The sequence below is a fragment of the Solanum pennellii genome, chromosome 1, assembly GCF_001406875.1.
Source record: "Solanum pennellii chromosome 1, SPENNV200".
In the NCBI taxonomy this organism is placed as follows: domain Eukaryota; kingdom Viridiplantae; phylum Streptophyta; class Magnoliopsida; order Solanales; family Solanaceae; genus Solanum; species Solanum pennellii.
In genome coordinates this window covers 50,656,108-50,728,196 of record NC_028637.1, presented here as the reverse complement: position 1 = coordinate 50,728,196, position 72,089 = coordinate 50,656,108, and the positions used below count along the sequence as shown (strand labels likewise).

The 72,089-nt window shown below is 35.0% G+C and overlaps 2 protein-coding genes and 1 pseudogene across 2 annotated transcripts; all 3 read right to left on the bottom strand.

Annotated features, from left to right (window-relative positions):
- Positions 1 to 34,017: 34,017 nt before the first annotated feature.
- On the bottom strand, positions 34,018 to 34,572 carry LOC107001283. The gene has a single exon (XM_015199396.1). The coding sequence runs from the start codon at positions 34,570 to 34,572 to the stop codon at positions 34,018 to 34,020; it is 555 nt and encodes a 184-aa protein (XP_015054882.1).
- Positions 34,573 to 35,661: 1,089 nt separating this feature from the next.
- Positions 35,662 to 38,747, bottom strand: LOC107021042. Its single transcript, XM_015221615.1, has 2 exons — positions 36,745 to 38,747; positions 35,662 to 36,445 (listed from the first exon to the last, which is right to left on the bottom strand). The coding sequence occupies exons 1-2, from the start codon at positions 38,745 to 38,747 to the stop codon at positions 35,662 to 35,664; spliced, it is 2,787 nt and encodes a 928-aa protein (XP_015077101.1).
- Positions 38,748 to 41,986: 3,239 nt separating this feature from the next.
- Positions 41,987 to 57,542, bottom strand: LOC107021032 (annotated as a pseudogene).
- Positions 57,543 to 72,089: the final 14,547 nt, after the last annotated feature.

Below are 72,089 nucleotides of genomic sequence, written 5' to 3'. Positions count from 1 at the left end.
ACTGATTATTCGTCAGTTTTGGATATGGGGTGTTACAAAGTTCCTCCTCATATAGTATGAAATAATGAGTTTTGTGCATATTGGGTTGTGGATATGATTCCTACTACCTTGTGCTGCCTTAGTATGTTGTGAGACTAGAGTGGATGTTTCCTCCTTTGCTTTTCGCATTATTATTATGTGTCATCCATGTTGGACTGATAGTCTTGAGCCGTTATTCCCTTATAAGAGTTTAAAGTGTCATTCGAGGACGAATGTTCCTAAGGGGAAGTAGTCACACTCCGAAAAATGCAAGTTTAAACTAGAACGTATGATTAAAAATGATAAAATGAATTCCCGGATAAATAGTGCATCAATTGGAGTTAAAATAAGGTATCAAGGTCAAGGCCAAGGAGAAAAGAGCCATGGCAAAGGGGCCAAGCCAAGGCCAACAGGCCAAGGCTGACCTAAGCTATTGTCTACTGCCCCACCCTTCACAAGGAGGACCACGAGTTGTGGTCCACTTCATGACTCGTTAAGGTGGGCGTGAGACTTACTTATATTTTAAGGAGTTGGGGTCATTTGGGGTAGCTACTGCCTAAGGCACCACAGACACCACTACAGGCCGCGGTACACTTTACGAGGGAGAGGGTTGCTCGTGAAGGTCACTTGGCACAAATGCTGGAAGGCCTTGGCCCTAAAAGACCAAGGCATGACAAACGCCATCACCACGGATCGCGGGAGGCTCTGTGGTCTTGCGTTTGACATGAGGTGGCATTTCCACCAAATGTTAGACTCCGCGTCAAACACCATGGAAAGCAGAACGACCCGTGGTGCACCTTGAAACAAGTTTAGTTGGCTGTGGTCCCTGATGGGGACCATTAAAATGAGGTCTTTTTTTTGGAGTGTGTGTGTGTCTATATATATATATATTTTTTTCTAAACTCACAAGTGTTGGACATTATTCACAAACACCCAATTAAGAATCACAAACCTCCCACTTCTCTCTAAATCCTCTCTCTAAGAACAACATTTCAAAGAAGACCAAGGTTCAACTAGGGAACGAAGAACTCCACTTTTGTCCATCAATTCCCAAGTATTTAACTAATGTATGGAAGATCATCACTCTTGAGATCTTTTCCCAACGTGGTGCTTTCAAAATTAGATTTCAAAGTTCCCCAACTTCTGCATTTTTAGTCAATTTCGCGGGTCTCCTTATAAACTTGTTTCCATTGATCTAAATTGATTATTTATGATGATATATAGATGTTTATTGATGAATTCAAGTAATTCTTATGGTTTTTGGATGATTTCCCACAACACCCATGAATCTTTCTTCTTTATCAAATCTAAACCCTAGTATGCTTTAATTAATTAATGAAGATGGAGAATCTAGTATGTTTCTATGTAATTCATTACTATATTAATATGGTGTCCTATGTGATGAATTAATCATGAATTTTGGGTCGTTTCTTGAGTGAAACCTTGAAGTCTATGAGTAAGGGCTTTCTATGTGATGATTATGCATATATTGAATTGTTGATCCACTTATTGTGAGGTGCTTACTTGACTTATTTATAGTGGAGTTGAATTGTGGTTCCTATTCCCTATAACCCTCTTTATGATCAAGCATGCTATGATATGAACATAAATGTTTTAAGATAATTATGGAGGTGTTTTTATGTTGAATAGAAGGCAATTCTCAGGAACACTATATGACTATGATATGAAAGATATATTCTCACATGTTGTTGGTTCTATGATGAAAGACTATTCTCATCTTTGAAACTATTGAGCTATATGATAAATAAGGGATTGAATCCCTAAGGCATCGTTTATGAACAAATGCTTAAGTAAAGACTAAATGTTACTGAAAAACTGAATTTGTGCTAACACTGACTGAACATGAACATGAGATGGAGGTTTTCACATCTAGCAAGTTCGGCCTATGAAATGTGTTCCTTTTATGTTTAGAAAGTCCGGGTTCCCAATATATGTGTTGTCTCATGAGATGGGAACCTTCTACATTTAGCAAGTCCAGGTTTCTAGTAGCAATATCCTTGTTCCTTAACTATGTGCCAATGTAGGTTTTGGCTAGTGGATCAACCTAAATGCTATCATGATAGTTTCACCTTAGGCAAGTAAAAAACTTTCTTCTTGGTGTGGAGGTTGAACACCGAACTCCGTGAAGCACACATGGTCTATATCGGTTAAGGACAAATCTCCCGAAGGCTTCAGAATATGAAATAAGATAAGAACATAAATTGTAACTAGGGCTTCTTGAGGGATACTACTTGGTATAGGTGAGGGTATGAGCCTTTACCTATGCGTTGCACAAGTGGGTCTTGGGAGGAGTTCTTGTGTGAGTCCTTTATGACAACGTATGAATGATGTTAAGGTTGATTTCACTTATTATGATCGTAATGATGTATGTGACTACACTTGTGACCTCTTGATTTTTTTACTTAGTATATGTGGGGTTATGAGACTTCATATGCACATTGCACTAGTGAACCTAAGAGGGGATTGTGGGTGGTGTCTTCATGATGTAATGTTAAATAAACTCAAGCATGTAAGACATGAATTATGGAATTGTAAAATGTTACTTATGATCATGAATGTCTCTTTATTTTATGGTATGGATTGGTTGTGCATTCCTCGAATGTGCATTGTGGATTTTAACTTTAAAATACATGTTTTCAACTAAATGTCTCTTTCTACACATTTTAAATTGTTTTAATTGAATAACTTTTAGTATAAATACAAATTGATTATACTAATCCATATTTCTCCTATTTTTCTATTAAATGTATGTTCTGTCTAGTAGGCCCTTTTTGTGGAGAAGTGAAAGCTTAAAATGCATTCTCCATGACCATTTGATATGTCCTCAAGTTTCGAGGACTACATGATACCATTATGTTCTTTCTATTTTGTAATAGAGTACTATTGTACTTCTTATTACGATACATTCTATTGTTAAGGGCTAAGGTCACTAATTTTGAGATTCTTATATTGTACCTAGATGGTTAATGAGATGATCTCTAGATACTTTATTTTCCTTTTATGAAAGAGTTTGATATTGATTGTTAAAAGTTTTAAATTTCTGTATTATTCGATGTCCAATGAAATGACGTGTATGCTAAGGGCTTGTATGAGACCCCTTCGGGGTCATGTACACCTTGTTATAACTAGGGGTGCTCTCGGTTTGTGACAGTAGTTTCTCTTGAGTTTGGTGTTTTGGGGAGTCACGTGTGCAATATGTGTTCCTCATGATTTTTCTTGTGAAATGCATGTCTTTGTGAGAATTCGTGTTTAGTATAAACTGAGTTTTATGACTTATATGTTCCACATGTTATGTTGCATTTAGTATGATGATTGCATAGTTGACTTCACGAGATTATTTGATGAACATGCTTAGTTATGTTTTTGATGAAATGACATATTGTCCCCATATTGTTGTGTTGAGCTTGGTTTGAGTTGGGGAAGGTAGTACCTCCTATGCTAATGTGAAATGAAAAGTTTTGTGCATAATGGGTTGTGAAAATAGCTCCCAATTCCTTGTGTTGCATTGTTTGTCTTGAAATGGAGTTGAGGTTTACTCCTTTAAATTGTACATTTTTTTGACATTTCTTGCATGATAACTTCTAGTCTTAAGTCTTAATTCTGTGAGGTGTCTAGATAATGTACCACTTCATAAATGTGTAAACCTTACTAGAGGTAAACTGAAAGGGATAAGAGTGTAGAAAGTGTCTTGAAGAATAAGAGTAGAACTAGATCTAGGGTTTGAAGAATTAAGGGCTTCTTCTGCAAATTATTTGAAGATTCATTATGAAGGTATGTTGGCTTTTCATCTATGGGTACCTTTCACCTATATAGTCCCTTCAAAACATGATTTCAAATTTTCAATTTCCCCAAAATCTAGGGTTTCAATCAAAGTCATGGGTTCTCTTTCAAAATGTCTTCAAAAGTTGATTTATGATTGAATTGATGATTCATTGTTGATTTATGATGAGATCCCCCGCCCCCTCCAAAGACCCATGTCTTCCCTATGTTACTTAATGGTGACATTACGATGTGGGTTAGTTGATTATAGAAACATGTGAATAGATTATGTCTATATTTATTGAGTTTATTGAATCTTGTGATTCTCTATATATAATTTAGTAATTCTAGATTTTTGGGTTGAATGTGATTCATGGTCCTTGAAGGGAAAATTATGAGGGTTTTCACAAATTTATGGGAATTTGGTATGAGCTTATGATTCACTTAGAAAGTGAATCCTATGACTATGGTGTAATTGTTGTTTTATTGAAAGATCATTCTTCCCATACCCTTACACATGACTACGCATGAAAAATCTATGACTATGATAATGTTGTTGTGTTGATGGAAAGGCTATTCTATTAAACACAATATGAAGTGATGTAAAGGTTTACTCACATATTAGTGATTCTAAGGTTGAAGGCCATTCTCAAATAATGAATGTATGAGCTATCCTGATACCATGTTTGTTTGAGTGCTAGGGAATTCTTTCATGAACATGAACTTAAATAAAGATTTAACATGAATTTAAAGGTAATTATGTCTAGCACCGAGTGAATATGAATATGAGATGGAAGCTTTTACGTCATTTACTTAGGCTTCCCAATTGCTGTTTTTAGGCCAGTCATTCATGGTTTCCAATATCATTATCTCATGAGATGGAAACCTTTTACATCACTGTCACACCCGAGTCCTAGACTCAAGATGAGACCGGCGTCGTTAACCTCTCAGAGGTCGCAGACAAGCCTCTTCTTACCTTTCATCACAATCATACAGTTAAATTTAGCGGAAAATTTAAAACTTTTTAACTTTGCTTAAGTGTACTTAGATTTCATATAATTTCTTCATAAGAGTGATATACTAACAACTCAAAATAAACAACCATCTATTAAAAGATTGAACAATTGAAATAAAGAATTCATAATATCACTAATAGTTGCCAAACCGGCCTTAATATGAAAGCTTGAACAGATTTTTGAAAGGAAACACTAGGGACAACATCCACTAGCTGTGTCTAATCTACTAAAGCTAGAGAATAAAGCGTAGGCATCCTCGAACTCAACAGGACCTACCAAAGTCTGGAGGTACTAGTCCAAACACCATCAACTAATCTTCAATCTTCTTCAAGGACCTGCACCTATAAAAATAGTAATTTTATATGGGTTAGTACACACTTGTACTAAGTCTGTGTGTATTCACATAAACACATAAGGACTATGCATGATCAAGGAAAGCTCTTCGTATAGCAACATGCCATTTTTGGAAAGTGAAGTGATTTCACTATCCTAATTCGTTATTTATGAATCATGCTATAAATATGACATATTTACATGCATTTAAAGCACACAACTCATTTTCTATATGAACATAAGACCTTGGAATCATGAACATAATTTTAGAACAACTCATGCAAAATTTAATATTTTTGCTCCCCTTATGCCGAGAGCTCCCTCTCCCAGACTTAGTTTATATTTCAGTCTTCTCTTATTTTGTTGTGTAGTTCAATGATCTCCTTTGATCCTATGTTTTACTTACGATTTACTATTACAATGATTCATTGTAGTTCCATTGCAACAATGAATCAAGTAAGTAATCCAAAAGACTAAGGAAATGATTTGACTACCCTACTCACAAGTTATTCTTTCCATTCTTGTTAAATTGGGCATATAGTATTTATAAGCCAATCTTTATTGGCAATGGCCATTATTTGATCATTTGCATAATATAAAGATGATTCGGCATATATTCATACTCCAATTGATGAGTCATTATATTTTGCTCCCTTTATTGGCATAAGAAAATAGCTATTAAAACTTCATTCTTACCAAACACTGATGATTTGATATACTTATGCTTTTGCTTACTTAGTTCACTTTGAACATACATTTCTTATTATTTGATATCATGTTCACTTTTAACATGCTAGGTTTACTTAGGATATTCTTTTAAGACTTCCATTAGGATCTTTCTGTGCAATGACTAAGAATGACTTACATCATTACTTAGTCTAACCTCACCCTTTGGTCATCCTATCCGAACACCCCTCATCTTCCTAGTTCTATCTTTCTTTCTTTCTTTCTTACTTTCTTATAGAAATCTTTAGCATTTAACCGACATAGATCATGTGAGCCAACATGAAATCCAGTGTCTTCCCCACACATAAAAGAGGTGGTTCACCGGCCAAAGTGAAACCGAATACTTCCTAGCTTTCTTAGGTGGATCTACTAGCTAGTAACCTATGTTGGCGACATAGTTCAAAGACTAGAAGAATTTTGAGACCCTTATTAACCTTTGTGGTAGTATCATCTCTTGAGGCTTACATGTTCTTGAACAAGCTTATTACTAGTCTATCGATGCTTAGCTCAATTTATCATACTTTACAACTTTAAGAGTTGACTCATACATTATGGAAGCTTCTTTCTAGTATGAGGTATGCTTAGCTCAATGGATGACTTCTCATCCTTTCTATACTTGATGAATGTGAACTTAAAACTTACATTATCATTATGGTGTGAATGAGACTTGTCTCACGATTTCTAACACCCTCTTATGTGAGTATCTTTAACATAATTTTGTAGGTTCAAGTGAGACTTCTCTAACTTCCTTTAATACCCCATTCTAGGTCAACCTCATGACTCATAAGCTTTTTGTTCTTTTATTACTCACCTTATCTTGTTCAATGTTATTTGGTAGTCTTGTACCATTCTTTATGAAAGTTATAAGGGCTTATTCAATGTGCTACTATGTTCACAAGTTCATTTAGATTAGGTTTGTTGGGACTTGTTCCAATCATTGTCATACCCTAGGTTATGAGTTCATTGAGTTACAACTTGTAAACTCAATCTTTAACATGTATTTGTCCTTACAAGAAACAACATAATTTACATTGGCCATATAAGATTGGTATGACTTAGTCATCGGCCAACTCTATATCATATTTTTGAAATAATATTACTAGCCAATTTATTCACATAAACCAAACTTTTACTAAACATTTGTCATGATAATATCACTAGACAAGTTAATTAGCTTCATGTGTATACTATAGTAATCTCATCATTTTGAGTAAGCACACTTTTAACATTTGATTAGCTCATACAAACATTTCGGTGCTTAGTTTGGCCTTGTTATAAAGTTAATTTGGTATTGAAGATTCATTAACTAGCTTTGATTCTCATTCTTATTTCTTCTTGGAAACATTTAATTCTAAACACTTACAAACATATCTAGTGTAAACACACACAGTAATCGAGATCTTCATCCCTTTCAACTGTAAACTGAATTTCATAAATGACTTATAACAATTTCATTTTCTCGAACACAATTAGGCATTACACCATTCCCTATCTCATGTAAGTGATACTCTAATCATACGGATCTAACCTATAGGTCTCATTCGACATTATCAAATCATAGAAACTTACACATAATGATCAGTTAGCACCACATACCAACAACATGCTCAAGATTTGCATTATACATACTACTATAATCGGAAATAGAGAGAACTAGGGAGATGAAGATTCGAAAATTTCATTTGGAACAACCCTAGTTTCAGGTTTCTTTAATTCAAAATATATGAAAATCCTCCTGGGGAAGGGAATCCAAGTGAGAAAACCCGTACCTAATTGTAGAATTGAATCTACGAAGATGACCCTGTACTTTGCACGAAAATCATGAAGAAATGCCTTGAAATCGCCTAAGGAGAAACCGAGAGTATTTTTCTGTTTTTCAGTCATGAGTTTCTAACCTAGTTAAACATGAGCCTGAATCTTAGGAACTAAACATTGACTAATTCAATTTAGGCTAAATAACTTAATTAAATACATCAATTAGCTAATTACCAAAATGCCCCTCTTAAATTGACTAAAAATAGGAGAGCATTTGACTTAACCAAATTCATAAAATTTGTGAAAGTTTTGGGTTTGACCATGAATTTACGTTAATTAATTAAGTTGCTAATTTAATTAATAAAGTGACCTAGGGTAATTACTAAAGTACCCCTAAGTCTCTAGGACTATCATTAACCTCTTTGGACCATCCTAGGTTAGGTACGAGGATGTTTCTTTAGTTAGCTACTCGGCTAGTGTCACCGGTTTAGGTCTTAGGATTTTTGGCACACTAGTTAGTTTATTTTAGTTAGTCTTAAGTTAGTTAGCTAGTTAGGTAAGTCATTTAGATCCTAGGATTGGTTAGGAAGCTCGGCCCCACGTGGCTTGACCCGATGCGCGCCTGCTCCCTAACCGCCCTAACCGAATTTGGTTGGGCTTGGTCATTTGGGCTCTTGGACGGTAGCACATGTGTTGCTGCGCACTTCTTGTCCCAAGGATCCTCACTATGTCCTTGTGAACTGCTTAATCTACATGATCATTTTACCTAGGCTTGACTGTTGGATGTCTATTGTACGTAGGCTTGACACTTGGATATCGCGTACCTAATGTTTGTAAGCTATGAAATCAAAACTTTTAGCTTAGGGTCTTTATTGCAGGTACAATTCTTAAACAAGGTTGGATTAGAGCATTTGAACATCAAGTATATCCTAAGTTACTTGTTAATACATAGAAATTGGCTAACACCCTTAAGCCAATATTCTCTAACATGCCCAATATTATTCAATATTGGGTATTGGGATGTCTATGTACCCCAATACATATTTTTAAAACCTAATATACTCTTCACTAGACAAGTACTTTTTCTGGAATGTTACATTATCCCCCCCCCTTAGGAACATTCGTCCCCGAATGACAGTACGCATCAATTTGAATCAAAAAGGGTATTTTTGAAAAACACATAAACATACTTGAAACATTATTCTTTGTGAATATCTGATTCAAAATTACTCTAGATGATTCACATCATTTAAAGCATACCTGAAGCTTCGTATCTGAGATTGAGAAACTTCCTTCTCAATCTCACTTAACTTAATGTGCATCACAACTCATGCGACACAAAACTCACTTCAACGTTATACAAAAACAACAACATGAATGCAAGCATGAACTCATATTAACTCATATAGTGAAAATATAAAACACACAGTTATGGACTTAAAACACCAAAATCGACTAATGCACTAAAATTTAGATTTTCATAAACAAAATCAGACTTAGGAAGAGTATATCTAACCTCAAGAACTGAACAAATGAGGGTAACGGGATCTCAATTCGGCTTCGGCCTCCCATGTTTCTCCCTCAACAAGGTGATTCCTCCATAACACCTTTACGGTGGAAACCTCCTTGTTCCTCAGCCGCTTCACTTGGCGATCTAAAATTTTAACTGGAACTCTTCATAAGAAAGGTTCTCATCGACTCTTAACCTCTCAAAAGGGAGGATCGATGCTAGATCACCTAGAAATTCTTTAAGAATCGAAACATGAAACACTGGATGAACAAAAGCCAAGTCATCTGGTAACTTCAGTTCATAGGAAACATTCCCTACTCGTTGTAAGACCTCATAAGGACTTATATATCTCGGACTCAACTTCCCTTTCTTAACAAACCTCATCACCCCTTTCATGGGTGATATCTTCAGGTAGACTTGATCACCTACCTCGAATTCAAGAGCCCTCTTCCTGTTATCAGCATAGGTTTTTTGACGACTGTAAGCAGTAGCTAATCTATCCCTGATCATTCTCACATAGCCTCATGTATGATCTCAGGGCCAAAGATTGAAGACTCTCCTACCTCAAACCACCCAACTGGGGACTTACATCTCCTTCCATACAGTGCTTCAAAAGGTGCCATCCCAATACTGGAATGGTAGCTATTATTATAAGAGAACTCAATTAGTAGCAAGTGATCATCCCAACTCCCCTTGAAGTCAATAACACATGCTCTCACCATATTTTCAAGGGTTCGAACGCTCTGCTTGTCCATTCGTCTAAGGTGGAAAGGCAGTACTGAGCTTCACCTGTGTACCCAAGCTCTTTTGGAAAAATCTCTAAAAGTGATAAGTGAATTGGGATCCCCTATCCAAAATGATATCTAAAGGGATCCCATGCCACCTCACTATCTCATCAATATACAACTTGTCATAATCTTCGGCCCTGTAAGTAGACTTCACAGGAATGAAGTGAGAAGACTTAGTCATCCTATCAACAATGACCCAAATGGAATCATGCAGGCATACCAACCACAAAGTCCATATTAATATCCTCCCACTTCCATGTTTGGATCTCAATCGACTAGGTAAGACCTGTAGGCTTAAGGTGTTCGTCCTTAACCTGTTGGCAATTGGGGCACTCCTCCACAAACTTAGAAATATCTCGCTTCATACCTTCCCACAAATAAGTCTCCTTGAGATCATGATACATCTTGGTGGAACCTGAATGAATGGAATACCTGGAGCCATGAGCCTCTGCAATAATATTAGGTCTCAGATTATTAATATTGGGCACACACAATCTGCCCTTGTATCTAAGCACCCCCCCTAGGGAGAATGATTCATTCAGCTTACTCAACACTGAGTCTTTCAACTCATGAGTGCTGGGTCAAAATGCTGCTTAGCTTTAATATCTACAACAAATGAGGATTCAGAAATGGAATGAACTGAAACACCTCCACTTGGTGTATCTACAAGCCGTACACCTAACCTAGCCAATTGGTGTACCTCTTTAACCAACTCCTTCTTCTCATCATCAATATGAGACATACTGCCCATGCTCAACCGGCTCAAAGCATTCACCACTAAATTGGCCTTACTAGCCTGATAGTGGAAACTCATGTCATAATCCTTAAGCATCTCTTGCCATCTTCTCTAATGAAGATTCAATTCTCTTTGTGTAAAAATATACTGAAGACTTTTATGGTCAGTAAATACATCAACATGTACACCATATAAGTAATGTCTCCAAATTTTTAACGCAAATACCACAACTGCTAACTCAAGATCATGGCTAGGGTAATTCTTCTCGTGGATTTTCAACTGTCTTGATGCATATGCAGTCACCTTGCCATCCTGCATAAGAACACATCCCAAACCTACTCGGTAAGCATCATAGTATACCACATACCCTTCACCACTCCTCGACAATATGAAAATTGGGGCTGAAGTGAGTCAGTCTTTGAGCTCTTGGAAGCTCTTTTCACAAGTTTCAGACCAGTCAAAGTTTGCCTTCTTCTTTGTTAAATTTGTCAATGGAGAAGAAATAGTGGAAAAGCCCTCAACAAACCTGCGATAGTAAATTAGCCAAACCCAAGAACCTCTGGATGTCTGTAGGAGTGAGGGGTCTCCTCCAGTTCATTAATTACTCAATATTTTTTTGATCAAAATCTACACCCAGGTAGGACAAAACATGACCAAGCAAGGTCACTAATATCAGCAAAAACTCGCATTTGCTGAATTTTGCATACAACTGATGTTCCCTGAGTACTTGCAATGTCATTCTCAAGTGCAGTTCATGCTCTTCTCTGGTCTTAGAGTATATGAGGATGTAATCTATAAATACTATGACGAAAGAATCAAAGTTGGAAGACCCTATTCATAAGGTCCATAAACATGGCTGGTGCGTTAGTGAGACCAAATGACATGACCAGAAACTCATAATGACCATACCTAGTACGGAAGGCAGTCTTAGGAATGTCCACTTGTCTCACTCTAAGCTAGTGATACCCTGACCTGAGATCAATTTTAGAAAATAAACTTGAACCTTGGAGCTGATCAAATAGATTATCAATTCTGGGAAGAGGGTATTTTTTCTTTATAGTGACTTTATTGAGTTGCCGATAATCGATACACATTCTAAGGGTTCCATCCTTTTTCTTAACGAACAACAGTGGAGCACCACATGGGGATATGCTCGGCTGGATGAAGCCCTTATCAAGTAGATCATTTAGCTGCAACTTTAACTCTTTGAGTTCAGCTGGAGCCATTCTATAGGGAGGAATGGAAATTGGTTTGGTATTGGTATCTACGTCAAGACCAAAGTAAATTTCGCGTTCATGAGGGATTCCTAGTGAATCCTCCGGAAAGACATCTTGAAACTCATTCACTATGGAAACAGAGTCTATGGAAGGAAATTCATGTTCTAAGTCATTGACTCTGACTAAGTGGTACAAATACCCCTTAAATAACATGTTATTGGCTTTAAGATGGGAAACTATTTAGCCTGTTGGATTTGAACTACGCCCTTGCCATTCCAGCTCTAACTCATTAGGAAACTAAAACCTTATTACCATGTTTTGATAGTCTATGGTAGCATAGCATTTATGTAGCCAATCATACCCAAAATTATATCAAAGTCAAGCATGTTTAATTCTATTAGGTCATCATAGGTAACTATCAAGAATAGTTATTGGGCAATCTCTATATACTCTTTAAGCTCTAATGTTGTATGCTATGGGAGTACTAACTAAAAAAGGTTCACACAAGATCTCAGGAAGCGAGTCAAATTTACTAGCTACTAGAGGAGTAACAAAAGACAAGGTGGATCCTGGATTTAACAATGCATACATTGGAAAAGAAAAAACATGTAAGGTACCAGTGACCACATCAGCTGACTTCTCCTACTCCTCTCTACCTTTCAAAGCATAGAACTTGTTCCTCTTGGTAGGCTCGGTTGCAGTAGAAGGATTAGTACGGGGCTGAGTATCTGCCTTGGCCTGATTCTTCACATGTGGCCAGTCCCTGATCATATGCCCACTCTTGCCGCACCCATAGAAGACATCAAAACCTACCATGCACTCACCTCTATGCAAATGACCAAACTTACCACACGACTTTCTGTCACGCTGGGTATTTCTATCATTGCCCTTCTTGGGGCCAGATTTGTCTCCTTTTGCATTAGTGTTCCTGGAAGGAGTAGGATTACCTGAGTGCTGGTGCCCCTTCTTGAACTTGGGCCTGTCTTGGACTCCAAACGAACTCCTACCAGTGCTAGAACCAGCCTGATCCGAGGGCCTAGGCTTCTTGCCTTATCAGCCTCACTTCTTTTTACGAATCTCCTCCACCTTCTGTGCATGTACCATCAACCTAGCAAGGTCGATGTTATCATGCAACATGGCTGCCCGACATTTCTCCTCCAAATCCTCCGATACACCAGTCACAAACCTACTCATCTAATCCCCGCTACTCGACACTCGGGAAGAAGCATATTTGGGATGTTCAACAAACTTCAAGGAGTATTCCTTGACTGACATACCTCCCTGACGTAGATTGATGAACTCCTCAACCTTAGACTCTCTCTGCTCTCTGGGAAAGAACCTCTCCACGAATGCAGTCTTGAGAATGTCCCAAGTGATGGGGACTTTTCTTGGTGCTCCTCCATCTACCCACATCTTGTACCATACCTGAGCCACATCCTTGAGCTGGTATGCAACCAACTCATCCTTCTCCTCTTCATTAACACCCATAGCACAGAGAATCTTGTGTACCTCGTCCACAAACTCCTGTGGATCCTCATTGGTCCTGGACCCGAAGTAGACTGGATGATTCATCCTGGTGAAATCTCTCAGTCTACTATCCATGGTGCTAGAATGTGGTTTCTCCCTTGGAGCACCCTCTCTAGTGGACTGGGCTATAATATCCTGTGCCTGAGCAGTGATGGCTTGGGCCATCTGAACCAGTGCTGCTCTCACTTCTCCTTCCGTCAACGCAGCTGGGTTGACAAGCACTTGCACTCCAGCAGCTTGGGCTTGAGGAGGAGCTTGGTTTCCCCCAGCAGCTGTTTCTCCAACTCTCCTGCCTGCGTTTCTTCTTGTGTTCATATTTCTACACGCACACACAAGAAGGAAGTTAGATGCTAGAGTGGCACAAAATGTCAAAGCTCTACACAACACAATAAAGAGTAGAAGAAAGGAAGATTCTTAACATCACTAAGTCTCGAAGTCACGGTTGTGGTGCACTTCACAACTATAAGTTAGAAACTACGCAACGTGGTTGTTTTGAGCTTTAGTTCCTAGGTAATTTAACCTCATGCTCTGATACCAAGTTTGTCACACCCGGGTCCTAGACCCTAGATGACACCGGCGTCGATAACCTCTTAGAGGTCGCAGACAAGCCTCTTCTTAGCTTTCATCACAATCATACAGTTAAACTTAGCGAAAAATTTAAAACTTTTTTACTTTGATGAAGTGTACTTAGACTTCATATAATTTGTGCATAAGAGTAATATTCTAAAAGCTCAAAATAAACAACCATCTATTAACAAATTGAATAATTGAAATGAAAAAGTCATAGTATCACTAATAGATGCCAAAATAGACCTTAATACAAAAGCTTACACAAATGGTTGAAATGAAACACTAGGGAAAACATCCGCTAGCTACTTCTAATCTACAAAAGCTAGAGAATAAGCGTAGCCATCCTCGAACTCAAGAGGACCTACCAAAGTCTGGAGGTACTAGTCCAAACAGCTTCAAATAATCTTTAATCTTCTTCAAGGACCTGCACCTATAAAAATAGTAATTGTATATGGATTAGTACACACTTGTACAAAGTATGGGTGTATGCACATAAACACATAAGGACTATGCATGATCAAGGAAATCTCTTCCTATAGCAACATGCCATTTTTGAAAGTGAAGTCATTTCACTGTCCTAATTCGTTATTTATAAATCATGCTATGAATATGACATATTTTCTTGCATTTAAAGCACACAACTTATTTCCTATATGAACATAAGACATTGGAATCATGAACATAATTTTACAACAACTCAAGCAAAATTTAATATTTTTGCTTCCCTTAGGCCGAGAGCTCCCTCTCCCTGACTTAGTTTATTTTTCAGTCTTTTCTTCTTGTTGTTGTGTAGTTCAATGATCTCGTTTGATCCTATGTTTTACTTACGAGTGCAATGATTCATTGTAATCCCATTTATACAATGAATCAAGTAAGTAATCCAAAAGACTAAGGAAATTATTTGACTACCCTACTCACAAGTTATTCTTTCCATTCTTGTCAAATTGGCATGTAGTCTTTATAAGACAATCTTTATTGTCTATGCCCATTATTTGTCCATTTGCATAATATAAATATGCTGGGGCATATATTCATACTCCAATTGATTGAGTCATTGTATTTTGCTCCCTCTATTGTCATAAGCCAATAACTGTTAAAACTTCATTCTTATCAAACACTGATGATTTAATATACTTATGCTTTTGGTTACTTAGTTCACATTGAACTTTCATGTCTTTTTCTTTGATCTCATGTTAACTTTGAACATGCTAGGTTGACTTAGGATATTCTTTTAAGACTACCATTGGGATCTTTCTGTGCAATGACTAAGAATGACTTACACCATTACTTAGTGTAACCTCACCCTTTGGTCATCCTATCAGAACACCCCTCATCTTCCTAGTTCATTCTATCTTTCTTTCTTACTTTCTTAGTGAAATATTTAGCATTTAACCAACATAGATCATGTGAGATATCATGAAATCCAGTGTCTTCCCTCCTAAGAGGTGATTCACCTCCCAAAGTGAAACCGAATACTTCCTAGCTTTCTTAGGTGGATCAACTAGCTAGTAGCCTATGTTAAGACTAGGAGAATTTGGAGAACTTTATCCAGCTTGGTGTTAGTCTCATCTCATGAGGCTTACATGTGCTTGCACAAGCTCATTAGTAGTCTATCGATTCTTAGCTCAATTTATCATGCTTTTCAACTTTAAGGGTTGACTCATACATTATGGAAGCTTGCTTCTAGTATGAGGTATGCTTAGCTCAATGGATGACTTGTCATCCCTTTCTATACTTGATGAATGTGAACATAAAACATACATTATCATTATAGTGTGAATGAGACTTGTCTCATGATTTCTAAAACCCTCTTATGTGAGTATCTTTAACATAATTGTTTAGGTGCAAGTGAGACTTGTCTCACTTTTTTTTACACCCCATTCTAGGTCAACTTCATGATTCGTAAGTTTTTAGTTCTTTCATTACTCACCTTATCTTGTTCAATGTTATTTGTTAGTCTTGTACCATTCTTTATGAAAGTTATAAGGGCTTACTTAATGTGCTAGTATGTTCACAAGTTCATTTAGATAGGGTATGTTGGGACTTGTCCCAATCATTGGCATAACCTAGGTTATGAGTTCATTGAGTTACAACTTGTCAAGTCAATCTTTAACATGTATTTGGCCTTACAAGAAACATCATAATTTACATTGGCCATATAAGATTGGTATGACTTAGTCATTGGTCAACTCTATATCATATTTTGGAAATAATATTACTAGCCAATTTATTGGCATAAACAAATCTTTCACTAAACAATTGTCATGAAATTATAGCTATCCAAGTCAATTAACTTCATGTATATACTAGAGTAATCTCATCATTTTAAGAAAGCCAACTTTTAACATTTGATAAGCTCGTAGGAACAATTCGGTGCTTCGTTTGGCCAAGCTATAAAGTTGATTTGGCATTGAAGATTCATTAACTAGATTTGATTCTCATTCTTATTTCTTCTTTGAAACATTGCATTCCAAACACTTACAATCATATCTAGTGTAAACACACACAGTAATCGAAACCTTCATCCCTTTCAACAGTAAACTGAATTTCATAAATGACTTATAATAATTTCATCTTCTCGAACACAATTAGGCCTTACAACTTTCCTTGTCTAATGTAAATGATACTCTAATCATACGGATCTAACTTATAGGTCTCATTCGACATTATTAAATCACAAAATCCTACACATAATGATCAGTTAGTACCACATACCAACAACATGCTCCAGATTTGCATTATACATATTACTAGAATCGGAAATAGGAAGAACTAGGGAGATGAAGATTCGAAAATTTTATTGGGACAACCCTAGTTTCAGTTTTCTTGAATTTAAAACATTTGAAAAGCTTCCAGGGGAAAGGAATCCAAGAGAGAAAACCCATACCTTACTGTAGAATTGAATCTACGAAGATCACCCTGTACTTTGCAAGAATATCTTGAAGAATTACCTTGAAATCTCCTAAGGAGAAATTGAGAGTATTCTTCTGTTTTTCAGTCATGAGTTTCTAACCTAGTTAAATGTGATTCTAAGTCATGGGAACTGAATATTGACTAATTCAACTTAGGCTAAATAACTTAATTAAATAAATTAATTAGCTAATTACCAAAACGCCCCTCCTAAATTGACTAAAAATAGGAGAGCATTTGACTTAGCCAAATTCTGAAAATTTGCTAAGGGTTTGGGTTTGACCATGAATTTTCATTATTTAATTAATTTTCTAATTCAATTAATTAAGTGACCTAGGGTAATTAATAAAGTACCCTAAGTCACTAGGACCATAACCAACCCCTTTGTACCATCCTAGGTTAGGTACTAGGATGTTTCTTTAGTTAGCTACTCGGCTAGTGTCACACGGGTCAGGTCTTAGGATTTCGGGCACACTAGTTAGTTTATTTTAGTTATTACTAGGTTAGTTAGATTGTTAGGTAAGTTATTTAGATCCTAGGATTGGTTAGGAAGCTCGGCCCCACGTGGCTTGACCCCACGCGCGCCTGCACCCTAATCGCCCTAACCAAATTCAATTGGGCTTGGTCGTTTAGTCTCTTGGCCGGTAGCACATTTTCTTGCACATTGTTTGCTATTCACTTCTATTCCCAAGGATCCTTACTGTGTCCTTGCGCACTGCTTAATCTACATGATCATTTTAAATGATCATGTGATATGGTACCTAGGCTTGACACTTGGATGCCTCGTACCTAATATGTGTAAGCTATGAAATCAAAAATTTCTAGCTTAGGGTACTCATTGCAGGTACAATTCCTAAACAAGCTTGGATTGGAGCATTTGAACATAAAAGTATATCCTAAGTTACTTGTGAATACATAGAAATTGGCTAACACCCTTAAGTCAATATTCTCTACCATGCCCAATATTAGTCAATATTGGGCATTGGGATGCCTATGTACCCCAATACATATTCTTTAAACCTAATAGACTCTTTACTAGACAAGTACATTTTCTGGAATGTTACAGTCAGTCAGTCTGGGTGTCTAGTAGCAATCTCCTTATCCAGTAACTATGTGCCCCCAGAGTTCTTTAGCTAGTGGATCCACCTAAACTATCAAACATGAGTTCTACCTTAGGCAAGTAAGACATCTCTTTTTGGTGTTAGGCATGAAACTGGATTCCATGTAGCTCACATAGTCTATGATGGTTAAGGTTATTTCCACACATGACAAGAATATGAATTATGAACATGGACATGAGGTATACTTATCAATTCTCAATGAGCTCACGTAGTGTGAGTGGGGGTTTGGGAATTCACTTATGCAATGCACAAGAATACATTGAAAGGAGTTACAATATGGTTTTCTCACAACTTTTCAATCCTTTGTGAGAAGTATTTTAAAAAGTTTTAAATTTTTTTTTATGACATGGGTACTTGAGTTGAGTTTCATTTTCAAGAAATTAATATATGGGAACACTATGTAATCCCAAGAGTAAATGTCTTTACATTTAAAATAAAAAGGAAACTTTAATTTCCAAATGAGTTCATGAGGTGGTTGTGACCACTCTCTTTTGAGTAATAATCCAATGTTTTAAGATGACTAAATGGTTTTAAACATATGAGCTTGAAATATATTATTGCTTGTAGTATTTAGCACCATAATGAGAACGAGTTCAAACAACTCAAAGTCCTCATAAACCATGTATGCCAACATGGGTTGAAATGGTAATACTGTTTAGATGATTGCTTATTGCTTTTTAAGCATGGCTTAGGTGATAAACTTAATTTAGAATGTATCATACTCTGGCAAGGTATAGGAAAATACTAGCAGCGTGGGCGAGATGTTGTGTCATCAGATAGTTCATAATGATGGTTGTCGGTTAGATAATCGACCAAATAAGAGTAAACGAGTTTTTATTGTATTTTTAAATACATTTAGTTATTATTTACTATTTAAAATATTTTTGTACTAATTCATATTTATTGTCAATTTTGTATTGAACTAAGTGTTGTACTTTTAAGTTTAAGTATGCTAGAGTTGAGTCGAGACGAGGTAAGTATGTTCTTCCCTTTTAAATGTTCAAGATTATATATGTTCTCTAGATTTCCTCTTACATGCTCGTATATTCCATGTACGGTTGTCATTTGGCTGACATGTTTCAAGATGCATAATCTAAATGGGTGCGTCGTTGATACAGCTTGGAGTTCGAGTTAGCTTTGGTGAGCCCCATTTCTTAAGAATAGTTCCAATTTATTTTTAGTTTTGTTAAGATGTCGTGGGTCTTGTCCCTCCTTCCATCTTCATCATTTAGATTCTTCATAGATAGACATTAGTAGTTGGAAAATCTTTTCTCATTCCCTTGTTAAACTTCTAAAAGCTGTGAGTTTAACACGTATGTTCATTAGAGTACTACGTAAATTATTTTAGTTATGACATTTTATGAGTTGAGATGGTTTTGAGATTTGTTGAATAAGTCTTCTACTGAGTATTAAGGTAGGCCAAGGGTTCGCTTTGGGCCAAAAATTATTTTCGAGTGTTGACCACATCCAATGTGTAGGCTTGGGGCATGACAAGCTTTGTATCAGAGCATATAGTTCAAGAGTCCTAAGGTGTCTATGAGTTCGTGTTTGTAGATTATTATTTGTTGGTATGAAGAATGCCACATCTGTAACTAGGAGGATGCGACAGTTAGGAACTATCTCACTTCTTTCATACTATTTTTGTATGATAGCGTTCAACTCTATAAATGTTTCTAACTAATTTGTTCTTGCGTATATCTTTTCAACTCATACCTCCACATACAGATATTTGAGGTTTTTCATAAAGGAGGAATGTTGATTATTAGGATAACGGGGGTACCTAATGCAATAGAAGTGCAACCCCAAGGAGAGATCACTAATGTTGAGTTTCGTGATGCTATCAGAATGTTGAGTCAAGTTGTGACAAACCAAGGTGGGAAACAAAGAGGGAATAAGAAGGATGCGGCTTATACATAAAATATTTGTAATTTTATCATGATTGTACAATTCACAAGCACACCATGGTTGACTTAGTTTATTTAGATATGATGGAATTTGATGTTATTCTAGGTACGGATTGGATTCATGCTTCTTATGCCTTAGTTGATTGTAGAACTCTAGTAGTTAAGTTTCATTTCCTAATGAGCCAATTAAAAAGGGGAGGAGTATTTTAGCAGTGCCTAAGGTTCATTTTATTTCATACCTTAAGGCCAGAAAGTAAGTTTCAAAGGGGTGCATCTATCACTTTGTCTTAGTCAATGATTCCAGTGAGAGACGCCACCTATTCGGTCAGTTCAGGTTGTGAGCAAGTTTCAAGATGATTTTCCTCAGAGGGAACTACACTTTACTATAGACATTCTTCCTGATACTCAAACTATTAATATTCCTCCATATAAAATGTCTCCCGCTGAGGTAAAAGAGCTTCTTGATATACATTTCATTCTGCCACGTGTTTCACCTTGAGGAACTTCGATCTTATTTGTGAGGAAGAAAGATGGTTTTATTCGGATGTGTATGTACAACCAGTGAACAAGGTCACTATAAAGATTAAGTATTCTCTTCCAGAATTGATGATCTTTTTGATCAACTATAGGGTGCCACATACTTTCATAAGATAGACCTCAGTTATGACTATCATTAGTTTAGAGTTAGAAAGAGTGATATTCCAAATACTGCCTTTAGGACCTGCTATGGACATTATAAGTTTCTAGTTTTGTCCTAGTATGACTAATTCTCCTACAACGTTAATGGGTCTTCTTTTATCGTATTCATGTATGACATTCTAATTTATTCATGGAATGAGAAAGATCATGCTAGTCATCTCAGAGTATTTTTTCAAATTCTCATACATAGAGAGTTGCCGCCGCCCTTTAAATTTAAAAGAGCGGGCGCAGTGAACTGTAATTGTGAAAGGATTGGAAGATCTGGCCAAAGAAGGTGATAGCCCGTGCGAAATCTTACTAAAGAGAAGCACAGGGGAGACACCCTAGTAACACAGGCACCTCCAGAGCCCACATTCAAAGTCTCCTTCGAGAAATCGACGACCCATATTTCAAATTTTACAAATATGAGTTTTTGCATGAGTCAATGGCATTCTTAGGCCATATTGTTTGTGGTGAAGGGATTCGATTTGACACCACAAGATTGAGGCAGTAAGAACTGTCCTAGACCCACATCTCCAAGTGATATCAGGAGTTTCTTAGGATTGGTTAGTTATTGGACGAGGGGTTCTCATCTATTTCATCCCCGCCGACAAAGTTGACTTAGAAGACAACAAAATTTCAATGGACTGAAGCTCGTGAGGAAAGATTTTAGGAATTGAAAATGCAGTTGACTACAACCCTAGTGTTGACCTTACCGAAGGCTACACATAACTTTGTTGTGCATTGTGATGCATCAAGAGTTGGACTAAGTTGTATATTGATTCACAATGGAAAATTTATAGCTTATACATCCAAAAAACTTAAGATTCAAGAGAAGAATTACCCAACCCATGACCTAGAGTTGGCTGATGTAGTGTTTGTTTTGAAAATATGCAGCTACTACCTGTTTGATGTTCATTTTGATGGGTTAACCAATATTAAGAGTCTTTAGTATGTATTCAGTCATAAAAATATCAATCTTAGACAAAAGAGGTGGTTCTAGGTACTCAAAGATTATGACATGAATATTCTGTATAACCTAATTAAGGCTAATGTTGTTGCTTATGCCTTAAGCAAGTTGTCTATGGGCAAAGCTACTCATGTTGAAGAATGAAAGTAAGAGTTAGCCAAAGATGTGCTTAGACTTGCATGATTGGGAGTCTGGATATTAGATTCCAATGAAGGATAAGTAATACTTGGTTAATAGGGATGAATTATCACTAGTGTCCGAAGTGAAAGAGAAACAAGACCATGACCATATTTTTCTTGAATTGAAAGAAAATGTTCATAAGCTGAAAGTTATGGCTTTTGAACAAGGGGGAGATGGTGTGTTCATATATCAAGGTAGAATGTGTGTACCGAGGGTGCATGATCTCCAAGACAGGATCATGGAGGAAGCTCATAATTCCAGATACTATATCCATCCCGGTTCAAAAAAAATGTATTATGACTTAAGAGAAGTATACAGGTGGGGTCGCGTGAAGAGGTGCTTTTGAAATTTCATTGTTAAGTGCCCGAATTTCCAAAAAGTAAAGAGAGAGAAGCAGAAGCCCGGTGGGTATGGCTCAGAACATAGAGGTTTGGAATGGAAGTGGGAGATGACCAATATAGATTTCATTACTGGTTTGTCGAGGTCTCCCAGGTGGTATGATTCGATTCGGGTGATTGTAGAAAGAATGACTAAATCAGGCTATTTATTACCGATAAATACTACCTACTCAGCAGAACATTGTGCAGATCTTGTATTTAAGAGGTATTCAGACTTTATAGAATTTCAATATCCATCATTTCTGATAGAGGTGCGTAATTCATAACATAATATTGGAAGTCTTTTCGGAAAGGTTTGGGTTCGAAGGTAAATTTGAATACTGCCTTTTTTCTCTAGAATGATGGTCAAGTAGAGCATACGATTCAAAGTATAGAGGATCTGTTGAGGGCATGTGTGATCAATTTCAAGGGTAATTGGGATGATCACTTACCTCTAATTAAGTTTGTTTACAGAAATTGATATCACTCTAACATCCAAATGGCTCCTTATGAGGCTCTTTACGCGAGAAGATGTAGATCTTCTATTTATTGGTTTGAGGATGGTGAAACGGGGTGATTGGTATAGACTTTGTTTATCAAGCTATGGACAAAGTAAAGATCATTCATGAAGGGTCGAAAATAATTCAAAGTCATCAAAAATCCTATAACGATGTCAGCAGAAGAGACTTAGGGGTCGTTCAGTATGAAGGATAATACCAAATAGTTATGGGATCAAATTATAGTACCGCTTAATTTGTTATTTGTTTGGTAAGTATGGGATAACTTATACTGGGATTAATAATTAGTACTGCAGTAAGTTATACCTCCCCAATGGTGGTATATTAATCCCAGGATAACTTATCCCGGGATTACAAAGAACTACTCCTGGTCTTATAAAGAACTAATTTCTGCAAGAACCAATTTTGAAAGAGTTAAATTGAGAATTTTACAAGTTAGTCTGAAATTATGAGTTTTGGGTCAACTTCAAACGAGTATAAATTTAAGCACATGATGACTTAGGTGTCCTATAAGGTATAAAGTGAAATATTTGTTAGTCACCTTTCAAACTCCATTGAGTTTTCTAAATTTCTATTTTGGGGTAGGGAGATATGCCCGTTAGAGTTCAGCCTATCCGATTAAGGAAATTTATTCGAATTAAGGAGGGGTATTTTGGTCTTTTTCTTTCCCCAGTATCTTAACTCGTCTCTAGTAATATTTTAGATGCCTAAAATGACTTAGATTTTTTCACAACTCCCCGATACGCTTAGTGTTTTTGGGAAAAGTTCTAGAACAGATAAAGGGAGAATAGATTCAAGGGCTTAAGATTTTCTTGCAATCGTCGATGGATATCACCAAAAAATTTGAACCTAACGAGGTATGTAAGCTTTCATAGTGATGGGTTCATTCACCCACATGCCAATCACGAGTTCCTTGAGTTAATTTTGCCCATGAAAATCCATGTATTGAAGTTCTTGATAAGTTTCTTAAAGTTTTGCTCTTACATATTAAATGATGGGTTTCGATGAGTACTTGAGATTAATGTTATGGATTTCAGGGTTTTTCATATATTTTCATGTGCTTATGATGGGTTTCGAATCTAAGAGAGTTTGAAAGAAGATGTTCGATTCTAGGCGAATTATGGCAAAAAATCGAAGAGGAAAATTCATCGATTTTCTGGGTGGAGCATGGGGTGACGTAAAACTAATGAGCCAGGGGGCTTGCACACTTTGCCAACAGTGTGCCCTAAAATTATTCTCTCTAGTTTAGGTGTTTATATCCCGTGCCACTCAGTGCGCCAGGGGGGCCTGCCCATGTCCTTTGACGTTATTCATCCCGTTTGAGTTCTTATAAAAACTATCTTCACTCTCTTATTAATTATAACTGATATAAACTACATCTAGTTATCAAGATATAGTTTATATCATGAATCATAAATATTGAATTCACATTTAAAATTCAAGAAAATAATAAGAGTCAAGTAAGAAAGTCTTTCGCGTCTTTTTGAGAAGCATTTTACAAAATTTTAAAACATATATAATGACTTTTGTATTTGAGTATGAGGATGAGGAGAGTTGAGTTTCATTGTTAAAAATAAATGTATGGAAACTAAATAATACAAAGAATAAATGTCTTTGCATTTAAATGAAAGGAAACTTCAATTTATAAATGAGTTCATGAGGAGTTTTTGAGAACTATATCTTTTAAGAGAACCTTCTAGGTAATAATCTCAAAGTTTGAGGATAACAAAATGTTTTTAAACATATGATCATGAGTTATATTATTGGGAGTAGTATTGAGTGCTGATATGGGGACGATTTCACAACTCAAAGTCCTCATTGTAACACCCTGGATTTGAAAGAGAATAAGATTACACTTTTAAGAAGTTGTATGTGCCAACCTACTTCACCTCCCACGACCCATGGATCGGGCCACAGACCATAGGTGTGGGTGGCACTGCTTAAGAATGTTGTGAATTCTCATAATCACGGCCTGACCAATAGACCATCAGTCAGACCCCGGTCCGTGGTTGGGGGCATGTGTTTAACTTGCCAAAACTCCAGCGTTCAGACCACGAATGACAATCGTGAAGGACGTATCGTCGTCCTTAGCATGATCCATCGATTGTGCCTATGGATGGTGGGTCCGCAGTTAAGTGTAAGGGAGGTTGGGTCTTTTCCTAATTATGTTATCTTACATGACGTCATTTTACCATTCACTAAGACCCCTATATAAGTGATTCCAACCCCATATTAGTTCATTCACTTCATTCTATTCAAATTCACCAACAAGAAATCTCAAATGTTTATCTCTCTAGAAGCTTGAAGAAGTAGGTTTCAACCGAGAATTTCAAGTCAAGTCTCAATTCCTCCATTTATTATAAGCAATTATCTTTGAGATATGATGGTTTTCATCCATGTATTCCTTCCATTCATGGAGTTCCCAAATCCCTCTTTTTTCAAAGTTAGAAATCCCCAAGTGAGTAAGGTTTTCTTCAATGGTCATGGATTCTCTTGATTATTGATTTAAATGCTTTGATTATGATCTCTTATCCATGAATTAATTCTTTCCCGATGAACCTATGTAATTCCAATGTCCTCAAGTTATGATCATATGATATGGAATTTTTATTACAAGGAAGAGTTTTATGATATTAAACATGCTTTAATAGAACTACACGAATTTATGATGAAATCCATATCTAACCCATGTTTTTTAAAGCCTGATGATTGAAAGTTTGTTTTGAAACTTGAAAAGTAAATTATGAAATTATGCATATTCTTTTGAAATATATGCAACTATTTTAAGGATGATTTGAAAGTAAAGTATCAATTATGATGGTATTATTGTGTTGTTGAAAGGATTCTCATGAAACACATGAAAGCATGATGTGAAAGGTTTTCTCACATAATAAAGAGTTAAAAGGTTTAAAGGTCCTCTCATATAATTGAATCAAAGATTATGAGCTATCTGAATGGAACCTAGCTTTGATTGGTTATTGTATGATACCTTTCCATGGATAATGACTTAGCTTGGATTGGAAAGATAATGTTCACTTCTTATAGATAATAAGAACAATTAAGAAATGTCTGTTCAATTCGATTTATTCATAGATTTGAGATGATATTAATATGGATGCTCTCCTGTTAGTAGAGGAAGAGTTTCTACAAGTAATCTCCCTATCCCTTACCTATGTGTCCCCATAGGATGATTTTCTAGATAGACATTAGCTAGTGGATCCACCTAGGATAGAAATTTATGGTCCTTACCTTGGCAATTAAGAAAACACTTTTTGGTGTGGCAGACACTGAGGGATCATGTTATAGCCCACATGGTGTCTATGTCGGTAAAGGCTACTGCGCATATTAATAATGAACTAATGTTACTCCAAGAGTATCACATATGAATTCAAAGGCTTTAAATGATGATTTGCTTGCATTGACCATGTTTTGTGACTTATGTTTTCTAACCCCTTTATATCATATATTTGCTTGGTCAATTTCATATCATGAAATGTCCCCTTTTAGCATCATTTACATGTTATATGCATAACTATCATATTTGGTGCATTGTTTTGTACTAAAATATATTCTTGCCTACATTTCCCCAATTGTATGGCCCGAAAATAAGGTTTCCCGATTTCGTGGATAGTGGTTGATTTCGAGGTTCTTAAGATATGGTGAGTCCTTATGCTTTGAGGATTGATTTTAATTATACTAGTTTACTTATTGCAGTTTAGGTTTTTACATGATCTATGGTCTAGGCAAAAATTCATTCTATAGTATAAGAAGGCTATAGAGACAAAGTGTTTTAAACTTCCACTTCTCTTTTATAAAATTATTGGACTTGAAATGTTGTTTTACCTTTATTGTTCCATTTCTTATGCTATGATGCTAAGTGGATTGTATGGGGTCCCTCGTGGTCCTATACGCCATGTTAAATATAAGGGGGTACCCTTTGGTCTTGACAAACTTGGTATGAGAGAACAATGTTTAGAATGGTCCTAGGATGTCTCATAAGTGAAGTCTAGAGTCTTGTTCATAAGAGTGAAACGTGTCACATTCATTANTTGTATGTTTTTTTCTTAATGTTATTATACAATTTCTACAAATTAGAATTCGTATGGAAAAGAGATTTTTCGAGCTCAAGATAATTTAGGAATATATATTTATTTATTTACTAGATAAAAAATAAGAAAAATAAATAAATTTTATAAGATTTAAAATTAGTTTTTATCAAGAAATCCTAAATAAATTAGGAATGTTTTGTTTTATATTTTATATATGTATTATTTTTTTTCTGTAAAATTTGTTTCTCTCTTCTTTTTTTTTAATTTTATTTGATCATTATTTTTATTTTATTATTATTTTATAAGTTTTGTCTTCTTCTCCTTTTTTTAAAATAATTTTTGTTACTTTTTTTTTACGTTCTTTTTCATTCATTTTTTTTAAAATTTCTTGTTTTATATTTTTGTTCTTTCTGCTTCTCTATTCTTTTTTCTTTTTTTTTTTTTTTTTGATTTTTTGATTTTTCACGTTTTTTTTTATTTTTATTTTCTGTTTTTTTTTATATATAAAAAATTCTGTTATTTTTTCCTTCTTTTTTTTTCCTTTCGCTGTTTCTTTCTTTTTGTTTTGTTTTATGTTTTCTTGTTTTTTATTTATTTATTTTTTATTCTTTTGTTCTCTTTATACAATTTCTCAAATTTTACTTTTTTTTAATTATAATTATTAATAGTAATTATCGCTATTTTATCATGAATCTCTAGATGAAATTTACAATTCTACTTTGATAACAAAAAATTACTAATTATTTATATATCCTAATCTAACAAGTTTATAAATTTATTTATTTATTTTTTAGTGAAAAAATAGGCTCCAGAAAAACATTAACTACTCAATTACAAAATCAATTAAATTGCATCTAAAAGTTTAGACAATAATAATAATAATACAAAAATGTATTTCATACTATTTTTTAGCAAGAAACAATTTTGATTCCGTTTTCTTGAACATTCATAAATTCTAAAAAGATTTTAAAAAAAATCACAACATGCATCACATATTGATACTATTCAAAAAAAACTTCATATTATTATTATAAGCATCAAATTTCATACAACATTCCATTTAATTAATTCGAGAATTTAGAGTTACCTCTATGCAAAAATGGATACCACAAAAAAAACAGCTACGATCTACTGATTTTCAATGTTAATAATTGTTAATTAACTTTAAAGAGCCGCAAGCCGAAACCACGAACAAATCCTCAGATTATAAGATAAAACTCACTTTTTCACTCTCTTTGTTTGCTCTCTATCTCTCTGTATTTTTTTTCAACTGAACGTGGGTTATATAATATTTTTGGGTGAGAATCTGGTGCTAATTAAAAGGAACGTAATAGAATGAGATTAGGATTTAATTTGAAAATTAGTTGAGAAAATTGGGGTTGAGATAAGGATATAAAAAATTAAATAATAATAATAATAGAAAATTAACAAAATAAAAATAAAATTAAAAAAATGTGTAAAGTTTGTAAAAGAAACGTCCAAAAGAGAGAGAAAAAAAATAAAAATAAAAATAAAAAATAAATAAATGGGATGAGATTTTTTAGTAAAATAAGTTAGGAAGTTCGGAATAATTAGGATAAGGTAAAACAAATTTGAAATCGTAAGGACTCCTCTTTTCTTTTCTTTTTCTATACTTTTTCATAATATTTTCTATATTATTATTATTATTATACTAGATAATTAACAAATAACTTAAATTCCCAACTTCTATTTATCATTTTTTTATTATTAAACTATAATTGATCTTGTAATTTTTATTAATTTACAATTTATTATTATTATTTTATTTTATTTTAAATTTAAACCTTTTTTAATTGGTGTAAAATATATTATGTTTTGGTAAAAAATTAGGTGTTCACAGTATGCCCCTCTTTGCTTGAAAACATGAAGAGTTTTCATGCAAAGACGTGAACAATGTGACTAATTTTTTACTAATATATTTATGGCAAAAATGTGAAAAATTTATAATAAAGAAGAGGTTTGACTGTGTCCTAACTTTTTAATAACTACCTATCCTAAGTTGATGATAAATAGTCAGGCATAGTTCCAATGAGTTAGGTAGTCGAGTGAGGTTTTGTCGAGATTCCAGTTCGTAGCTCCAGCTATTACATAAAAAAAAAAACAAAATGCAGAAGGAAAGATATGAAATCTTATATACTCCGATAGTGCTAAGTCTTCATTTTGGATTCTCAGATATCGCTTCACCCTCTTTGGTAGGTTCATCGATTTCCACCCTTTGCTCTGGACATCTGAGTTTAAGACTTGAAACTTCATGACTTGACTTCAGCTACTGACACTCTTCCGCATGATATTCTTGAAAACTTATTTTCTTGAAAGGATGAATTCTTTTATTTTTGAACTGCAAATTTTTATACTATGTAGAAACCTGCACACAAAACAAATTTTTCTGCCTAGTTTGCACTAGGAAATTTTGTGAGTTATTGATGAAAGCAATAAAAGTCTATACTAATAATAAAAATAATATTTTTGTAGCCTATTACAAAATGTAAAAAAAAATAAGACAAAAGGGAGTTTTGTACCCAAATTGCAATCAGGGGTTATTGTGCCCTGTGAAGACATGAAAAATAAAATAGGGGTTATTTTGCCCTATATGCAACCCAGGGGTTATTGTGCCCTCGAAGACATGAAAAATAAAATAGGGTTATTGTGCCCTATATGCAACCACGGGTTATTGTGCCTTGTGAAGAAAAATGATAGGGGTTATTGTGCCCTATATGCAATTAAGGGGTTATTGTGCCCTCTGAAGAAATGAAAAATAAAATAGGGGTTATTGTGCCCTATATGCAACCAGGGGTTATTGTGCCCTGTGAAGACTTAAAAAAATGATAGGGGTTATTGTGCCCTATATGCAATCCAGGGGTTATTGTGCACTGTGAAGACATGAAAAATAGGATAGGGGTTATTATGCCCTATATGCAACCAGGGGTTATTGTGCCCTGTGAAGACATGAAAAAAAGGATAGGGGTTATTGTGCCCTATATGCAATCCAGGGGTTATTGTGCCCTGTGATGACATGAAAAATAGGATAGGGGTTATTGTGCCCTATATGCAACCAGAGGTTATTGTGCCCTGTGAAGACATGAAAAAAAGGATAGGGGTTATTGCGCCCTATATGCAATCCAGGGGTTATTGTGCACTGTGAAGACATGAAAAATAGGATAGGGGTTATTATGCCCTATATGCAACCAGAGGTTATTGGGCCCTGTGAAGACATGAAAAAAAGGATAGGGGTTATTGCGCCCTATATGCAATCCAGGGGTTATTGTGCACTGTGAAGACATGAAAAATAGGATAGGGGTTATTATGCCCTATATGCAACCAGAGGTTATTGGGCCCTGTGAAGACATGAAAAAAAGGATAGGGGTTATTGCGCCCTATATGCAATCCAGGGGTTATTGTGCACTGTGAAGACATGAAAAATAGGATAGGGGTTATTATGCCCTATATGCAACCAGAGGTTATTGGGCCCTGTGAAGACATGAAAAAAAGGATAGGGGTTATTGCGCCCTATATGCAATCCAGGGGTTATTGTGCACTGTGAAGACATGAAAAATAGGATAGGGGTTATTATGCCCTATATGCAACCAGAGGTTATTGGGCCCTGTGAAGACATGAAAAAAAGGATAGGGGTTATTGCGCCCTATATGCAATCCAGGGGTTATTGTGCACTGTGAAGACATGAAAAATAGGATAGGGGTTATTATGCCCTATATGCAACCAGAGGTTATTGGGCCCTGTGAAGACATGAAAAAAAGGATAGGGGTTATTGCGCCCTATATGCAATCCAGGGGTTATTGTGCACTGTGAAGACATGAAAAATAGGATAGGGGTTATTATGCCCTATATGCAACCAGAGGTTATTGGGCCCTGTGAAGACATGAAAAAAAGGATAGGGGTTATTGCGCCCTATATGCAATCCAGGGGTTATTGTGCACTGTGAAGACATGAAAAATAGGATAGGGGTTATTATGCCCTATATGCAACCAGAGGTTATTGGGCCCTGTGAAGACATGAAAAAAAGGATAGGGGTTATTGCGCCCTATATGCAATCCAGGGGTTATTGTGCACTGTGAAGACATGAAAAATAGGATAGGGGTTATTATGCCCTATATGCAACCAGAGGTTATTGGGCCCTGTGAAGACATGAAAAAAAGGATAGGGGTTATTGCGCCCTATATGCAATCCAGGGGTTATTGTGCACTGTGAAGACATGAAAAATAGGATAGGGGTTATTATGCCCTATATGCAACCAGAGGTTATTGGGCCCTGTGAAGACATGAAAAAAAGGATAGGGGTTATTGCGCCCTATATGCAATCCAGGGGTTATTGTGCACTGTGAAGACATGAAAAATAGGATAGGGGTTATTATGCCCTATATGCAACCAGAGGTTATTGGGCCCTGTGAAGACATGAAAAAAAGGATAGGGGTTATTGCGCCCTATATGCAATCCAGGGGTTATTGTGCACTGTGAAGACATGAAAAATAGGATAGGGGTTATTATGCCCTATATGCAACCAGAGGTTATTGGGCCCTGTGAAGACATGAAAAAAAGGATAGGGGTTATTGCGCCCTATATGCAATCCAGGGGTTATTGTGCACTGTGAAGACATGAAAAATAGGATAGGGGTTATTATGCCCTATATGCAACCAGAGGTTATTGGGCCCTGTGAAGACATGAAAAAAAGGATAGGGGTTATTGCGCCCTATATGCAATCCAGGGGTTATTGTGCACTGTGAAGACATGAAAAATAGGATAGGGGTTATTATGCCCTATATGCAACCAGAGGTTATTGGGCCCTGTGAAGACATGAAAAAAAGGATAGGGGTTATTGCGCCCTATATGCAATCCAGGGGTTATTGTGCACTGTGAAGACATGAAAAATAGGATAGGGGTTATTATGCCCTATATGCAACCAGAGGTTATTGTGCCCTGTGAAGACATGAAAAATAGTATAAGGGTTATTGTGCCCTATATGCAATCCAGGGGTTATTGTGCCCTGTGAAGACATGAAAAATAGTATAAGGGTTATTGTGCCCTATATGCAATCCAGGGGTTATTGTGCCTNATAAAATGCCCCAGATTCAATTAAAAAATCATTTTTATTGTTATTATTATTTTATCACGCATATTATATGAAAAGTAAGGATTCAAGAACTTACCATCGCGGCGTTTGTCACTCGCAAACTATTTGCATGATTCTGCCTTATACCTGTTTTAAGTCAAAGAAATGTATTGTTAATTTTCCTACATGGTGGTTGGTTCGTGACTTTGAGTATCTTGTAAAGCTTGACTTCTGGATCCGCCCCGCTTGGAAGATTCATCCCATTGATGATTGTGCGAATATCTTGTAGATGTTTTAAAAACAGTCCTTATCTTTCCTTGAAACACTTTTCATGGACATTCTAACTCATTACTATTTTATGCATGTTGTGTGGTTCATTCGTTCCCAAGCAACTCTTTTGCTTTATCTATTTTCACACGGTATCGATTTATGATATTTATTTTCTCGATAGGTTCACAACCCTAGCCAATATGGTGCATGTCCCTAACATTCAACTGGAAATACCGTAGTCAATTTTGCGGATTTAATTTTATTTTCTCACGAGTTGATGCTGAGAAAGAAAAAAAAACTCAAAGAAACACAAGCACAAATGACACTAATGAAAGGGTTATGAAGGAAAAATTGTGTCTTTAGAAGTAGTAGATAAATAAGAAAATGTTTAAATGAGTGAAAAGAATCTTATCTGAAAGTACGTGACAACATTGAAACATGACATGCAATTGGACCGAACGTTTGATCTTTTTCGAGTTGTCTGAATCTCAAGAAACAATGTTGCACCTTTCAGTCTAACCTTGACTTTTATCATGATTGCGCTCATGTCAAGACAAAATGTCATCATTCGATCAGTAGCGCCTTTCATGATTTTTCACCAATATGACATTCTAATCTTTGTCACTCAACTAACCATCGTCTTATAGTGCCCGTAAGGGTTTTCACTCACAACACTCTCTTCTTCATTTTCTCCCATAGTTCGCCTACATAATGTCTCAACCTTTAGAGAACTGAAGAATATGATTATCTTTTTATTGATTGATTAGACCGAACCCTAATGAAGGGCTGCCTACGTATCCTTTTAGGAATCAGGTCAAACGTAGTTCAATGAACTTTTTTTTTTTAATTTTGTTTAATTTTTTTTAATTTTTTTTTTAAAAAAACACCAGACCAGTGGTGTTTGAGATAAAAGAGGATACATTTTTATCTTCTCATCATAAAAATGACAAGGAGTGCTAATTGTAGTATCTCTTGATCGAATCTGCATTGACAATCGTGTCAATTGCCTTTCCCTCCATATCCGCTAATTGCAAAGCTCCTTTGGATAACACTTGCTTAATAACATAAGGTCCTTGCCAATTTGGAGCAAACTTTCCCTTGGCCTCGTCTTGGTGGGGAAGGATACATTTCACAACAAGTTGACCCACTTCAAAATTTCTTGGGCGTACTTTCTTATTATATGCCCGAGCCATCCTCTGCTGATATAATTGACCAAACAAATTGATGTCAATCGTTTTTCTTCTATCAGTGCTAATTGTTCTAACCTTGATTTAACCTATTCTGTATCCTCGATTTCTGCTTCAACACTGGTTCGGAGAGAAGGGATTTCAACTTCTGCGGGTATGACAGCCTCAGTTTAATAAACAATTAAGTAAGGAGTTGCACCGACTGACATACGAACAGTCGTGCGATATCCCATGAGAGCGAAGGGTAATTTCTCATGCCACTGTCTAGATCCTTGAACCATTTTCCTAAGAATCTTCTTGATGTTCTTATTCGCAGCTTCAACAGCCCAATTTGCTTTGGGACGATAAGGGTTGAATGGCGATGAACAATTTTAAATTGCTCACAAACTTCCTTCATCAAGTGGCTGTTGAGATTCATTGCATTGTCTGTAATAATGATTTTTGGTATGCCAAAACGACATATGATGTTGGGATGAACGAAGTCCACCACCGCTTTCTTGGTAACTGATTTGAACGTGACAGCTTCTACCCATTTGGTAAAGTAATCAATGGCAACTAAAATAAACCGATGACCGTTAGATGCTTTTGGCTCTATTGGCCCAATAACGTCTATTCCCCATGTAACAAAAGGCCATGGAACAGACATAGGATGCAACTCTAAAGGGGGTGAGTGAATCAAGTCGCTACGAATTTGGCACTGATGGCACTTGCGAACAAATTGGAAGCAATCTCGCTCCATGGTCAACCAATAGTATCCTGCCCGAATAATATTTTTTGCTAGGACGTAACCATTCATGTGTGGGCCACATACCCTGAGTGTACCTGATTCATAATTGTTTCCGCCTCTTGATTATTCACACATCGTAATAAATTCAAATCCGGAGTCCTTTTATATAAGTTATCGCCACTTAAGAGGAACCCATTGGCGAGTCGCCTAATAGTTCTTTTTTGATCTCTATCAGCATGCAGTGGATATTCTCTAGCTTTTATAAACTGTTTGATTTCTTGATACCAAGGCTCACCATCTGCCTCTACCGCAATTATATTGCAATAACCATGTTGATCCCTAACTTGGATTTCCAACGGTTCAATGTAGGTATTACCTGGGTATGGAAGCATCGATGCTAGGGTGGCCAAAGCATCAGCCAACTCATTGTGAAACCTGGGAATATATCTAAATTCAATGGACTTGAACTTTTTGATGAGATCTTCTGAACATTGTTTGTACGGTATGAGCTTAATGTCTCGAGTTTCCCATTCGCCTCGAGCTTGTCGAATGAGCAAGTCAGAATCTCCCAAGACTAAGAGCTCATGTACATCCAGATTTATTGCCATATTCAAACCCATGATGCAAGCTTCGTATTCTGTTGTGTTGTTGGTAGAAAAGAATCGAAGTCGTGCTGTGGCAGGATAATGACAACCGTTTGGTGAGATAAGAACTGCCCCAATTCCTACTCCATTTTTGTTGACAGCCCCATCAAAATATAATTTCCATACGGGGTCATTATCAGGAATTTCTTCCTCGATAGAGTTGATCTCTTCATCAGGGAAGTATGTCTTTAAGGGTTCGTATTCATCATCAATCAGATTCTCTGCCAGATGATTGGCCAAAGCTTGTGTTTTCATGGTGGTGCGAGTAACATACACAAAATCAAATTCGGTAAGCAAAATCTGCCATTTTGCCAACCTACCCGTCGGCATGGCTTTTTGAAAAATATATTTCAGAGGATCCATTCGAGATATGAGGTAAGTGGTGTAGGACAAAAAATAGTGCTTCAATTTTTGGGCGACCCAAGTTAAAGCACAACATGTTTTTTCTAATAGAGTGTACTTTGCCTCATAGGATGTGAACTTTTTGCTCAAGTAATAGATGGCTTGTTCCTTTTTCCCGTGACATCATGTTGTCCTAGAACGCAACCAAAGGAATTATCCGTCACCGAGAGGTATAAAAACAAAGGCCTACCAGGCTCTGGGGGACCAGTATCGAAGGATTTACTAAATATTCCTTAATTTTGTCAAAAGCCTTTTGACACTCACTTGTCCATTTAATAGCAGCATCCTTTTTCAATAACTTGAATATCGGCTCGCATGTAGTAGTGAGTTGAGCGATAAATCTGCTGATATAGTTTAATCTTCCCAGAAAACTCATGACTTCAGTTCTGGTTTTTGGAGGTGGCAATTCTCGAATGGACTTTATCTTGGAGGGGTCTAATTCAATGCCTCTTCGGCTAACTATAAAACCCAAAAGCTTGCCAGATGGAACTCCAAATGCACATTTAGCCGGATTAAGCTTGAGATTGTACTTTCTCAACCTTTCGAAAAATTTTCTTAGATCACGCACATGGTCAATTTGCGTTCTAGACTTAATGATGACATCATCGATATATACCTCAACTTCTTTATGCATCATGTCATGGAATATTGTAGGCATAGCTATCATGTAGGTTGCCCTGCATTTTTTATACCAAATGGCACGATCCTATAACAATATGTACCCCACGGGGTAGTGAAAGCAATTTTTTCTGTGTCTTTTTCATCCATGAGAATTTGGTGATATCCGGCGTAGCAGTCCATGAAAGATTGAATCTCGTGTTTAGCACAATTGTCAACCAAGATATGAATGTTGGGTAGTGGAAAATTGTCTTTTGGACTTGCTTTGTTTAAATCTCGATAATCAACACAAACTCTGATCTTTCCATCCTTTTTTGCTACTGGCACAACATTAGACAACCAAGTAGTGTATTGGACGACCCTGGTCACTTTTGCATTCAGTTGCTTCATGATTTCCTCTTTGATTTTATCGCTCATATCTGTCTTAAATTTTCTCTGCTTTTGCTGGACAGGTGGAAAATCAGGATGTATGGGAAGTTTATGAACTACCAAATCAGCACTTAACCCCGGCATGTCTTCGTATGACCAAGCGAAGACATCTTTGTATTCAATTAAAACTTGAATTATGTCGTCTCGAATATTTGGATCGACATGAATTCTTATCTTTATTTCTTTTACTTCTTCGGGAGTTCCCAAATTAAAAACCTCTGTTTCACTTAAATTAGGTTTAGGCTTATTTTCAAATTGATCCAAACCCCTTTTTATTTCTTCATCAGCTTCATCTTCATCATATTCCTTAGACTTAGGATTCATTGTTATGAGATCAGAGAACTTTTTAGGATCTAATTGTAAACTCCGCATGCATGTCATATTATTAAAGTTAACGTAACTGAAATGAAAATAAGATGGCAAATATTAGAAAGAGTAGGAACAAAGAAGATGACTAGAACTTCATTGCATTGAATGGGAAAGGATAGAAGGGTTAACAATAAAGCGAAACAACTAGAATGTTTAAATTACAACCTTGGGAATAATCCAAGAAAATAAAATAAAAAACAGCAAAACAAAATACCATGACTCCTTTTTTGTAGGGAGATGAGTGGCTTTCCAATTATTGAGTTGGACATTCGGGCCGATAAACTGCACATCCATATGACTAGTGCCCTCACCCCTCTGAGTCATGTTTACCTCTTAAAACATTTCCTTGATACCTTGACACATTTAATCCACATCATTTGGATTGGTAAGTCTGGACACGGTTCACCTTGAGATTTAATGAAAGATTGAGCAATATGGGGGATCGGCTTCGACAGATTCCAAGCATTTCTTTTACGATCTTTTGCCCATTTTCTATCAAATCTAGTTGGATTGAAACCCAAACCGAATGTATCTTTATCACCTATTGGACTGATAGGATTCAAAATTCCTTGCAACGACAAACCTAACCCCTTTCCGGGTTCATAGCCGTTTTGTACCATTTGAGCCACCACCATGACTGAAGTAGAGGACAGACGAGGTTGGAGGATAGGATTTCCTTCTAAGAACTGATTAACCGTTATTATCTCCAAAGCCTGATAGTTGAGGGATTCACAACCTCTTTTAGCCTCAATGCATGGTATTGAAGGATCTCGGGTGATTGGGAGATCATCTTCACCATGGACAATGATTTCTTGTTTGTCATGTTCAAACTTGACCACTTGGTGTAGAGTAGATGGCACAGCTCTAGCCATGTGGATCCATGGCCTACCCAAAAGCAGATTGTAAGATGTGTCCATGTCTATAACTTGGAAAGTGATTCCAAACTCCGCTGGTCCAATTGTAACAATTAAGTATATTTCACCAAGAATATCCCGTTTTGCACCATCAAATGCCCGTACACAAACATTGTTAGTAAGAATCCTATCAGTGTTGATTTTCAAGCTTTGTAGAGTGGAAAGAGGGCATATGTCTACACCTGATCCTCCATCGACCATGACTCTCTTCACATAGTGTTCTTCACATTTCACGGTTAAATGTAGAGCCCTATTATGTCCAGATCCTTCCAAGGGTAATTCATCATCATTGAAAGTGATTCTATTTACCTCAAAAATTTGATTGACCATTTTTTCGAAGTGACCTACTGTAATATTTTCTGATATATGTGCCTCATTCAAAATTCTGGTCAACACTTCACGATGTTCTTTAGAATGTATGAGTAATGACAATAAAGAGACTTGAGCAGGCATTTTCCTCAACTGATCTATAACAGAATAATCTTGAGCTTTCATCTTTTTCAGAAACTCTTCAGCATCTTCCTCAGTGACTGGTTTTTTCATCGGCAACTGATTTTCTTTGATTTGTTTGTCCCTCCTTAATTCTTCCGGAGCATAACATCTTCCGGAACGAGTTAAGCCTCTTGTTTCATTTGTTTCTTCGACAATCTCCTTTCCCATGTGAGTAATGACGACTTTGTTGTAGTTCCACGGAACGGCCTTGGTGTTTGTGATCGGAAGTTGTGCTGTAATTTGTATCACAGCTGGCTCTTTCATACTTTCTTGATTTTGATTAAACGTTGAAAATTTACCAGGAATATAGAATTTTTGTCCATTCAACGGTACGTCTACTCTTTTTATAGATTCAGGGACATACAACACTAGCTTCCTCGAGTTCCCAAAATTTGAACTTGCACCTTTAATAATTATCGGTGCCCTTTGTATGGGTTCTAAAACCATACTAGACTCTTCTTTTGAAACCTTGCTTTCCACTTTTGTTCTACTTGTTTGCTCATAATCTTCAAAAATGTCAACCATCCCTACAACACGCTCATTATTATGAGCAGGAAGTGGGTTATTGGTGACATTCGGTGCTTCCTCATTGCGTACCTCGATTAGCTTATCCTCGATTAACTTCTCAATGACTCTTTTTAGGGTCCAACAATTCTCTGTGCTATGACCTGGAGCGTTGGCGTGATACTCACATATAACAGTTAGATAAAAACCTCTTGCATTTGGATTGACAACGTACGGATTGACAGGTTCAACCACTCTCAATTGTATTAATTTCCATAACAAACTCGTATACGATTCCCCAATTGGGGTAAAATTTTCTTTTCGACCTTGTTCTCTCGTTAGTTTGTCCGGGGACGTAGATTGTATGGAGCATGGAAATTTTGTTGTTGGGGGCGAGAAACTTGTGGGGCAGGCCCCCGCCATTGTTGGCGCGAAGGAGGTCAGACATATGCCTGAGTATTGAGAACTGCATATTGGGACGGGTAATAATGTTGAGGAGAATTATATTGTTCTTGTTGGACTTGACCATAAGGATTGTTCATGCCCATTTGAACACCTCTTGATCCAGATGCCGTCATGGACCCTTCCTCCTTCTTTTTTCGATTGGTAAAATTACCGGATCCACTTTGTATTGCTTGTGTGGTAGCTCTAATGGCTGCTTGAATCACAATCTTACCCGACTTTATGCCATTCTCTACCATTTCTCCGATCTTAATAGCTTCGGTAAAAGGCTTGCCCATTGCGGAGAGAAGATAATGAAAGTAGTCAGGTTCTTGAGCCTGGAGAAAAACATCAATTAACTCATAGTCTTTCATCTGCGGTTTGACTCTAGCCGCCTGCTCCCTCCATCTTATGGCATATTCCCTAAAACTTTCTGATGGCTTTTTTTTCATATTAGCTAGGGAATTGCGATAGGGAATAATATCGATATTGTATTGAAATTGTTGGACAAAATCTTGTGTCATATCATCCCAAACTTGCCAATGAGAAATGTCCTGATCGATAAACCATTCTGATGTTACGCTCGTTAAACTCTCTCCAAAGTAAGCCATAAGAAGTTCTACTTTTCCTCCGGCTCCTCTCAACTGATTACAGAATCTTCTCAAATGAGCCACTGGATCTCCATGACCATTATATTTATCAAACTTTGGAGTTTTGAACCCTAGAGGAAAGTGAACATCTGGAAACATGCATAAGTCCTTAAATGAGACACTTTTGTGTCCTCGCAGACCTTGCATATTCCTTATGTTTTGTTCCAAACTCCTCATTTTCCTTGCAATTTCTTCATGTTCCTCATTCTTAATGTTTTTCTCAACTTCAACGGGAGAACTGTATTGGTGGTGGTAAGAGTTAGGAACATTGAAAGTTAATTTAGGGGCATGACCTTGGCCGTATTGATCTTTGAGTATAGGGTCATCATTGGATTTTTGTACCAGTATTGGTTGAGGAATTGTATTAGTTTGGACAGTAGGCATGAAAAGTGGATTATTCATCATTGATGGTTTTAACGGGTTTACTGAGGAAGTTCCGGCAGTATTAGATGTGTTAATTTAGGGTCCAAACCCAGGTGGATAAACCGGGTCACTTGTTGAGACTTGGATGGTGAATGGCGTATTCGCATTCAAATATTCTCGAGTTGAATGCGGAGGAGCTTGCCCATTCATCCAAGCTTCGTACATTTCGGTCATCTGTTGTCTTAACATTTTCACCTCTTATATAGGTACCGATTCTTGCGCAAACATTTGGGTTTGTGCGTCTTCATTTTCCGACTTTGTTCCGTCTTTACGTGTCATTTTTTCTTTCACTTTTGATGTTGTGTTATATTGATGAGATGCCAGCTCTCCTCACAAATCAACCACCTTTTAAACTCTCTAAATTCTCATATATATTAAAAAAAAATGTGTTAGGATTCAACATTTTGAGGATATTAAGTTCACGTTGTATGTTATGCACCTATATTTTCATATGTCTATAATGTGTTTTGGAAGACTTTTATGTTTCATCCTGGCTTTGGACAACTTGCTTATGTCATTTGGTCCCCTACTTTACTTACTTGAATAATTTTAATGCATTTTGATCGAACCTATTAAAGGTTGCCTACGTATCATGTTTGAACATGAATCAGATCATTACGTAGTTCATGTGAAAAAATTTCTTTCAAAAGAAAAATACGACATTTGTTTAACTTTAAAATGAAAATACCATTCAAATCAAAATGACCAAAATAAAAACATCAAAGTACTTAAGACTAAAACAAAATTTGACGAACTAAAAAGAAAAAAAATAATAATAAAAAAAATCCATCTCCGACATTTCTTGATCATCAATTGCCCCCTAGGCTAGAGTAGACCTTGAACAAAGCTTTTGGCAGATGTGGGGCTAAAGCACGCGCCTTTCGACCCAGACTCTCATCACTTCGATGGAGATGACCACCATAAACATCAATCAAGCTCTCTGTCAACTGAAGCACTTGTCCTTTCGCCTCCTCCATATTCTCGTGACAATTCTTAAACCATTCTTCAGTAGTGACAACTGCATCACTCAGATGCTCTTCATGTGCTTGAAGCTCTTCAATTTGGTTATGAAATTCTTCACGCTCTTCCATCCATTGATTTCTTTCGGTCGCCACTTCTGCTTGGTACAATGTGAAACGGTTTGCGATGTCCCTTTCTCGTCCCATAGAGGCTTTTAATTGATTTTGTAACCTAGCTTGCGCATGTATTAAGAGACTCTTTTCTTTCTTATATTCTTCCTCCTGTTGCTCCATAGCACCTGTGACAATGCCCAAATCTTCATGTAGGGTTCGAATAGTAGATATATGCTTCTTTTCAACCCTTTTTTCAATCAATGTAACTCTTTCCTCGAATATTGCATCACGTCGAGCCAACTCTTCTTTATCAATTTTAGGTCATTGCTTAGGATATCTAAAGTAGACCTATAATTTCTTTCCACCTCGAGTCGGGCCTGCTTGATTCTTACTTCAATTTCCTCTTCTCGATTTATGATTTCTCGCGCTGATCCTTCAGGCATTATTTTGAGAGGGGCTTGATCAAAGAACCAATGGAGGTATAAGGGGTCAACTTCTCCTTCAACACGATCATCAACCATAGCTTTCGAACTTAAAGTTCGACTACCACCCCAAATCTTTTGAGCTTCTGATTCTCGATCTCGATCTTCAAATGCTACCTCCCACACAAAATTCTGCGTATCCTCGGCTTTAGGTAAAATTTGTTTTTGTCCTAGTTGGCGTAGAAATCGGAGGGGTATGTATGGTTGGAATCCGCGAAGGCCTGTCAGAGCGAAGAATGGACGATAGGAAGACATAACAATTACCTCACTAGCAGGAAACCAATGATAGTTCTATGTAATTTTAGATGCCGTCAATTTAAGAAGATATTGTCTCCATGCTTTGACACCTTTTGGCAATTTGTCTCCTAATTCTTTCATCCTTTCTGGGTGGCTCAAAATATAATTCGTCCAATCGGATTTGAAATCTGTCGCAAAACGATGGCAATATAGGTGCTCTAAAAACCACATTTTCAATAAAATGCTACAACCTTCAAAAAAATCTCCCCCCTCTCTACATTTAGTCAAAGCACGATAAATATCATCCAACATCATTGGCAATATAGTGGATTTTCTTTTCTTTATCATAACAGTGACTATTCCTGACAGACGAATATCGATTTTTTTATCCTTCCTTGGAAAAACCATAGCTCCCAAGAATGCTACCATGAATACTTCTTGTCTATGTTTTTCCCAAGTAGGGAGGTGTTGTCCATTTTTAAGTTGCTTCCCATAGCTTGAAAATCCTTCCTTCTTTCCATATCTTGAGTACAAGAATTCCAAAGAAACCAACCCATTATCAAAACACTCCTTATGAGGATGGATGATGTGCATCTGTTCTAGAAATTTACCTCTGCTGACACTCCTAGGGTCTATCAGTGTTTTAGTTCGAAGATCCTGGCCTAAACCTGTGAAACCACCCAATTCTTCCAATGTAGGCGTCAACTCAAAATCACTAAATCGAAATATATAATTTGTGGAATCCCAAAATGGAATCAAAGCCTCGATCAAACCTCTGTCAGGACTAAATCTCATGATATCTGTAAGGAAACCAAGATGTTTGAATATCTAAGTCCACCTAAATTCATGCATATCGTTCCACCAATCCATTAGTAATTGTGGGGTTTTATCTTTTATCATAAACTTTGGGGGATCATTGACCATTTCGACTAGTTCATCCCTTGGTCTTTTATTATCACACCTCATAGATCTCATGATTACCTGGTTGAGAAAAAGAACATCGAGATTTTGAAAATCAAATTTAATTGTGAAATTTTGATAATTCGAAATTATTCATTGGAGTAGTTAAAAAAAATAAAAATAAAAATGATTCTAAATGTCTAAAGTGATCATTAATTCAGGTTGTTTTTGAAAAGAATGACCAGATAAAGAGACAATTTTGATCAAAAAAAAGAAAAACAATTAAAAGAATGTGTATATGTACAATTTAAAAGACATATATACATATATTATTAATAATATTATATTTATTATTTATGCATTATTTTAATAAAAGCGAAATAAAATTGAGGATTAGGTGTATGTATACATATGTGTATTAATTTGTTTATTTTGAATCATTGGTTGAAAATCGGTAGAAAATAGATATTTATTTCTTTAGTCGATTATCCTAAAACTGGTCAACATTTTGTTACAGTCTTCACATGATGCAACAAGTAGCACAAAAATGCACATGATGGGCTCACGAAAAGGTACCTGTCCTAGTCAGATTGAGCCCCTATGCCAAATCTCGCTAAGTTACATGCACATGATGCAAATAAATCGGAACCTAGTAAGGATATCATGTCTGAAAGTTTCAATTCTAGTAAGGTTTAACTTGTGGAGAAAAGATATGTAGACTGGCTGTAAACGAGCGGATAACTCGAGTCAGGGAGTAGCAACGTACCGGTAGCAGCGCTTTCCGGCTTTGTGCATGGGTGCTCCCATCCTATACATATTTAACTGAAAGTCCTTCACTATGGATCGAAGATCCACTGGCTATCTTGATAGAAGTGGGGTGCGCGCAATTCCCATATTATTATAATAGAAGACTCAGAATGGTTCGTGAGAGAAAACAGTTATAATCCAATTCAAATATTATCAAAACATTAAATAAATAAACAATTAGCATATTAAGTTAAATAAATACATTATCCAAAAGCGTAAATATAAAAATCATAGTCATACATAAATCAATATTTAAAAGCTCGAATTCTAGTTAGTGATCCCCAGCGGAGTCACCATCTGTCACGCCCCTTTTTTTTTCTCTCAAAATTTTTTGATTTTTTATTCGTTTTGAAAAAAAAGAGTTTTTCCAATTAAAGTGACATTTTGAAAAGGGATAATTATTATTCATAGTCGCCACTTGGAATTGAGTTTTGGTGTTCCAATTCACCTTATTTTGCTTGTATTTGTATGTTTTTTTTAATGTTATTATAGAATTTCTACAAATTAGAATTCGTATGGAAAAGAGATTTTTCGAGTTCAAGATAATTTAGGAATATATATTTATTTATTTACTAGATAAAAAATAAGAAAAATAAATAAATTTTATTAGATTTAAAATTAATTTTAATCAAGAAATCCTAAATAAATTAGGAATGTTTTGTTTTATATTTTATATATGTTTTTTTTTGTAAAATTTGTTTCTCTTTTATTTTTTTAATTCTTTTATTTTATCATTATTTTTATTTTATTATTATTTTATAAGTTTTGTCTTCTTCTCCTGTTTTTTTTATTAATTTTTGTTACTTTTTTTACGTTTTTTTTCATTCATTTTTTTAATTTCTTGTTTTATATTTTTTTTTCATTCTGCTTCTCTCTTCTTTTTTCTTTTTTTTTCATTTTTCACGTTTTTTTTTCTTTTTTTTATTTTTATTTTCTGTTTCTTTTTTTTTATATATAAAAAATTCTGTTATTTTTTCCTTCTTTTTTTTTCCTTTCGCTGTTTCTTTCTTTTTGTTTTGTTTTATGTTTTCTTGTTTTTCTTTTATTTATTTATTTTTTATTTTTTGTTCTTTTTATACAATTTCTCAAATTTTATTTTTTTATTATAATTATTAATAGTAATTATCACTATTTCATCATGAATCTCTAGATGAAATTTATAATTCTACTTTGATAACAAAAAATTACTAATTATTTATATATTCTAATCTAACAAGTTTATAAATGTATTTATTTATTTTTTAGTGAAAAACTAGGCTCCAGAAAAACATTAACTACTCAATTACAAAATCAATTAAATTGCATCTAAAAGTTTAGACAATAATAATAATAATACAAAAATGTATTTCATATTATTTTTTAGCAAGAAACAATTTTGATTCCGTTTTCCTGAACATTCATAAATTCTAAAAAGATCTAAAAAAATAAAAAAATCACAACATGCATCACATATTGATACTATTCAAAAAAAAATTCATATTATTATTATAAGCATCAAATTTTATACAACATTCCATTTAATTAATTCGAGAATTTAGAGTTACCTCGATGCGAAAATGGATACCACAAAAACAACCGCTACGATCTACTGATTTCCAAAGTTAATAATTGTTAATTAACTTTAAAGAGCCGCAAGACCGAAATCGCGAACAAAACCTCAGATTATAAGATAAAACTCACTTTTTCACTCTTTTTGTTTGCTCTCTATCTCTCTGTATTTTTTTTCAACTGAACGTGGGTTATATCATATTTTTGGGTGAGAATCTGGTGCAAATTAAAAGGAACGTAATAGAATGAGATTAGGATTTAATTTGAAAATTAGTTGAGAAAATTGGGGTTGAGATAAGGATATAATATAAATAAATAATAATAATAGAAAATTAAAAAAATAAAAATAAAATTAAAAAAATGTGTAAAGTTTGTAAAAGAAACATCCAAAAGAGAGAGAGAGAAAAATAAAAATAAAAAATAAATAAATGGGATGAGATTCTTTTAGTAAAATAAGTCAGGAAGTTGGGAATAATTAGTATAAGGTAAAACAAATTTGAAATCTTTAGGACTCCTCTTTTCTTTTCTTTTTCTATACTTTTTCATAATATTTTCTATATTATTATTATTTTTAGACTAGATAATTAACAAATAACTTAAATTCCCAACTTCTATTTATCATTTTTTTATTAAACTATAATTGATCTTATAATTTTTATTAATTTACAATTTATTATTATTATTATTATTTTATTTTAAATATAACCCTTTTTAAATTGGTGTAAAATATATTATGTTTTGGTAAAAAATTAGGTGTTCACAACAAATGGTTGCTTCAGCCGGGAATGGTAATACAAAGAGGAATTACCCGATGCTAATGGATAAAGGAAGAGAAGGCAAGCAATCTCATACTAAAGTTTTGTGTCCCAATGCTCCTAAGCAAAACCGATTATATTCACTTCAGACTCGTTGTAAACAAACACTTTCTCCCGTTGTGGTTAGCGATATGTTGTAATTTTTCCAACTTGATGTTTATGCTTTACTTGATCTCGATGATACCTTATCTTTTGTGAAGCCATATGTGCCTAGGAGGTTTAATATTCTTCCTAATGAGTTTGTTAGATCTTTTTTCGTCTCTACTCCTGTTGGTGATTCTATTGTGGTTTAAGAGGATTGATAGAAAGTGTCACGTTTCCTTACTCTTGTTGACTTGGTAGAGCTCGATATACTATATTTTGATGTTATCCTCAGCATGGATTGTCTATACTCATTTTATGTTTCTACCGATTGTAGAACTCGTGTAGTCAAGTTTCAGTTCCCAAATGAGCTTGTCTTAGAGAGAAAGAAGGAAATTATATGCCTAAGGGTTAGCTTGTCTCTTGTTATAAAGCTAGAAAGATGATTTCTAAGGGTTCATTTTACAATCTTGTATACGGTGAGGATGTGGATTCTAAAACCCAAACTCTTTAGTCGGTCACTATTGTTAATGAATTTCTCGAAGTGTTTCTAGATAAAATTTACCAGGTATTTGTCTCAAAAGAGAAATAGACTTTTGTATTGACCTTCTCCCAGATACACGGCCTATTTCTATTCGTCATTATCGTATGGCTTTCGCAATACTAAAGGAGTTAAAAGGACAATAAAAGACTTGTTTGAAAAGGGTTTCATCCGACTGAGTATATCTCCATTGGGTGCTGTAGTTTTGTTGTTAGAAAGAAACATAGTTCTCTTCTTATGTGTATTGACTATCGTGAGTCAAAGAAGGTGAGCATTAAGAATAATATACCCTTCCAACGATTTATGACTTGTTTGATCAACTTCAAGGGGTGAGTTACTTTTCCAGGATTAATCTTTGATTTGATTATCACACATTCAGGGGTGAAAGAAGATGATATTCTGAATACAATTTTTGGAACTCGGTATGGTCATTATGAGATTTTTTACAATGTCATTTGGGTTGACTAATGCTATGACAGTTTTTTGTGGATTTAATGAATAGGGTATTTAGACAATACAATGACAAGTTTGTGATTGTGTTCATTGATGATATATTAATTTATTAGAGAACTGAGAATGAGAATTTTGATCATTTGAGGATAGTATAGAAAATTCTTAGGGACCAACACATTTTTGCAAGTTTAGGAAGTGTTAGTTTTGGTTAAAGTATGTAGCTTTTCTTTGTCACATTGTTTCAAGTAAGGGCATTGAAGTAGATCCTAAGAAGACTGATGCGGTCAAGAGTTGTCCTAGACCTCTATCCCCTTTGGATATTAGAAGTTTCTTGGGCTTAGACGGTTACTATAGAAGGTTCGTCTATATATTCTCTTCAATTACCTCTCCTTTAACAGCTTTGACTCAAAATAATGCTAAGTTTGTATGGTCCAAATCATATGAAAAGAGTTTCCAAGATTTGAAAGAGTGGCTTAATTCAGCTCTTGTGTTTCACCGGAAGGGACAAATGGTTTTCTAGTTTATTGTGATCCCTCCCACCCCCACCCCCTAATTGGGTTAGGGTGTGTGCTTACGAAAAATGGGAAAGTTATTGCATATCCCTCAAGTTAACTTATGATTCATGAGAAGAATTATTTCACCCATGAGCTTAAACTAGCGACGGTTGTTTTCCTTAAAAATTTGGAGGCATTATTTATATGGTGTTTATACAAATGTGTTTACCGACCAAAAGAGTTTGCAATATGTGTTTAATCAAAATGATTTGAATGTAGACCAAAGAAGATGGCTTGAGTCATTGAAGGATTATGACATTGTGTTCTCTATTCTTCTAAAGGCAAATATGTTAGCACATTCTCTTAGTCAGTTGTCCTTGGGCATTGTTGTTCTTATTGATGATTAAAAGAAAAAGTTAGTTCAAGATGTTCATAGATTGTCCCAATTAGGTGTTCTATTAATGGAATCTATCATGGGTGATGTTATGGTTTATAATTGTCTTTAGTGGTGGATGTGAAATCCAAGCAACTTCTTGAACCAATTTTGGTCGACATAAAAAAGTGGTGCTTTAGAAATCTGTTGATTCTTTCTCCCAAGGGAAAGATTGTGTACTTAGATATCAAGATCGTTTTATGTTCCAAATGTTGATTACTTGAGGGAACAAATATTGTCATAAGTCCATAGTTCGCGATATTCTATTCACCTGGGGCCACCAAGATCAATAGTGATTCACGGGGGGAAGGGGGGTTGTGTTTATGAAATGAGATGAAGAAGGATATTGCGAAATTTATTACTGAGTATTCTAATTGTCAATAAGTGAAAGTTGAACATTAGAAATAGGTATGTTTGTCCCAAGATATTAGTATTCCTACATGGAAGTAGGAACATGTGAATAAGGACTTTATTGTTAATTTGCCACGCATTCGGCAACAACATTACTTGATTTGGGTCATAGTAGATCGGATAATGAAATCTGCTCATTTTCTTCCCTTCAAGGTTTCACATTCGATGAAGGAATATGACAAGTTGTACTTGAGAGAAATGGTAAAGTTGAACATAGTGCCTTTGTCCATTATTTATAATTTTTGTACAGTATTGAATTCTCCCTTTTAGAAGTCTTTCCAAAAGAGTTCTGATACTGGTGTTAACATTAGTACATCCTTTCATCCCCAAACCTATGGGAAAGCAGAGTGTACTATACAAACATCATAGGATATGTTGAGAGCGTGTGTGATTGATTTTAACTGTAATTGGGATGATTATTTGACATTGATTGAGTTTTATTACAACAACTATCACTACTGTATTTGTATGGATCCATTTGAGGCACTATATGGTGGGAGGTGTCGATCTTCTATAGGATAGTTTATGGTGGGTGAAGTAGCCCTAATAGCTCTTGAGTTGGTTCATGAGGCCATAAAGAAAGTTTTACTTATTAGTGGAAGTTTTATAAATTGCTCAAAGTCGAAAACAATCATATGTCGATGTAAGAAGAATGGATCTTGCGTTTTATGTTCATGATTGGTTTTACTTGAAAATTTCACCCATGAAGGGTGTAACGAGGTTTGGTAATAAAGGGAGGTTTAGTCCCGACTCTGTAGGTCCATATCAGATTTAGAGACGTATTGGTAGGGTTGCTGATGAGCTAGATTTTCCACATGAGTTTGCATCGATGCATCAAATATTCCATATCTCTTTGTTGAAGAAAAGTGTTTGTGATCCAACATCCATAGTTTCATTAGAAGGGTCAAGAGTTAGGATAATCTTTCTTATGAAGAAAATCTTGTTGAAATTTTAGAGGCAAATCAAGAAGTTGAGTTATAAATAATTAGCTTCCATGAAAGTGTTGCGGATGAATCAATTATTTCAGGGTTCTACTTAGGAGATCGAGGACAATATGATGTCTCTTTATCCTCATCTCTCTATATCTACTCCTAATCTATCTTGAGGTAATGAGTTCCTCATGGTTTGTTCTTTGTTGTGGAGTCACGTGTCTTATATGTTTCCATAATTTTTTTACCATGCATGATTTGTGAAAAGCTCAAGTATTTCGTAAATGGGTTTATTTAATTAACTCTTACATGTTTATGTACTATGAATTACTTATAGACTATTTCATATGATGCAGTGAGCATGTCTTAATCTTAGAGTTGATGTTTCCTCCTCGGATATACACATTTGAGCATGTTGTTAGCGTGGAGTTGATGTTTCCTCCTCGAATATTAACATGGATTTGATGTTTACTCATAGGGTATGAGTATTGCATGCAAGATGGGCTGTTAGCTTTAGTTCCAAACCTCTTATGATGTTTTGGTTATGTCCTAGCTTTGAGTCGATAGGTCCTCCTTGGTTATATGAATTTAGATGAAGTTCCACTATTTGTTGGGTTGTTAGTTCCTCATTTACTCTTTTCGTACTAGCTTGAATCTCATTCGAGGTCGAATGATGCCAAGGGGGATAGATTGTAAAACCCCAGATCAAAAAGAGAGTAAGATAGCACTTTTATGAAGTTGTAGGCCCCAACCTACAAGGATCACCCACGGTTCGTAGATGGGGATACGAACTGTAGGTGTGGTCCGTTGAAGACACTTCCTATGAAAGTTATAATGGATAAGACGAAGAAAATACAATTATATCGTCAGTCAGACCACGGTTCATTGTTGGGATCTGGTGGTTTACCAGCCCAAAAACCACGTTCTGACCAGGAACGACAGTCGTGCAGGACAGCCAGTCGTCCTGACCACGGTCAGTCGATTGTGGTCGTGGATGGTTGATCGATAGTTAAGAATTGGGGTAGGTTGGTATTTTCCTAATTATTCTGTCTCTATACTACTTCATTTTACCCTTCACTAAGACCCATATATAAGTGATTCCAATCCAAAAATTAGTTCATATATTTTATTAGCTTCAATTCACCAAAAAGAAAAACTCCCAAATATTTATCTCTCTAAAAAGCTTGAAGAAGAAGGATTCAACTAGGGTTTCAAGTAAAGTCTCCATTCCTACATTGAAGATAAGCAATTCGCTTTGAGGTATGCTAGTTTTCATTCATGGAGTTTCCAAATTCCTCTATTTTCAAAGCTAGAAATCCCGAAGTGAGTAGGGATTTCTTCAATTGTCATGGTACTCTTGATTATTGATTTAAATGATTTATTTTTTATATCTTATACATGAACTGATTAAATAGTATAATTTTACGTGATTTCCCCATGAACCCATGTAATCCCCACGTTTTCAAGATATGATCATATTGTCTTACATTTGTATTATAAGGGAAAAGTTTTATGAAATCAATAATGTTTTGATCAAATTACATGAATTTATAATGAAAGCCATATATAGTCCATGTTTTCTAAAGGTTGATGATCAAAAGTGGGTTTTGAACCTTGAAAGTAAATTATGGAATTATGCATGTTCTTGTAAAATCTATGAAAATGTTTTAAGCATGCTTTGAGAGTAAAGTATCATTCATGGTGTTATTATTCTATTGATGAAAGGATTTCTCATGAAATACATTAAATCATTATGTGAAAGGTTTTTTCACATAATAAAGGGTTGTAAGGTTGAAATTTTTCTCACTTAATTTAGCTTGAATTGGTTATTATATGATACATTTCCATGGATGAAGTTTTAGCTTTCATTAGCGGATGACGTGCCCTTCCATGGATAATAAAAACATGTAAGAAATGACATCTACAGGATTTATGCTTAGTACTGAGAGAATATTTAGATGGAAGTTCTCCTGTTAGTAGGGACCATGTTTCTAGAAGAAATATCCTTATCGCTTATCTATGTGCCCCCATAGGATGATTGTATAGATAGACATTAGCAAGTGCATCCACATAAGCTAGAAGTTTATGGTTCTTACCTTGGCAGGTAGGAAAATCCTTTTTGGTGTGGGAAACACCGTGGGATTATGTTATAGCTCACATGGTCTCTATGCCGGTTAACGTTACTTCCCTGATTAATAATGAACTAAGGTTACTCCAAAAGTATCACATATGTTTTCAAAGTCTTTAAATGATGATTACATTTCATTGACCATGTTTTATGACTTATGTTTTCTAACCCTTTATATCAAGCTTTAGCTTGGTCAATTACATGTAATAATATTTCCCCTTTTAGCATGATTTAAATGTTTTATGGATAGCTATCATTCTTTGTACATTGTTTTGTATTAACGCATACTCTTGCCTATATTTCCCTGAATGTGGGGTCTGACCGTAAGGTTTTTTCAGTTTCGTGACTAGTGATTGATTTCGAAGTTCTCAAGCTTTGATGAGTCCTCATACTTCGAGGAAGGATTTTCATTGTTCCTAGTTTCCTTATTGTATTTCGGTTTTTGATATGATGTATGGGCTAGGCCCGATTTCATTCTATAGTATTACATGGTTATTTAGACTAAGTGTTTTAGACTTCTCCTTTTCTTTTAGAAAACTATTCGACTTGAAATGTTGTTTTACTTATATTGTTATATTTCTTATGTTATGAATGCTAAGTGGCTTGTATAGGGTACTTGGGATCCTAAAGTCCATGTTACGTCCAGGGGTTGCCCCTGGGTCGTGATACACATAAATCATGTATGCCAATGTGGATTTAAAAGGTCACACTTTTTAGACTATTACTGATTGCTTTCTAAGAATATCTTAGTAGATCAACATAGTTGAGGATGTATTAAACTCCGGCTAGGTATATGACAGTTCTGACAGTGTAGACGAGATGTTGTATTATCACATAATTCATAGTGATGGTTTTCGGTTATAAAATATCCCATAGTGATGGTTGTCGGTTATAAAATATCCCAAATAAGAGTAAAGGAGTTATTATATTATTTTTAATTGCATTAAGTTACTATCTAATTTTTAAAAGAATTCTCTATAATGCATCTTTATTGTCACTTTTATTTTTAACTTAGTTGAGTACTTTTGAGTTTGAGTACCCTTGGATTGAGTGGAGTTGAGTTGAGTCTAGATGAGGTGAGTATTTTCTTCCTTTTTAAAAGATCAAGCTTATGTATGTGGTTTATAGTTCCCTTTACATGATCATATATTCTATGTGCTGACGCCATTTGGCATGCATCTTTCATGATGTAGATAAAGGTAACCAGGATTATCAACATGCACTTCGTTGATATGACTTGTAGATCGAATTATCTTTGGCAGTCCTCCTTGCTTCCAGAGGATTCCATTTACTTTTTAGTTAATTTAGGATTTCATAGGACCTCCCGAATTCCATCTTCATTATTTAGATGCTCCATAGATAAACAGTTGTAGTTGAAGTGTCTTTTCTCATTTCCTTGTTGATTATTTAAAGACCGTGAGTTTAACACTTATGTTCATTTTAGTACTTAGTAAACTATTTTATTTATGACATCTTATGTGTTTAGCTTGTTTTGAGATATTTATGTAAGTCTTCCACTAAGTATTGAGCAAAGCCAAGAGTTCGCTTGTAGCCAGCAATGGTTCTCGAGTTCCCCCCACATCCAGGGTATAGGTTGGGGTGTGATATCGTAGAGGTTTGTCCAGTATTTGAGACATAGTTGATTTTCATCACATCCATTTTTGGATCGTTACATAGTTTGGATCACAGACTTGTGGGTTATAGTAGGGCTCATCATTACTCAAGGAATCGGATTGTGACAATACCTATTTTTATGAAACCTCTGCATAGATGCTTCAAAGATTAGATGGTATTACTGAAAATTTCTTAGTGCAAGTTGGTTCTCTTACCTTTCTAATGAATTTTGGTATTCTAGACTTTTGGGCGGATCTAAAAGCACTATTTTCTTTGGTACGTTCATTTTTGGACATCGCAAATCTTTGATTGATGTATCACTTAGGAATGTGACTATGATAGTGCATGACAATGTGAAGGTCTTTAATGTTGATAAAGCAATAAAACCATATGCCGTCTATAAAGAGTTGTCGGCTATCACAATATTACATCTGAATTTTATAATGCTACCTCTTTAGTCTAAAGATTTTATAGAATGAGATCTCATGGAAAAAATTTTCATTGAAGACATAGCAATTCATGACATGGTTTGTTTTATATGTTTGCGTGTGTGTTCATAAGAAATGGGAATTTTTATAAGAGACCTTCTAGGCCCTTTTCCATGTTGTCTATTGAGAAAGCTCAAAACATAGAATTGAAAAATCATCCTGCACCTCTATTTTGGATTGTTGAGGAGGATGACACTTTACTAAAATTTTGGATACTTTTTTTAATATAATGTTTAGGTTAAGAAGCCCTAACAGTTTTGAAACACCGCAAACGAAGTCTAGGTTGGAAAACATTTGATATCTATGGACCAAAATTAAATTTTTTTGCACAAGATCTATATCTAAGAAGGATATTATTCAACATCAAAGAATGCTAAATAAATTCATGAAATATGTGTTAAGGAAAGAGGTGAAATAGTGGCTTGATACAAATATCTTTTACCTAATTTTTCACAACAATTAGGTTTGACATATGCAATATGTTCCTATGAAAGGAGGAATTATGGTGATGACAAATGAGAAAAGTGAGATAATTCCTTGATGCATAAAATATGCATGAACAATAGAAAACTTAATGAGGACTCGAGAAGAGATCATTACAGAATTTGCTTCATTGATCAACTATTTAATAGACTTGATAGCAAGGATTACTATTGCTTTTGAATGGTTATTCACAATCAAATAGCCACTGTGCTAGAGGATCAAGTGAAGACAAACTTCACCTATTTAGGTTTTCATCTTAAAATGGAGGTTCTCTAAAAAAAATGGAGGTTAGGTTCTTTAATCATAAGTCATACTATTAGCCTTGTTCTTGTTGTGTTTTTTATTTGATTTATATCATTATCTGTTGTTATGTTTCACTTATAAACCTAGTTTGTTGTTGTTTCTGTTGTCATTATAGTACACCTCAAATTTTAAATTCTAACCACCAATTAAATAAATTTCCCACCCAAATTTTCTTTCTTACCTGACCAAAACACTAACTTGCCCGACAAAAATAAAAGCACTACTAAGAAAATTAACTTCATTTAAAAAAAGTTTTAAAGAATCATGTAGGTTGGGTTTTACTTATTTCTTATAATGTGTTTTTTAAAATATGACCTCTCGAGGTTGGGTTTTTTGAACTAAAAATACATTTAAGAATATAATTTTTTTCAAAAATTTTCGATAGAAGCATGGGTCAGGTAAGTCAAAAAATCAGGAGAGTGAATTTATATAATTTGGGTAGGAGAAAACAAATAAGACCAATAAGTAAATGGCATGAGAAATTTTTATAAGTTTAATTCAATGTTAAATGTTAGCATGTTATATGACCAAGCCAAAAATGTAATCACAGGGGTATTTCTAAAAAAATTGATGGATGAAGAATATATTCAAACTTTGTGCGATATTATAGGTGCAATTCTGATACTTTTTCTGGATAAACTAACATCTCTATGAAATCTATTGTCACGCCCCGAGCCTACACCCTATACTTGGACAAAACTTAAGAACCATTTTTGACCCTAAAGTGAACCCTTGATCGGACTGACTACTTAACGAAAGAATCAAGCGATAATAGGTTTAGAACATACATTTCTCTCAATATATACTCAATTGGAATGTCTGAAAATATTTAATTCAAATAATAATAATACATTACAAAACCATCTTTAAAGTAAAGAAAGTACTTAGAAATTCCTCAACTATAACTATCTTTGAAGCCTCTAATACTAGGATATACGTAGGGAAAAACCAAAAAAAGCTTACAATAACATTAAAATAAATAAGAAATCCTCCGGAAAGTAAGGAGGCTCACCAAAGCTATCTAAAGAACAAAGTGATTTCAATGAAATCCATGTTAATGATCCTGAATATCTATATATGCTTCATAATAAGATGCATTTTGTATAACATTAGTACATATGAATTGACGAGTATGTAAATTGTTGAATAAAACAATAACTGAATAGAGGGACTAAAAGTAACTCTACACTAAATCAATACGTGAATATGAAGTGAAAACCCTTTAAGTTGTATAGTACGTTATGCAAGAAAAGCAATATGAAAATAATATACTTTACTTGAGGGGAGTTTCACTATCTGAAAACCATTACTATGAGTCTAACAATGATACAACATTTCGCACATATTGCCAGGGCCATCCTATTCTTTGATGGTGTATATGATAATATTGTAAATATGGATCCATTCAATAGGCCTTCTCACACGTAGTGAGCATTCTCATGAAGAACATGTGCTATCCTATAATATGTTGGCTATGTATTTTGTTGAGACTTTTAAGTTATAATAGACTCTTATTCAATTAGATGGTCGATAGTACTCTCAAAATAATAATAAATCTCAATTATGCTCAATTCACCTTTAGAGAGAAAGGAAATATTTCTTTACATGTCACTTACTTTTCTGAAACATTTTTCAGGACAATTATGTTCTTCCTCAACCGTCAGACAACACATATGAAAACAAATGATTATTCTTTCAAGGATTATGTTCAGAACTTGGAATTAAAACATATGCTCATGAACTTATCTTTCTAGTCCAAGATCGATATATTAAAACTGAAAATTCTTGAACTTTTCTTAAATTAGTTCTCTCTTTCAATATAATATTGATACATTTGGAAACCTTTAAATTTCGTTAAACCATTTTTAAAAATTATGTTTTTAACATTCTTCTTAACTCACTTTAATTTTGAATGTACACTCAGACAAGTTATTAGGTTATGCAGGAACATTAAAAGGTAAATGGAGTCTACAAGATCTAATAAGAATAAGGGGAATGTGGCCACAACAGAAAGAAGCACACACCGGATGAAACAAAGAAAAGAATCGACCCAACGACCCTTGGCACACTACTGGCACAAAAAGTGAGGCGTTGAACTTCAGAAGTCAAGCCTCGGCTCAGAGCTAGCGCAGGGCGCCAGACACCAGAATATGAATTGCGGAAGGCCAGCCTTGGTGCTTTACTAGCGTGCGGCCCCTAGCCCTTCCATAGCCTCTCGGACAAACTCAAGTTAAATCAAGACCCCAAATTAGTTTGGATTTGGGAAATTTACCATAAAATCTACTTATCTTGCAAACCCAAAATAAATACATAAGAAATGTTCATACTATTCCTTTTGGAAACATAACTTTACTAAATAAAGATTGTTCATGTGATACTATGAATGAACAATAATATAATGTTTCATAAACAAAGGAAATCAATACTCAATTGTTAAAGAACCAAATTCAATATCAAGAACTATGAATGGATCCTTTAGATGTGACACTTTTTGACTTAATTGAGATGTACGACGTGAGGACAACCTATTCCAAAACTATGAGTAGTCTTACATACCTTGAAAGAATAAAGGTTCTTGGTGAAATCGATGCGAACTTGACGAACGCTTGAACCCTAGACTTTTCTCCTCTTGGAACCTTGCTCTAATTCTGCTAAGTGTTAAAGAACGTGAAAAAACATTTAAGACCAATAAGACCCTTAATTAGGTTTTAAAAACGTGGCTTAACCTTAGGAATGGGAAAAGACAAAAGTACCCCTCTAAAAATGGTTAAGGTGCCTTACAAAAGAGGCTTCACTAAAACAGGCATATCTTGTTACTCCAAATTCATAATGAAGCAAACTTGGTGAGATGAAAAGAGGACACAGATACCTCTAATTTGATAGTTCATGGGCTGTATAATTCTTTATGTGCTGAGAGATATCATCATTAGAAGTTGACACAAAACTTAAATTGATGAGTGACTTGTACGAACCCCTCTTTAGCCCACTCTTTTTCGAAGACCTAGGTGTTACAATATCTCCTATTTGGGAAAATTCTTCCTCGAATGCAATTAGCATATACTCAACATATTAACTGAAAGAGTAATTTAAAAAGATTTAGTACCTTCATCTGAATAGATTCAGAGGGAAAGAGGCAAGGGTATCTACTCTTCATGCCCTCCTCACCTTCTCATGTTGCTTCCAAAACAAACAGATTTCTCCATAAGTCCTTGAATGATACAACCTCTTTGGTTCTCATCTTGCAAACCTGGCGATCAAGAATTTGAACTGGAATCTCCTCATAAGGTAGTTTTTCTACGATACCAATATTATCGGTAGGCACAATAAGTGAAGGATCACACAAATATTTCTTTAGCATAGAGTTGTGAAATACCAGATGGATTGCTGCTAACTCCGATGGTACCTCCCACTCATAAAAGACATTGTCAAATCTTTTGGATATCCTACAAGGACCAATGTATGAGGGATTGAGTTTTCTCTTCATACGAAAAATCTCACAACACCCTTCATCGCTGTATCCTTGAAATAGACCCAATCACTAATCTCAAACTCCAATTCTCTCGTTCTAACATGTGTATAGGATTTCTGACAACTTTGATTTGCACTATTTTCAACCTCTCCTGAATAATTTCACCTTCTTCATGGCTTGATGAACCAAGTCTGTCCCTATCAACTCAGTTGTACCAACCTCAAACTAACCAATAGGATATCTATATCTTAACCCATGAAGAACCTCATAAGGAGCTATATGGATACTGGAGTGATAACTATTATTGTACATAAACTATATAAGAGTTAAGTGGCCATCCTAATTAACTTTGAAATTCATGACACATGCCATCAAAATATCCTCTAGGGTGTAAATTGTGATCTCTTCTTGGACGTCTCTTTAAGGATGAAAAAGCAATACTAATGTTTCCCTTCGAACGAAAACCTCTTTTAAAGTGCATCAAAACTTAGTGGTAAATTCGCAACTATATCGGAAATGATAGAGACAAGGACTTCATGAACTTGGATTATCTCTCAAGTGTATAATCTGGCATAATCTTTTAAACAATTTGTACTATATACTGGTAAGCAATGGCTAATTTAATTATCTTATCTATAATCATCCAAATGGAATTATGTTGCATACGAAATCGCGGCAAGACAATCACCTTATACTTATGAAGATTTTTCTTTAGTTAAAGTAAGATGGTGTCTTTGTCTTGTTTGTGCTTTACTTATGACATTAATGATGATTTAGCCCCGTTCACCTCCTTTGTTTTAGATTAAGGTCCTTCTGACTAAAACATAATTGAGTCTCTTGTGGTCAGTAAACACATCCACATAAATAATATAGAGATAGTGACACCATATTTTGAAAGCAATAACCAGTATTGGAAACTCGAGATCATGAGTCGGGTAGTTTCTTTTGTAAATCTTAAGTTGTTTGGTGGCATAGTCTATAAACTAACCCTTTTGCATCAATACACTACCAAGTCTAACATGGGACACATCGCAATAAAAAACAAAACCATATCTACCCTGTAATAGGGTTAATACTGGAGCAATGTTTAACAGAGTTTTCAAATGCTTAGAGCTTTTCTGACAAGCTTGACACCATTCAAACATAGTTGTTTTGTAGGTCAACTTAGTCAACGAGGACAAAATAGACAAAAAACCCTCGATGAACCTTCTGGCTATGTACTTTATAGGGACTTTTGAGTTGTAATACTCTTACAAAATTCGGTGCTTGATACTACTCCCAAAATAATAATAAATATAAATTATGTTCAATTCACCCTTACAATGAAAAGGACTATTCTTTACATGTCACTTTACTTTTATAAAAAAAAATTTAGTACATCAACTATGATGTTTTTCAACTGTTTGACGGTACATATGAAAAAAATTGATTCTCCTTTCAAGGATTCAGTTCAAAAGATGCATTTAAAACATATGATTATGGGCTTATCTTTCAAGTCCAAGATTGAAATATAAAAATAGAAAAGTCTTGTACTTTTCTTAAAATAGTGCTTTCTTTTAATAGAATAATGATACATTCTTAATCGTTTATGTTTCTTAAACCCTTTCTAAAATAATGATTTTAACTTTCCTGTTATCTCAATTTATTTATGAGTGTGCACTCAAACATGTTATCAGGTTATTCAGAATCTTTCAAAGGTAAATGGAATCAATAGGAGCTATATACAGTGATGATGAATGTAGCCACAACTTAAAGGAGCACTCGTCGGGTGAAACAAAGAAAAGAATCAGATAAACGAACCGTGGGGTACTTCTGGCCCAGGCAACAAGGCCCTGAAAAACTGTAGGTCAGACCTGGTGCCTACCGTGTGCGCCACCCCATGTCCCTCCCCAACATTCCCAACGAACTCAAGTTAAATTAGGACTCCAAATTAGTTTGGATTTGAGAATTTTTCTTAACTCTAGTGATATTCAAACCAAAACGAATACATGAAAAACCTTCATATAAGTCCATTTAAAAAAAAAAACTTTAAAAAATCAATAGGGTTCATGTGATACTAAGCATGAACAATATTACATGATTCTAAAAAATAAAGGAAATCAAAAAATCAATTGTTAAAGAACCAAATTCAATATCAATAACAATGAATAGATACTTTAGATGTGATGATTTATGACTGAATTGAGATATAAAGAATGATGAAAACTAACAATATGAATAGCATTACACACAAGGAAACAACAAAGGTTCTTGGTGAAATCGATGGAAATTTGAAGAACTCTTGAAGCCTAGTTTTTCTCCACTAGGAACCTCGCTCTAATTCTTCTAAGTGTTAAAGAACGTGCAAAATCTTTTAACACTGTTTAGACCCTTAATTAGTTTGGAAAAAATGTGTCTTAGGTCTAGAAGGTATGGGAAAAGACAAAACAACCCCTCAAAAAATTGTTGAGGTTCCTTACAAAAAGAGGCTTCACTAAAACATGCCTATCTTTTTTCTCCGAATATGAAATGAAGCAGACTTGGTTGAATGGAAAGTGGACTCAAGGACCTTAACTAGGTAATTAGCCACGTATTTATATATGTGTTGAATGATATGATTATTTGAAGTTGATCTTAAACATAGAGTTGACGGGTGACTTGTACGAACCCCTCTTTAGCGTTTTTCCGAAGTCAGAGGTGTTACATCTATGAATAGAAATTTCAGTTTAAGCCAAAAATAGATGTCTCAATTACGAAATTTTTTTTTTCAAGAAACTTAAGTTTTACTTGATTTAAAGTAGAATCAAGAATAACTGCTTGTAATAGAAACATTGAAAAAATATTTCAATAAAAAAAAGAAGATATGAGTTCTAAGTTACATATAATTGAATAGAAATGCATACGTATAAACTGATTTCTTACGACAACATAAAATTACATAAATAATACATTAAAATAATATATTATATCAAGATGAAACTAATCCATTGTTTACTAAACAAGATTTCAGTTGGATTTCAAACTTAAAGATAAATATTGATATTCGATCCGTTACAAAAAAAAAACCATAAATGTGCAAGTACTAAGTAAAGAAATCTACTGTACAACCCCAAAAAATTTTAAGTTAAGACTCCAACCATTCTTTATTGGTGAACTATATGTTGCCGAGTGAACTTAAATTTTCTTACTTGTTAAGGTCACCAGATGAAACACCTAAAGTTTCAAAAATAACTGAAAAAAAAATTACTCAAGTCACCCATCAATTTTCTTAAGCTTTGGGTCAACTTCAAATGATCATATCTTTTAGAAAATAAATATCTAGGTTGCCCGTAGCCTATCAAATCAAAGGTCCTCGGGTCCTCTTTTCATCTCCACCAAGTTTGCCTCAATCAGAGCTCTGAATAAAATCTCATGACCAATTTACTACAGAGACGCACGCGTCTGGCGCCACATTATAGGGCCAATACGGACGTCACTGCCTGCTAGAAAAATACTCCAACTTCTAGCTCATTTTATTTAATTTTTAAGGTTATTTTAGTCCTAAAAACCTTATGAAGTCATATAAATAACCGTAAATGTGAAGAAAAATCAGTTTTCACAAATCAAACCCTCTCATTCACTCCTAAATTTCTATGCTCAAGAACTTTCAGAAAACGCTACGTCAAGGGTTCATATTCCAATATTTTCCTTCAGGTTTTATCAAGCACGTCGTTCTTCCAGATATGTGAGATTTCCCATAGTGATGGAATTATTCTTCCACATGGCAATGATAGATTCGGTCCATTAAACTCATTTATGAAATAGTTTATGTAGAGGTTCTTGATTAATTCTTGAGTTCTAAGTCCATACTTTAATAATGGTGGTTTTAAATTCTTTAAGTTAGGGTCTTACGAATGAGGGTTGTTTCTTTCTAGACTTTTCATGAAATTTCATTAAATTGTGTTGGGCTATTGAATCAAAAAGGAACTTGAATAACTCCATCTGTCCTAAGCAAATTGGGATTAAAGATCATAGGAAATTCTGGGTTTTAGGGTTGAACGACGAAGGATCCCTCTCTGCGTCGCGCAGAGGATACAGAGTTCTCTGCCTCGAGATTTTACGAACAATGTTTGAATTCTCTCTCCTCCTCGCGGAGAAAATACAGTCTCCCATGTCTCAGGTTTTTAGTGTGGGTTCTTTCAACTCATGTCTTCGCTCTATTATTTATAATTACCCGTAGAGTTTTCCTTAATCATTGAGAGGTGCTTCATATCCTAATCAAATGCCTTAAATTATGTTTTGTTGCTTTTGCATATCAAAGTAATGTTAATAGGAAAAGTCCAAGAGTTCCTTTTGAGTAAAATTTGAGAGTTCTTTTGACATTGATTAAAGTTTCGAACCGAGTCTTCAGAAGAGTTTATTCATTAGTTTCCATATGATAATTGAGGTCCTTAAGTTGAGTCGTTCATGTAAATAATTCTACATCAACCCTATGACTTGATATGTACGTCTTTAATGCCTTTGGAATCCAATCAGTTTGTTTCAAACTGAGTTTTGAGAAAAAATCTAAAGGTTTTATTTCATACAAAAAGTTAAAAGTTTTTGAATGTAAGTATATGTTCTTAAGAATGTAAGTATACCTAAGGTTTGAAAAGTATTTCAACAAGTAACAAGTCCCTTTTTTGAAAGGGGTAAAATTAATAATAATGTTAAAGCAAATGTTTTGAGAGTAGTATCAAGCACCAAATTTAGTTACAGTCTTTCATAACTCAGAAGTCCCATAAAACTACCTAGGTAGCCTAGGATAGGATACCATTGATTCTTTGTGCGACTCCTCACCGCGTCTGAGAATGCATATAGTTGTATTCATAGTAACAATATCATCATATACCCCCAAAAAGATATAGGATGGTCCCTAGAAATGTGTGGCGGGATGTTGTATTGGCGGGATGTTGTATTAATTCTAGGCTCATAGTAGTGGTTGTCGGTAAGTTGTTTACTCTAAGTTACAACTTACCAGTTCCATTCTAGGCTCATGTTAATGGTTGTAGATAGGTTGTTTAATCTAAGTTATCACTTACCAGTACTTTCAATGTTTTTGAGAATATGTCTCAGGATATTGCAGAAACAAATTAGTTAGTTAACTTTACGATATTTAAATTATGTTATTAGAGTCCTATTTGACTTATATTTAGGAGTTAGTTATTTTATTTGTTATTTGAATTTTCCTGTAAGGTAGTAGCATATTTTTCTATTTTTAGTTAGAAATTATATCTGTTAATCTATGTCTTTGGATTATTAATAAAACAATTCCCTTTAACAATTTTGCAATATTTTTTTCCCTCAAAAGTCTTTCTCTATTATTTTATTAATTTATTTATTAAAATTCAACAATTGGTATCTAGAGCCTTATTCTTGAGGGATATGTGAGTAGAAGAATGTATTCAAAAAATTGTTCTTCACGAATGTCTCCTCCTATTTTTGATGGTTAGAACTATCAATTATGGGTTGCGAGAATACAAACTTACTTGGAGGATCTTCATCTTTGGCGACATGGAAGAGGATTATGAAATCTATCCGCTACAAAATAATCCCATCATGCCCGAAATCAAGAGTCACAAGGAAAAGAAGACCATTAAGTCGAAGGCAAAAGAACCTTTTTTTGTTGATATTTCGAGAACTGTTTTCACGAAAATCATGACTCTCATATCACCAAAGATATTTAGAATTATCTGAAGAAAGAATATGCTGGAGATGAAAGAATACGAGGCATGAAATTATTAAATTTAATTAGGAAATTCGAATTATAAAAAATATAAGAGAAAATGAAAGAGTCAGAAAAAATCAAGGAATACTCTAAGAGGATTGCTTCAGATTGTCAACAAGGTAAGATTATTAAGCACTAAATTTAAGGATACAAAGATTGTTGAAAAGGTTCTTGTTATTGTGCCCGAAAGATATGAAGCATGTATTAGAACATTGGAAATCACACAAGATCTGTCCAAAAGTACTTTAGTAGAATTGTTAAATTCTTTGCAGGCACAGGAATAAAGGAGGCTTAAGAGGAAACGTGACATGGTTAAAGGAGCATTAATGTCTAGCCACAAAACTCAAAGAAATGGTAAATTTTTGAAAAATTACCCACCTTGTACGCATTGGAAAAAATGGACATCCTCCATATAAATGTTTGAAAAGACCATATGCACAATTAAAGATCTGCAACTAACTTGGTCATGAAGCTCTGATTTGCAAAAACAAATTTTAAAAAGACGAAACTGTTAGATATTTTAATTAATTATGTAAGTTCCTTATTTCCTAGTTTTAAGGGTATATGGTTGCTATTTCCAAGTTACTGGAAACGTGTGAATTAGTAGGTCAATTTTAATTTCTTTTATGGCTTATTGGTTGAGATAATGTATGATGTGTATTGCCTCTAAGGTTGTTATTTCTTTAAGTTTAATGAGAACTTCACTACCTTCCAAACTCTTCTACGTTTATTTTTATTTACTTCCAGTTTTCTAATAGTGGTATCAATAGCCAGTGAGGGTGAACGTTCTTTAATTGTGAGTGCACCATGTCTTCACGGATTTTTGTTCAACCTTCTATTCCATGCTTTGATTGTCATTATGACCATTGGATCATGTTAATGGAACACTTTTTGAGGTCCAAAGGGTTCTGGGAAGTAGTTGATGGTGGATTCCATGAACCTGCGGCTCGTGCTGTTCAAACATATGCTTCACAGACAGCTTGAAGCAGTGAAGTTGAAAGATTTGAAGGAGAAGACTTATCATTTCCAAGACATTGATCGTTCAATATTGGAAACAATTCCTTGCAAGGATATGTCAAAGCATATTCGGGACTTCATGAAGAAGAAGTATCAGGGAAATGGAACGGCAAAGCGAACAAAGATTCCAACCTTACGAGGAGAGTTTGAGACGTTGCAGATGAAGCCGGGATAGTCGGTGTCAGTGTACTTCAAACGGACTATTACAACTGCCAACAAGATGAGGAATCAATGAGAGAGGCTTGAAGATGTCACCATTGGAATATCCTGCGGTCCATGTTGCCGAAATTCAATTTTGTTATCTGCTATATTGAAGAGTCCAAAGACTTGGGTACTCTTTCACTTGATGAATTACAAATTTCTTTGATGGTTCTTGAGCAGAAGATTCTTCAACAGGATGTAGAAGAGCAAGCATTACAAGTAACCACAACCTCCAAAGATTCCGGGCACAAAAGGAGCAAGTGGAAGGGAAGAAACTCAGATAAAACTGAAGAGCGAAACCAAAAACAAAATGGTCAGCATGATCGTGATCAACAACAATCGACCAATGGGAAGGCAAGGCTTGCAGGTCTCATATCGAGTTTTATAGATGTCACAAGTATGGTCATTACCGTTCTGAATGTCGTACGAATCTGAAAAATACACGTGGGGAGAACTCTAATTTTGTAGAAGAAATTGAGGAGGATGAGATCCCTTTGTAAATGGTAAGCCAATCCTCAAAACAATACCATAAAATTTTATTGTATTTAGAAACGGGTTGTAGCAACCATTTTTCTGGAGAAAAATCTGTATTTTCTGATCTAGATGAAAAGTTTCACACAATAGTCAAGTTTGGGGATGATTCCCGTATTTCTATCAAAGGGAAAGGGAAGGTGAAAATCCAAACAAAGTCTTCATCTATGTAGATTATCGCTAATGTTTTCTTTGCAGCAAACCTGAAAACAAATCTTATCAGTGTGGGTCAACATCAAGAGAACGGCTACGAGGTGTCTATTAAGCATGGAATTTGTAGGATCCGAGATTCTAATGTTGGATATATCGCTAAATCTAATATGACGGAAGATAAGCTTTTTCCACTTGAAATTCATATTATTGGCTCTACCAATTTTTGTTTTTCAAAATAGTTGAATATTCAAGCATTGCTTTGACACCACAAATATGGGCATTTGAATTTGGAGGACAGGAAATGTTGCAGAAAAAGAAGATGGTTGCTGGTCTTCCTAATTTTGATATGCCATTAGATATTTGTGAAGATTGTGTCATTGGAAAGCAATCTCGCTATAGATTTCCAAAAGGAATAGCATGGAGAGCAAAAAGGCAGCTAGAGTTAGTTCACTATAGTTGTGTACCAATAAAGCCAATATCCAACGGAAGAAAACGTTAATTTATAACGTTTATTGATGATTTTAGCCGCAAGACATGGTCATATTTTCTGCAAGAAAAATCTAAAGCTTTTACCATTTTCAAAAGCTTCAAAGCTCTTGTTGAGAAGGAGACAGGATGTTCCAATAAGATTCTTCGTACTGATTTTGGAGGGGAGTATCTTCCACAAGGATTTATAAGTTTTTGTGAGTTTCGTGGGATATAAAGACAACTTACTATAACTTATACTCCTCAACAAAATGGAGTATGCGAGAGGAAGAACCGAACAATCATGAACTTTGTGTGAATCCCTTTACAAAACATCCATGTTCCAAAAGCTTTTTGTCCTGAAGCAGTTTGCTGGAGGATTTGTGTGTTGAATCGAAGTCCTTACCCTGTTATTAAGAATATGAAACCATAAGAAGCTTTGAGTGGACAACAGCCAGAGTTTCAACACTTAACAATGTTTGGCTGAATTGCATTTGCTCATCTTCCGGATCAGAAAAGGACAAATCTTGATGGAAAAGCCAATAAGTGTGTTTACATGGGTGCTAGGAAGGAGTCCAAAGCTTACAAACTGTACAATCCTATCAGTAATATTGTGATTATCAATCATGATGTGCTGTTTGATGAAAATAATTTCTAGTCGTGGGAAGAAAATCCAAACAACCAACAAATTCCTTTGGATCTTGAAGAGGGAGATAAGGAGCATGAGCAACCAGTAGCCGATGAAGGTGCTTCTACCTTGGTACATCAAGAAGGAACCAGCATCCGACCTCAACAAAATGGAAGAAGGACAACATGGATGACAGATTATGAGGTGAGTGGAAATGCTCAATATGAAATTATAGATTCATCTACATATTTGGCTTTAATTCCTGGTTGTGATCCCGTAAGATTTGAGGATTCCTAAAAAAATGTTAAGTGGAATAAATCAATGGATGATTAGATTGCAACATTTGAAAAGAAGAAAACTAGGGAGCTTACGAATATTCCAAAAGGCCAAAGATCCATTGGAGTAAAATGATTCTGGTGAAGATGATAAGTACAAGGCGCGCTTGGTGGTGAAATGATACAAACAAGAGTATGATGTGGATTAGAAGGAGGTCTTTGCCCAGATATTCATACTTGATACCATCCGATAGGTCTTGACATTGGAAACACAAAACAATTGGCCGATTTATCAACTTGATGTAAAATCAGCCTTTCCGCATAGAGAGCTGCCACAGCAGGTATATGTTGATCAACCTCTTGGTTATGTGATGCTTGAAATTGACCATAAAGTTTATAGATTGAAAAGGGCTTTATATGGGCTAAAACAAGCTCCCCGAGCTTGGTATAATCACATTGATGCATATTTTAATATAGGAAATTTTAGAAAATGTTCATACGAGCATATAGTTTATACAAACTTGAGGATGGGAAACTTGTGATTGTATGATTATATGTAGACAATTTGATTTATGATGGGAATGATCCGATATTTCTTCAAAAATTTAAGCTATCCATGATACTGAGTGTGATATGTCTGATCTTGGCTTGATGCATTACTTTCTGGCCATTGAAGCAAAGAAATCAAGTACTGATTTTTTTTTTCACAGAAAAAATATGTCCAGGAAATATTTTAGATGTTTGGAATGCAGATAATTCTGTCACAACACCAACAGAGTTTGGACTTAAGTTGGAAAAGAATCCTATAAGAAAGAAGATTGACAAAACTCTTTTAAAATAACTCGTGGGATGTCTGAAGAATCTAACAGTCACCAGGACTGACATAATGTAATCTTTTAGTCTTTTTACAAGGTACATGGAGCACCCAAAAGAGATTTATTTGTTTGTTACTAAAAGAATTCTTAGGAATTTGCAATGTACCATTAACTATGCTATTCTATAAAAAAAGAAGGCAAGTCAGAGTTAATTAGCTTTACAGATAGTGATTTTGCTGGAGATAAAGAAGACAGGAAAAACACTTCAGGTTATGTGTTTATGCTTGGATCTTGATTTGTTTCTTGGTTCTCCAAGTAGCAACCAATTGTTACGTTATCCACTACAAAAGCATATTTTGTAGCTGCAACTGTGTGCGGTAACCCATGAAATTTGGTTGAATAAGATATTGGCTGAGCTTCATGTTCGAGAACAATAACTAATTCTTATTTACTTCGATAATGGCTTAACGATTAAGATTACAAAGAATTCAGTGTTGCATGGACGGGGCAAACACATAGATGTTAACTTTCACTTCGTGAGAGATCTCACGAAGGAGAAAGCTATTGATGTTGTCTACTGTAGAATGTAAGACCAAGTTGTTGATATCTTTACTAAGTCCCTCAAGGTGGCAACGTTCAGAAAGTTAAGGAAGGTACTTGGTGTTTGCACTTTATGGGAAAGCTACGGTGAATAATGTTATTAAGCTGAAGTCGTAGACTTATCATTTTAAGGGAGCGTTAGTTAGATGTTTTAATTAATTAAGTAAGTTTCTTCTTTCCTAGATTTAAGGGTATAAGTTTTATGTTTTCAAGTTACTGGAAACGTGAGACTTAGTAGGTCAGTTTTTATTTCTTTTACGACTTAGTGGTTGAGATGATGTAGGATGTGTATTGCCTTTATAAAGGTTGTTCGTTGTTTTTATTTAGTGACAAGTTCACCACCTCCCTATGTCTTTTGTGTTTATTTTAATTTCTTTCCAGTTTTCTAATAGAAACAGCTGCCCAAGTCACTACTCAAGAAGAAGAAGACCACTTATTTGTGGCAGCTTATTTTTCAACCAAAAAAATCTGATTTTTGGATGATTGGTAGTTGTTGTAAAAACCATATGACATATGAAAGAAATCATTTTAAAGAGTTCATTTCTATGAAAAATAAGAGAGTCAGAATCTGAAATGGTAATTGTATTCCTTTAAAAGGAAAATGGTTTGTTTTAATTGAAACAAATTTATGTAGAAAAATAATTTTAAATGTTCTTTATGTGCCTGATATCGATAAAAGTTTATTTAGTATTGGTCAGTTATGTGTATATTGAGGTTCCCAGTGGACAAGTATGGGCAGGGGCGGCTCAACATACTTGGAGGCCTAAAGTGAAATTTCAATTTGAGGCTTAAAATATAAACAAACTTTGTATACATATTTATTGATTTTTTCTCACACTATTAGAAGAAAAATATTAGTATCTAATATTGTTTTTCAGTTACTAATTTTAGGTAAGATTTTATCAACTCAACATTGGAAAACTTCCTTTCAGTGAGGCAATTATTATATGAATTGTTAACATAATTTTATAAGTAATGAATTGACAAATATTAAATAAAGATAAGAGTTAGAACCATAGAATCTAATTCAAGAAGTAGATAACTTGGTATACACCATTTTAATATGCTTGTTGTAATGTTTGAAACTAAAATTTAAAAAGAAATAAAACGCGAATTAGTAATTTACTTTATTCAACACTTTTCACTATTAATTTTTGTTTTTAACAAAGTATAAAAAATGTTAAAGTGGATAAAATAGTATGTAATTTTTTTTATAATTACTCAATTTTTTTCTATAAAAAATTAGCACATAATTTATTCTTAATGATAATTCGGGGCCCCAAAACTAAGGCATAAGCCTTATTTTATAAAGGCAAGAGCCGCCCCTGAGTATGGGAGGTTGAAGTGCAAAATTTTGAAGTTTAAATTTGAGTAGCCAATGGATGAGACTATTTCTGTAACTATTATTAAATAAGTTGTGGCACTTTTTGATGTTTGGATACAATGCTCATTCCCATTTTGATGCCACTATATTTGATTTGAGTGAAGCAGAAATCAAATATCCATATAGTTTACGCACCTTTCATTATCATGAAATATACCATGTACTAAAAAGTGACTTGTCCGAGTCGGATTATTCTGTAGAAATCCTAGTGGATATTCAAGAATCCAGAAATTGAACGAATTTTTCCTGATATGGTTGATCATTCCGTTGAAAATCTTGGTGATGGAAAGTCCAGCAAAAGGAAAAGAGATGAAGAGGATGTAGCTTTACCTTCTTTCACAAAAAAGGGCCAAAGGGAGGATCTTATTGGCTATGACCTAAATTCAATATAAATCTTGTTACCAAATAATTAATATTATGAGTTTAAGTTCTATGCACTGACATTGCAAACCTATTACACAATCAGTCACTTATTAGCTCATAAGTCTTTATGGTACTTGTTACTATTAATAAGTAGTTTGTCAAAATGGTAAAAGTAAACTTCACATTGTTGTTGTATATAACTTAAATTTCATTTTGTATTTACACAATGCTCTTAATTTTCTATTTGAAGAAAGCAATGAAGATTGCAGGATTCACCAACAACAAACTAAGAGCGTTCACGATCAGAACAAGACGTCAACGGACAAAGAGAGCACTATAGCATATCAGAAGCAAAAACTTTTAAATCTAATAACGTGTTCATTATATCTTTTATGCAACCATCATATGTCTCTACTTCAATCAGTATGGTAAGCTACAAGCTACAGTCTTTATGGACTTTGCAGTGCTCTAATATTTCTTTATTCCATTTTGCACTATGTCAAAATCTATTTACTTAGCCCTCTCCTTTGACAGTCCATATCATTGAAATTTGCTAGGAAGCATTTCCTTAGAACAATGACAATCTTTTGCTTCGTGTTTCACGAAGTGGATCTTGGCCTGTCAAATGCACTATTGGACTATGGAATTCTAAAGTTACGTCTGGTAGGAAGGCATTCGTTCTAGACAATAAGTTAAAAGTTGGTGATGTTTGTATATTTGAAGTGCTTAAGGACGAACAGGTCGTTGTAGATGTCATAATATTTCACGCAGCTAGGATTACACCAATGCACAATATAGTTGAAGAAGTTCCAGGAGGTTCTCATAGTAAAACCAAAGTTGTCAAAAGATAATTCTGTTCCATGTTCTCAACCCAAAGTAGTCCAAACCAAGGAACTAAAGCACCATACAGGAGGTTCATATGATCTCAACTCAAAAAGTAAAGGTGATAGATAAAGATGAATTTTCTCTATAAGATAGTCTGAAGTATGCAACTTTCGTAGTACTAGTAATATTCTGATCATTTCATTAAGGTTATATTGGCTTGAATTTTCAGAAGAACATGGTAAAGGCACTGATATTAAGCATTCTGCTGAGATTTTGGGTCATTGTCCGTTAGGACATGGAATCAAAAGAAGAAGATCAGAAATGGATGAAGAGGATGATGCTGTGGAAACTCACAAGAATATGTAGCTTTTCCTTTTTTCACAAGAAATACCAAAAGTAAGAAAGCGGAGAAATACATTGATATTTTACTTTGTTGGAATGTATACGCCAACCAGTGATCTTGGGACCAGGTCGCTCGACTCAGCAAGAACAGTTCCTAAAATATGTGCAGAATGTAAACAGTTGGTAGTAAGATGTGCACAAGAGTTTTATGTGGAAACCTCCTTGCTCAAGGGAGTAAAATCATGACCTGTCACACATGACTTTTCAAACTATTTTCACTAATCTTCTCAAATCAAAAGTAAAAACGAGTTTACAAACCACACAAAGAGATTAAGCTCCTAATCTCCAAACTAAGTAATACAACGATTACTTAACCGAGCCTAAGCAGATACAACATTGCCTACTATACTAACACAACTGATTAATATAGACTTTTACAGTTAGACACAAAGTTACTCCTAACTATGTTCTTATAAAGATCCACAACAGTTTTGAAACATTTCTAACACAAGTGAAACGAATCCTACAAGGTAAGAACAAATACAATCAAGAACAACAACATGTACATAAAGCACTCCTTCAGTTGATCAGGTCCTTGATATATGTCTTATTGTGCTTGAGTTCTTCCTTAAAGATAAATTGTATTTTTACTCTTGTGAATTTATTTTGCAAAATCTTGAGTTGTGTTTTTAAAGAGTTACTATATAAAATCAACACAACTCCTTAGGATCGCCCATTGGCTCAGAGCCCGCTGTTCAGAAAAGTTGTGCACCTTTTCTGAAAGCTATGTTGTCGTGTTTTCACATACGCAGTCTTGCAGGACTAGGTCCCTTGCAAACATTTCTTAGTAAGTTCTTGAGAAGACGTGCTAGCTCTCTCTCCTTTTCAACTAATGAATTAATTTGTTGTTTGTAATATTGATTAAGTCAACCGTAAAGAGTTATTGACCGTTGGACAAACAACTTCGTCCATTCTGATTGGTGTAGTACGCGGACACATCACCAACCTCCGACACGACAACTTTAAAATTGTACCCCATTATAGATCTGGGCGAGAGAACTCAGACACTGAAACAAACAGTCTCATCGTATCTTTTTGTTGGTGCAGTACACTGCATTTGTCACCTACCACCTGACATGACAGCTTTACAGTTGTACCCATTTGAATTTGGATGAGAGCACTCTTCCAAGGACCAGGTCCCTGCATTTGTGAGGATCATCGAAACACCTAGAATATAA

What these genes read in the sequence shown, in the direction of transcription:
- LOC107021042 (XM_015221615.1), bottom strand. Translation starts at nt 38,747, where the DNA reads ATGGCGGGGGCCTGCCCCACAAGTTTCTCGCCCCCAACAACAAAATTT. An exon ending in TCAAGGAAATGTTTTAAGAG is followed by an intron (nt 36,446 to 36,744) that starts GTAAACATGACT and finishes TTTTCATTTCAG; the next exon opens with TTACGTTAACTTTAATAATA.
- LOC107001283 (XM_015199396.1), bottom strand. Translation starts at nt 34,572, where the DNA reads ATGGGTTTGAATATGGCAATAAATCTGGATGTACATGAGCTCTTAGTC.